Source organism: Mirounga angustirostris, unplaced genomic scaffold (assembly GCF_029215605.1).
Source record: "Mirounga angustirostris isolate CCGP_5_RB_7025 unplaced genomic scaffold, mMirAng1.0.hap1 SCAF_1, whole genome shotgun sequence".
Classification (NCBI taxonomy): domain Eukaryota; kingdom Metazoa; phylum Chordata; class Mammalia; order Carnivora; family Phocidae; genus Mirounga; species Mirounga angustirostris.
This window is the reverse complement of record NW_026991709.1, coordinates 94,791,006-94,863,094: the sequence shown is the minus strand read 5'-3', so window position 1 is coordinate 94,863,094 and position 72,089 is coordinate 94,791,006. Positions and strand designations below refer to the sequence as shown.

Here is a 72,089-nt window from a genome sequence, read left to right as displayed (position 1 = left end):
GGACACGTGATTTACATCATGTGGGAAATAGAATAATGGGGAATATGGTCTTTTCAGCAAATGATATTGGGAAAATTGGCTATGTATAGAAAAAAAACAAAAGAAACTTGGTCTTCCTTCACATCATATATAAACATCGATGAATTTCATATATACTATAGATTTAAATGTGAACAGTAAAATAATAAAGCATGTAGAAGATAATATAGGAGAATATATTTATAATCTCATTGTAGGTAAAAATTTCTTTTCTTTTTTTTTTTTCTTTTTTTAGAAAGAGAAAGAGAGTGCATGCAGAGGAGGGGCACAGAAGGAAGCGGGAGAATCTTAAGGGCTCCACACTCCTGACGCAGGGCTCAACCCCACAATCCTGAGCTGAAATTGAGAATCAGACACCCAACTGACTGAGCCACCCAGGTGCCCCTATAGGTGAAAATTTCTTAAATAAGAAGAAAAGTACTAACATAAGTAAAAGATAGATAAATGGGGTTATATATTAAAATTGAACTTTTCTGTTCATCAAAATATACCATTAAGACAGTTAAAAAAATCAAGAGGAAAAAATGCTTTCAACACATGTTACTAGTAAAGACCCTTTTTCCAGATTATATAAAGAACTCCCACATAAAAATAAGGAAGAGGCAGACAACCTAATAGAAAAAAAGGAAAGAAAACTGAAAAGGCACTACACATCCGTACACAATGATAGCAAACACCCATCACATATGGGTTATATGAAAAGACATCCAACCTCATTAGTAGTTGGGAAAATACAAATTAAAATCTCCTAAAGAATGGTTAGATTTTAAAATGCTGATAATAATAATAAATATTAGGGGGCAATGGGAATTCTCACTTATTGGTATTGGATGGTACTACAACTACTTTGGAAAAATGTATTTACTAAAGCTGACCATATTTATGGCCCTGTAATTTTACTCTTCAATATATACTCAAGATAATGCAGAACATACATACCAGAAGACATGTACAAAAATATTCATAACAGCGTTATTTACCATAGTCAAAACTGGAAAAAATGTCCTTCAACAGTATGGCTAAATAACCTGTGGCATATCCATGAATGAATGGATGTGATGTTGAGTAAAAGAGGCTAGGAATGATAAATATATTATATTAGTAATATAATATATTATATGAACATAATAATATGTTATATTAATAATACATATTGTTAATTAATAATATATTTTAAATTATGTATTCCTTTATATATAATATATACATGTACATATTGCATAATATGTATGTGAATATTATATATAAAGGAATACATAATTTATATATATATACACTATATATGACTCAATTTAAATGAAGTTTAAAAATAGGACAAACTAGAGTGCTTAACAATGCATATTTGATGGTATCAAGAAAAGGAAGGAAATTATTATCAGAACATTCAAAGTATTGGTAATTTTGAGGGGGAGGGAGTGATTGAAAAAGGTGCACAAAGGGGCTTCCCAGGCACTGACAATATTTTATTTCGTCGTCATGATGAGAGTTACCCAAGTATTTGCTTTATGATGAACAATTATACTCTCAAAGAATAAAAAAAGAATTTAGTGAACTGAAAAATCAATTATTAGTTTTTGCTGTATTTACCTCGTTAAAAGAATCTGTCGGGGCGCCTGGGTGGCTCAGTCGTTAAGCGTCTGCCTTCGGCTCAGTTCGTGATCCCGGGGTCCCAGGATCGAGTCCTGCATCCTGCTCCCTGCACCGCGGGGAAGCCTGCTTCTCCCTCTCCCCCTCCCCCTGCTTGTGTTCCCTCTCTCGCTATGTCTCTCTCTGTCAAATAAATAAATAAAAAATCTTAAAAAAAAAAAAAAAAAGAATCTGTCTACTGCAGTGTCATATGTTTCTTTTGATTTTATGCCTGAGTCAACTCTAGAAATTGGTAAAGCACTGTAACAGGAAATAGAAGAGGGACACAAAGCAGCATGATTATATCAGACCAAGAAGAACCTGTGATCAGGGATAGCAAAAGTTTTCATTTCACTTAACATTCTGATTGATAGGCACTGTGATCGATCTTGGAACCATTCATGAACCAAAAAAGAAAGTATACTGTAATCAATTATTAATATCCATTGTCTTACTCCATCCAGCCTGCTAAAACAAAATACCACAGACTGAGTAACTTATAACAACAGTTATCGCCCACAGTTCTTTATGGAAGCCGGGAAGACCAAGATCAAGACATCAGTATGGTCGCCTTCCAGTGAGGACCCTCTTTCTGGTTCATAGCTGGTGTCTTCATTCTGTGTCCTCATGTGCTGGAAGGAGCATTGGAGCTCTGGGAGACTTCTTTCGTATGACACTAATTCCATTCAGGAGGCCTCCATCCTCATGACCTAATTACCTCCCAAAGGCCCCACCTTCTAATACCATCACTGTGGACATTAGAATTTTCCCGTATAAATTTGGGCAGGGACAGAAATGTTCTGACCACAGCATCAGTAATTAGTAGATATTTGCCGTATTTTTCCTACATGATACAATTCCAGGAAACAGATTAGGTCCAAATCCTGCTGAAAGATGAGTTTGAGGACAGATTGGTTCAGTTAAGGCTGGGTTTAATTAGAAGCCTCAAGGGGCCCTTGGGTGGCTCAGGTGGTTAAGGGTCCAACTCTTGGTTTCAGCTCAGGTCATGATCTCAGGGTCATGAGATCAAGCCCATGTCACACTCAACGTGGAGCCTGATTGGGATTCTGTCTCTCCCTCTCCCCCTACCCCTCCCTCCTCTCATACTCTCTCTAAAAATAAAATAAATAAATAAATAAATAAATAAATAAATAAATAAATAAATAAATAAATAAAATAATAACAATAGAAGCCTCAGATGTACATATAAACTTCGCCTGAATTATACCTTCTGAATAAAAACAGTGTACGCATTTTGAGTGTGAGTTTAAGTGCGTGAGTGTGTGTGTCTGTGTGTGTACGTGTGAGGAATGGAGTTGGGTGGAATGTGAGGTGGAGCATGATTTCTCAATAACAGGAAATCATTAAGTGCCTACTCAGCGGAGAAGAGAGCTGTTGTAAAGTTGACTTGGAGACCAAAGATTTCTCTGAGCATAATCTTTTTATATTTGTATATATAAAGTGCTATTGACTTAGGATAAATTTTGAAAAATACTTGGAAAAAACAGTGGAAATGGCACCAAGTTGTAATCAGAGCCCCAGTTTCTAATTCCAGCAATATCCCTGCCTAGGTGTGTGAATTTGTGCGAATCGCTTTTCTTCTCTGGACCTCTGCTTCTTTCCCTGTCAGGTAAGCAACTAGGGCAGCATGGTTTCTGCATTTCCTTCCAGCACGAACAGCCTGTAATTCTATGACGGCAACCATCAGAGTAAGCAGAAAAACGGTCAGCATTAGTGTCAGGCCTTTGTGACACGAAATATGTTACTTGGCCTTCCAGAACCCCATTTCCTCATTGTAAAATGAGGGTGATTATATCTACACCATTTCACTGTAAAAGTAAAAAAGAGATGAAATGGTCAATTGATTAGTCCACTGCCTGGACATTAATGAGCTTCCAAAAATGGTAGATTATAATTAGGGCTCAAGTCATCTGCATGAAACTATCGCACCCACTTTAGACTCCAGGAATTCCCCTTTCTTTTGATCTCAGCACAGTTTCTGTCTGAGTCAACCATTTGGTCACCACTCCATCATGTGACATCTCCTCCACTTATCTATTAAATATTACCTAAATATTATATTACATTACTAGTAATGGTATCAGTGACCATTTACCTATTACCAACTGTGTGCCGGGCACTGTGCTGGGTAATTGCATATAAGCCTCAGAGCCGCAATGTGAGGTAGGTGTTTCCTTGCTTGAGGTTTAGGGCCAGGTCATATTTCATTAAATACCCTCACAACACCAAGCACAGTACCTTGAACACAGCAGACACTCATTACATATATTTTTGATTGACTGAAATGTGGCAGTGGGTCCCCTGCATCTCCCTCTAATGTATGTAGTTATTTGATTTATAAGAAATTTCTGTCCCTGGCTCTGGTCAGCTATTGAATTTATGTTTGACAAGAAAACCATAGAGTTTGGCAACTCTGCAGTGATAGGTGATGTGTGATTCATTTGGGGGAAGAATAGACATTTTCTATTCAGACTTTGACTTCCTGGGTCTTATGGTTAGTTAATCATGTCTATAGGAATGCATGACTGAGCAGACAGATTCAAGGGTAGGAGACTTTAATCTAAATTACTCCATTGTGTGTTTCCAGATATCATCTTGTTACCCATTGGTAATATTTTCTATAGCCACTGCTCAAATGTATGAGATGAATACAGTCTGGTGTTTATTCATCTTAAGAGAAAGTCTATAGTACAGGAAGCAGGGTCCAAGCTGGAAGCGATGGGTACCTAAAATCCAGAATATTATGAGCCTTCAAGGCAGCCAGGATATCCCCCTCCAATAAGTCACATCTGTCTGTGTCCCCAGGAAGCTGCTTGGGTTGGCACACAATGGGAGACTCATGGGAACACGCCCTTCTCAAAAGAAGCTCCAAGGCAGGAATTAAAAATGATTCTGGAAGCTTCTCAGCCACAGAGGTAACAGGGTGAGAGCTGACAGACATCACAGAGAGCCCCTGGTCCAGCTGCCTCTCTCAACCCTTGCCCCCAGGAGACTGGCACAGCAGTTTCTCCTCAAGTAATTACTCTTGGCCTCCTTAAATTACCGCCAGGTTCCCAGTGGATGTTTTTCTTCACTTCCTCTCTGAAATCACTTGAGTCTAGTGGTTGGGCCAGTGGAGTATTATGGTAGGTGCTAAACAATTCCAGTTTCACCCGAGGGAGACATGGCCCTGTAAATCCTGTCAAAGAGGGCCCACCAAGTCCTTCAGAAGGAAAAGGCGGTCAGTGACATGAATACAATTATTGTAGTGGAGCAAAATGTGTGACCCGTTGGGATTCTGTTAAATCCAGCAAAAGGGAATGCCACAGTTAACCCATATCCCTGGGGAGCACTAACCCTGAAGCAGACTTATTAATTAGGGCTTCTGAGGGGCACAGAAAATGTGGGGGTAGGAGGCTCTTTCAGTTACAGAGACAGAGCTCCTTTCTCATCTGTTCCTTTCCATGGGGGCAACTCAAACCAAACAGTTTGAGCTACACGCTTACAAAATCATGCTTACAAAATCCCTGTTGTGCCAAGAGCATTTCAATTCAACATGAGAGCAGAAAAAAGTTTTAAAAATGAATCAGTAGGTGGAGCTCTTTCTTTTTATTTATGTTTCGATCCCAGCTCCCATTTTTAGTGAGGGACACAGAGCTTTTGAATGAAAAAATAGGCATTTTAAAACTGAAAACACATATACGATGTGCTTTCCTAATTGAAAGGGTATATTGTGAAATCATTACTGTCACAGAACATTTGCGTTGCATGCAAATGCTAAAGCAAAGAAAATATATAAACCCAAACTGACTTTAGCAATTTGAAAGTGATAGTGGACATCTGTGTTCAATAACTTTTTGCTGGTAACTGGTGTTTAATATTTCATGTCAAATCAAGAAGAGTGAGAGAAGGGTCTTGAACACAGAGACGGCTGGCAGTGTGGCAGCCCAGCCTGCCCTTTGTCATACTCACCATAAAGAAACTCGCTGTAGTGAGGGTTGAAACTGCACCAGAGTGACTCCTTTCTCGGAACTTACATAAACTTACAGAATACACTGGTCTCTATTTTCCTTTAGAATGATGTCTATAAGAAAAAAAAAAAAAAAAGGTTAAAGGACTTCCAAAGCTCATTATTTATTTAAGGGAAAAAGGGTGTGTGTGTGTGCGTGTGTGTGTGTGTGTGTGTGTGTGTGTGTTGAGGGTCCGGGGCTCTTGGAAGAAATTACAGAAGAATAAATCATCTAGAACAAATCTTACCTTTGTGTTTTCATCAACCCTGATTTTTTTCCTAATAAGTGTGCAGTGATGTTTAGGAAGCTGGTTGCCAATAGCAACATACCTTCTTAAGGCTCACGATGAAGTATGTCTAGATAGTATTTTAATGTTTAGGTAGTTGGGCAGGATGAGGATGGGGAGTAGAGAGTAGGGAGCAAGAGCTTTTAACTTTATAACTTTATAATTTCTTTTTCTACATCATCCTAGATAAGCAATCTTGATTCTAAATGCATGTTTGCCTTAGCAACAAGTGTGATAAAAGGAAGGACAGAAGGGACAGCATCATTCTTCGAGCTGACCATGGGATTAGCACCAACTCCTTAAAATGACCTGTTAGTCATGTTAAATCTTGCTGACCTCAACATCTTCCATTCAGTTCTCAGAAGACTGGACCCTGGAAGCTACCTTGAATAGTATATTATGAAAGTAAAATAAGAAGGCCCATAGAATATGAGATACTCTAGATATCTGGGCATATTTTATATTCATGTTGATATAAGAGGACCGTATATCTGAGCAAAGAAATATTTCCTTCCCTTCTCTAGTAATAATGTGATCCTAGAAAGACCAGATCTTTATGTAGGTATATGCTCTTCTTTATTCTAATGAGACAGATTCCAGTAACAGAAAAGCAAGATGCAGAAAGAATCTAGAAAATTGGAATAATTTGCCTATGGGCTTAAATTCATCTAACTTAGTTTCAAGAATGGAAGGAAATAGGATTAAGCAAGTTATTTAATTTTCTAAAGAAAAATCTCCTCTACCCTCCTCCAAAAAACTGTTAGAACTAATAAATAAACTAATTAAGGATACAGAATACCTAATCAATACACAAAAATTAGTTTTGATGCTATACATTAACAGTGAATTATCAGAAACAAAATTAAGAAAACAAATCTATTTACAATTACATCAAAAAGAATAAAATACCCAAGAATAAATTTCACTAAGGAGGTGAAAAGATCTATATACTGAAGACTATAAAACATTGATGAAAGAAATTGAAAAAGACACACCAAAAAAATTGAAAGATATTCCATGCTCATGGATTGCAACAATTAATATTGTTAAAATGTCCATACTACCCAAAGCAATCTACAGATTCAGTGCAATCCCTATCAAAATTCCAGTAACATTTTTCACAGAAATAGAACAAACAATCCTAAAATTGTGTGAAACTATAAAAGGCCTTCGAATACCCAAAGCAATCTTGAGGAAAAAAGGAACAAGCTGGAGGTGCCACACTTCCTGATTTCAAACATCTTTCAAAGCTATAGTAATCAAAACAGGATGGTATTGGCTTAAAAAACAAACACATAAATCAATAGAATAGAATAGAGAGCCCAGAAACAAGCCTACACATATATGAACAATTAATTTATGACAAAGAAGCTAAGAATATACAATAAAGAATGGACAGTCTCTTCAATAAATGGTGCTAAGGAAACTGGAAAGCCATATGCAAAAGAATGAAACTGGACTCCTATCTTAGCCCACGGACAAAAGTCAACTCAAAACGGATTATAGACTTGAATGTAAGACCAGAAACCATGGAATTCCTAGAAGAAAACATAAGGGAGAGCTTTTTTTGACATAGGTCTTGGCAATGATTTTTTAGGTTTGACCCCAAAAGCAAAAGCAAAAAATAAAGAAGTCAAACTACATCAAACTAGACAACTCTTGCACAGTAAAGAAAACCATCAACAAAATGAAAAGGCAACCTACAGAATGGGAGAAAACATCTGCAAATCATATATCAGTAAGGGGTTAATACCCAAAATAGAAAAGGAACTCTTACAACCTTGTAGAAAACCAAAAAGAAAGCCCAATTAAAAAAATGGGCAGAGGAACTAAATAACATTTTTCCAAAGAAGACACACAAATAGCCAAAAGGTAAGTGAAAAGGCGCTCAATATCACTAATCATCAGGAAAACTCAGATCAAAACCACAATGCGATATCACCTCACACCTGTTAGAATGGCTGTTGTCAAAATGAGAAGAGATAAAAAGGGTTGACAAGGCTGTGGAGAAAAGGGAACCCTTGTGATCAGACTGTAAATTGGTGCAGCCACTCTGGAAAACAGCATAGGGGTACCTCAAATTATTTTTTTTAAAGATTTTATTTATTTATTAATGAGAGAGAGAGAGAGAGAGGCAGAGGGAGAAGCAGGCTCCCAAGGAGCAGGGAGCCCGATGCGGGACTCGATCCCAGGACCCTGAGATCATGACCTGAGCCGAAGGCAGACGCTTAACCATCTGAGCCACCCAGGCACCCGAGGTACCTCAGATTATTAAAAATAACACTACCACATGATTTAGCAATTCCATTTCTGGGTATACATCTGATGGAAATGAAATAACTATCTTGAAGAGATATCTGCACTTTGATGTCATCGCAGCATTATTTGTAATAGCAGAGACATGAAAACAACCTACGTGTCCATTGATGGATGAATTAATTAAAAATATATTTTACATATATATGTATATATAGGGACTTGGTATATAGATATATACACACACATATATATGTATACATAAATACACACACATATATCACGTGATATATCTGATGGGATGTTATTGAACCATAAAAAGGAAATCCTGGGGCACCTTGTGGCTCAGTCAGTTAAGCATCTGACTCTTCTTGATTTCAGCTCAGGTCATGATCTCAGGGTCGTGAGATTGAGCCCCATGTGGGCATGAAGACTGCTTAACATTCTCTCTCTCCCTCTCCCTCTCCCCCTAACCCCCGGCTAGCACATGTGCTCTTTCTCTCTAAAAACAAAAAATGGAAATCACATTTTTTTTTTACAACATGGATAGACTTTGAGGGCATTATAGTAAGTGAAATAAGGCACACAGAGAAAGATAAATATTGTATGACCTCACTTATATGTGTATTCTTAAAAAAAAAAAAAAAAAAAAAAAACAGAAACAGAGAATAGATTGGTGGTTGCCAGAGGCAGGGGGTGGTGGGTGGGGAAAATGGGAAGCGTAGTCAAATGTGCAAACTTCCAGCTATAAGATTAGAACTCCTGGGGATGACTGTACAGCATGGTGGCTTTAGTTAACAATATTGTACTGTATATTTGAAAGTTGCTAAGAGAGTAGATCTTAAAAGTACTCATCACAAGAAAATATAAATTTGTAGCTATGTGAGGTGATGGATATTAACTACGCTTGTTTGGGTAATCGCTCTGCAACGCATATCATATATCACGTTGTTACATTGTGCACCTAAAACTAATACACTATTACATGTAAATTGTATCTCAATAAAAAGGAATGAGACAATTCTACATGTACTACTTCAGAAAAATCTTGGAAAGTCTCAGCAACATAGGAGAAAACAGAGTAGACAAAAGAGTAGGCACATGCTCAGTGATATGATAGAGTCAAGGGGCAAACCAAGCTAATGTTGCAACCAGAAATACATAGCTGCAGGCAAAAATGAGGTAGCTGGACATAATCAGTCACATGGAGAGGGTACAAAGAGCTCCTTACTTTGTTTCAAAGTGCTGTTAACCAATAATATGACATTTTGCATTTTGCTTTATGTTTTGCAAGATCATAATCATCTTGTCATTTGATCATCATGAATCTCTTATGAGGATCAAGGAAATGCCAGGATCTTCCTTGTTGGGGACACAGGAAGAAAGGTGGCCTAACTATGAATTGTTGCCAGGATTGTTGGGAACCTTCATGAGTACATTTGTCCAAAAACCCAGACGGTCTGGATAGGTGGCGGGGGCCTCAGGGCCACAGCCCAAGAGTCCATCTCTTTTTTCCCTTACGGCAGGAAGCTGCAGTTGTCTGCGAGACTTGGGCATTCGGTGTGCATCATGCACAGGACCAAGCTGACCTCCCTGTGGATGTTAAAATGATAGAAAAATGCAGATAACATGCATGGGAAAGTATAGCCTTCTCTTTCTACAGCTGCCAGGGTGATCTGCCTTGGGGCTTAGTCTGTTTCCCATATATTTCTTAAGTAAAATCCCAGCCATTGTGGCTAGTTAAAAGGGTGAAAGAAAAAAGATGTCATCACTCAAATGTTTCCCATGTAGGGTGTGTTTATTAGTCATCAGTCTTATATATCACCATTCAATGGAAAGGTCCACATTTACAGTAACCATGCACCCCTCTTTTTCTACAAGCTGCAACGAAGCCTGGACAATTTAAATGCCTCTATAAGCATCCATTTGTGAGCCGTTGTAGCTTCTTGCCAAGTTATTGTGGCATTGAAGTCAAGGGTATGAACAGAACTTTATAGTACAGCTAGAGAAAATGATCTTTCCAGCAACATATCAAAACGCCCCATTTGCCTCTTCACCATCAAAGAAGATCCAACGCTCAGTCACAGAACACCATCAATTCAGAAAATCGATTCTCATTTATTAGGAGCCTGCTTTAGCCACCTAATTGCAAATCAGCATCATCGGCTGCATGGACAAGTGGGCTGCTTCTCAGCTGTGGGTTCCTGTGGCCTATTTCATTAATAATCACTTGCGTTCTTTTCAATTTTAGGCATTAACTGTCTTTTAAATCAAAATGAAATGTGTACTTGGCAACTTCTGACTCAAGCATTTTGGTTCTCCGTAAATCCTGGAAATGACAGAGTGTGCACTTCACCTCTGGCGTACCTCTTCAAAAACCAGAGTTATGCAAGGAGGAACACTTGAGGACCAGGGAGCCCTATCCCGCAGAGCCTCCCCAAGTTCTGGGAAGCAGTGGCATGTTGAAAATGACAGAAACAAAGCTGCTTAATCACATGGAATTGAGAGAGAGAGAGAAAGAGAGAGAGAGTGTGTGTGTGTGTGTGTGTGTTTAAGTAGGCCAAAAAAGGAACCAAGCTGAGTTTCACTTCCTAGCAGTCTTAAGCAATAATTTCCTGGAGTTCAATAATGTTTACACTTTAATGATAATCCATGATTTTTAATTCTGATTTTATTAGAATCCTGTTTCTCACCTTCTTAGTCATAACCAACTTTTCCATCCAGTTATGCAATTACAAATTCTCTTCTCCAAAATCTTCTTTCATCCAATTAAAGAAAAAAAAACCACCAAGGTTATTTAAAATTTTCACTTTTTTCTGACTCCTAATCTTCTTCCTAACACAAACACAAAATAATTGGGCATATTATGGGTCACCCACTACAATCGTTGCAGTTCTTTTACATTTGACCTTTTTAATGATCCCATCAAATAGGAAAGACATTATTCCCCAATTTAGAGAGGAGAAAACTTAGGCACAAAGGTTATGAATTGTCTATCGCTGTAGCTGTTCACGGGCATTAGAGGTCAGAAGTCCTCATTCCTAATAAGATTATAAGGTTAATCAAAGCTACTATATATTGAATAGTATCCTGGGAACTACAGTAAGTACTTCACATTTTGTATTTATTTGAATCCTCAGAAAATGCTATAGGGTAGATATTAGAACTCTCACCAGAAATATGGAGTAGTCTTCAAAAGATCACATAGCTAGTAAGCTCAGAAGCCAGAGCACAAACCTAAGTCTGCCTAATTCACAAACTGTTAGCATAATCTCTGTGCTCTTGAGTAACCACCCCCCATACTTCCGGTCTGCAGGCTAATGCAAGGACTGTACTAGTCATCAAAAGTAACATTGCTGACATTCTCCTGATGAATATGTATTTTTTTTATTTCCCTGAATTCTTATAAATATGACTAGGAGAAATAAGAGCTGATAGTGCATATTACTCACCAAAACAAGGTGATGTCACCCACATCCAGAGAAGAGAAAAACAAGGCCACAAGAACCAGTTTGGAGAATGAGATCAATCGGCATATGATTGCTGGGTAAGTGGAGATTTCTGTTCTATATTCTGTTTCCCCACTGAAAAGAACCCAGTGCAAGTACCTATCACCATAATGTAAGGAGAGAAGACTGTGATATGTTCTCAGTGCTACCTCTCTTGTTGATGTCATCTGTCATCTTCCCCTCATGTGTCAAAAGACTTATGTGAGAGGGAAAACAGATCCCAAGCTGGCTAAAGACTAGTACTTTCTGTCACTATGATCTTGTCAAAACAACTGTCCCATAGTTGTATTTTTTTTTTTTTTTGAGCGAGAGAGCCTGAGCCGGGGGTTGGGGGCGGGAAGGAGGGCAGAGGGAGAGGGAGAAAGAGAATCCTAAGCAGCCTCCACGTATTCAATGTATACAACTCGATAAGTTTAGAAATATAAACACAAACCAAACCATCATCTCTATCAAGGCCATAGATAGATATATCCATCACTCCCGGTTTCCTCCAGCCTCTACATTATAAATATCACTTTGTGTAGTATAGTAAAAAAAAAAAAAAACGCTTAATGTAAGATTTATCTTCTTAGAAAATTTTAAGTATTGTTATGATCTGAATGTTTGTGTCGCCCCTCAAACCCATATGTTGAAATCCTTATGCCTAATATGATGGTATTAGGAGGTGGGCCTTTGGGAGGTGATCAAGGCCTGAGCCCTCATGAACAGGATTACTGCTCTTACGAAAGAGATCCCACATTACTCCCTAGCCCCCCCTATCATGTAAGAACACAGCAAGAAGGCCCCAATTATGAATTAGGAAGAGGGCCCTCCCCAGAATGCAGCCATGCTCACAACTTGATTTTGAACTTCCCAGCCTCCAGAGCTGAGAGAAACACATTTCTATTGTTTGCGTGTTACTCAGTTGGTGGTATTTTGATACAACTGCCTGAATAGACTAAGACAAGTATACAATAGAGTAGCTATAGGCACTGTGCTGTATAATAAACCTTCAGAATTTATTTGTCTTATATAACTAAAGCTCTGACCATCCCCTCTTCATTTTCCCCTCCCCATGGTCCCTGGAAAGCACCGTTATATTGTTTGATTCTATGAGTTTGACTATTTAAAATTATATACATAAATGAAATTATTCAGTATTTGTCTTTCTTTGTCTGGCTTATTTCACTTAACAAAATGTCTTTCAGGTTGATCCTTGTTGTCACAGATGGCAGAATTTGCTTCTTTTTTAAGGCTGAATAATACTCCACTCTCTCTATATACCACATTTTCTTTATCCATTCATCCATCAATGGACACTTTGTTTCTGTATCCTGACTCTTGTGAATAATGCTGCAATGAACATGGGAGCACAGGTATCTGTACAAGATAATGATTTCAGTTCTTCTGGATAAATACCCAGATGTGGGATTGCTGGATCATATGTTAGTTCTATCTGTAATTTCTTAAAGAACCTCAATACTATTTTCCATGATGGCTGTACCAATTTATGTTCCCACCAACAGTGTACCAGGGTTCTCATTTCACCACATTTCACCAGCACTTGTTACTTTTAGTTTTTTGTTGTTGTTGTTGTCATTGTTTTTAATAGCCATTCTAGCAGGTGGTATTTCATTGTGGTTTCGATTTGCATTTGCCTGATGATTAGCGATGTGAGCACTTTACATATACCTGTTTACCATTTGTATATCTTCTTTAGAGCAATGTTAATTTGTTGGCACAAAATGTTACATAGCATTCTCTTATGATCCTTTGTTTCTGTGGTATCAATTGCATGTCTTCTCTTTCATTGATAATTTTATTTATATATATCTCACCTTTTTTTTTTTTAGTTAGCTAAGGATTTGTCATTTGTTTACCTTATCAACTTGGTAATTTCAAGTGATCTGTCTCTGAGCTCACTTATTCTTTCTTCTGCTTGATTGAGTCTTCTGTTGAAACCCTCTGTTGATTTTTTTTCATTGCAATCATTGTATTTTTCAGCTCCAGAATTTGTTTCATTACTTTTATGATTTCTGTATCTTTATTGAACTTCTCTTTTTTTTTCATGTATGGGTTCCTGATGTCATCTAACTGTCTGTGTTCTCTTGAGCTTCCTTAAGACAATTATATTGAGTTATTTTTCAGGCAGTTCATACATCTCCTTTTCTTTAGTCAGTTATTATTTGGGATAATGTTATGGTTTTGTGATTATTTGTTATTTTTGTTACCTTGCATTGATATCTGTGTATTTGAAGAAATAGTCACCTTTTCTAGTTGTTACAGACTGGCTTCAGTAAGGAAAAGGAGGCAGGCCTTCTTCCAGAGCCCATGAACAAATAGGCCTGCTACTTTGTTCCGCAGGCAAGCCTGGTGCCTGGGTCCAGGGGGACTAGCTTGTCATCAGCTTACACTGGGGCAGGCTGGTGCTTAGGTCCACGAGTGTGGGTCTGGAACCTCTGTCCAGGGACCAGCCTGAAACCTGGGTCCACAAGTGTGGGCCTGGACCCCAGGTTCATGGGAGTCAACCTGGCACTGGAGTGGACTTGGAGCTTGGGTACACAGACAGGGATAAGCCTGAAACCTGGATTCATGGGTCTAGTGCTTTTTTTAACCTAAATTTTGAAGGGAATTTCAAAAAGAATAATTTTAAAACTAGAGAATCAAATGTCATAGCTGCTAAAATTTATAATGAGTAACCCCTTTATGATCTTAGGAGCATGCTATGATATAAACATATGATCATTTAGTGTATTATTTATGCATATACCTTTCTTATTAAACTAAGAGCTATTTCAAAAATCAGCTTCATTGAAGTATAATTTACATACAATAAAAGACACCCATTTAAGGGTATACATCTGTGTAACCATCCCTGAAAGTATATATGCCTGTGTAATCACCTCCATAATAAAGATTTGGAACATTTCTATTATCCCAAATATTGTCTTGTGCCCTCTCAGTGAATCATGACACTACTCCCAGACCTAGGCAACCACTAACACAATTTCTGCCATTATGAATTAAAATTTTATTCAAAATGAATCATTCAGTATGAACTCTTTGTTTCTGGTGTCATTTGCTTAGCAAAATGTTTTTCAGAGTTAGCCACATTGTTGCCTATATCAGGAATGTATTCCTTATTGTTGCATAGTATTAATTTGGACAGATGTACTATAATCATCATCTGTTGGACCCTTGATTTCCAGTTATAGAATAATGTTTTTATGGCAGGTCTTTTTGTGGACACATATTTTTGTTTCTCTTAGGTAAATTACTAGGTATGCTTGTGCTGAGTCATATAGTAAGTGTATGTTTAACTATTAGAAACTGTATAAATATTTTCCAATAGGTTGTACAATTTTACATTCCCATCAGCAACATATGAGCAGGTTCTCCATATCTGCACCCTCACTGATACCTGGCATTGTCTTCATTTAGCCATTTGAGTGGATGTGTAATAGTATCTCCTTGTAGTTTTAATTTTCATTTACATGAGAACTAATTAGCTTCAACGCTTTTTTTCCCATGAACTTATTGCCATTTATATATCTTTGGTAAAATGTCTGCTCAAGTCTTTTATCATTTGATTGAATGGTAATTTTTAATTTAATTGGATTTATTTTCATATTATTGCATTGTAAAATATGTCTTTCTCAGATATATGTATGGTGAAGATTTTCTGCAAGCTCAAGCCTTGCCTATCCATTTTCTTTTTTCTTTTTTTTTTTTTAAAGATTTTATTTATTGATTTGAGAGAGAGAATGAGATAGAGAGCATGAGAGGGGGGAGAGTCAGAGAGAGAGGCAGACTCCCTGCTGAGCAGGGAGCCCGACGTGGGACTCGATCCCAGGACTCCAGGATCATAACCTGAGCCGAAGGCAGTCACTTAGCCAACTGAGCCACCCAGGCGCCCGCCTATCCATTTTCTTAATAGTGACTTTTGAAGAGCAGTTTTTAATTTTGATGACATCAAATTTATCAACATTTTATTGTTTATACTTTTTGTGTTCTATTTTTTATTAAGATTTTATTCATTTTTTTGGGCGCCTGGGTGGCTCAGTTGGTTAAGCGACTGCCTTCGGCTCAGGTCATGATCCTGGAGTCCTGGGATCGAGTCCCACATCGGGCTCCCTGCTCAGCGGGGGGTCTGCTTCTGCCTCTGACCCTCCCCCCTCTCATGTGCTCTCTCTCTCAAATAAATAAATAAAATCTTTAAAAAAAAAGATTTTATTCATTTCTTTGACAGAGAGAGAGCAGGAGAGCACGAGCAGGGGGAGCAGCAGAGGGAGAGGGAGAAGCAGGCTCCACCCAACCAGCAGGAAGCCCGATGGCAGGGCTCGACAAGCAGAAGGCAGTCGCCCAACCAACTGAGCCACCCAGGTGCCCCAGTTTTTGCATTCTATTTAAGAAAGCTTTGCCTTCTCTAAGGTCCCCAAAATTTTCTTCTAGAAATGTTTATATTAGCTTTTATATTTAAATGTATTGTTATTTGGGGATAATTTTTACATGTGGCTTAGTTAAAGGTGAGGTTAATGCTTTTGTTTTTGTTTTCCATATGGATATCCAATCTTCTGGCACCATTAAATTACTTTGGCATCTTTGTTCAAATTCAATTGGCCATATATGCATAGGTCTATTTCTAGAATCTCTATTTTGTCCCATTGAACTTACTATTTTTTACATCAATATACTTTGTCTTGGTGTTATAGTTTTATAATAAGTAAGCCTTGAAGTCAGATAGTGTAAGTTCTCTAACATTTCTTTTCTTTTATAATATTCTTTTGACAATGCTATGCCCTCTGACTTTCCATATGGATTTTAGAACTAGTTTGTCAATTTCTTTTTTTAAAAAACCCACTAGAATTTTGATTTATATTGTGTTGAATCTGTATCAATTTGAACAATATTGAATCTTCTGACCTAAACTATGGTGTAATTTCTCCATTTTTAAGGTCTTTATTTTCTTAAAAATGTTTTATATTTTCTAGAGGACAAAATATTTTACCCATATTTTATTAAATTTACCCCTAAGTACTTTGTATCTTTAATGGTATTGTAAACCCTATTTAATTTCAATTTTCATTTTGTTTTTTCATTTTTATAGAAATATAATTAATTTTTTTATTATCCTAACATTCTGTATCTTTGCTAATTATTACTCTTATTAGCTCTAAGAGCAATTTTGTGGATTCCTTATGAACTTCTAGGTTTATGAATATACCAAAAAATAAGGGTTTATAATTTTCTAATTTTTGTATCTTATTATTTTTTTCCTCCTTTAACTGGCTGGAACTTTTAGTACAATGTTGAATAGTGATAGTTCTCAATATTTGGTGGAAACATTTCAATTTTTCATCAATAACTATGATGATAGGTATAGAGTTTTCTTAGATGCCCTTTATAAAATTATGGAAGTTCTTATCAATTCTCAATTTTGGTGGTTTTAATAATGAATGGGTGTGGAATTTTGTCAAATGTTTGTTTTGGGTTTTTTTTCTGCATCTGTTTTCATTTTGTTTGTTTGTTTTAGTCATTTCTACACCCAACATGGGGTTCAAACTCATGACCCTAAGATCAAGAGTTGCGTGCTCTTCTGACTAAGCCAGCCAGGTGCCCTTTTCTGCATTTGTTTTATTTTTTTTCCAAGTTTTTACTTAAATTTTAGTTAGTTAACTTGTAGTGTAATAATAGTTTCACGTGTACAATTTAGTTATTCATCACTTACATGCTGCACCAAATGCTCATCACCAGTGTCCTCCTTAATACACACCACCCATTTAGGCCATTCCCCTGCCCACCTCCCTCTGCATCTGTTTTGATGATCATATGGTTTTCTCCTTTATTCTGTTGGTACAGTGAATTACACTGATCAGTTTTTAAATGGTAAACCAAATTTGTCATTACAAGGATAAACCCTAACATGATGTATTAGCCATTTTAAAATTATTAAATTTGACTTGCTAAAATTTCATCAAACATTGTGTTGATGTTTGTGAGGGTTACTGGTCTGCAGTTTTCTTTTCTTGAAAAGTCTTGTTTTGAGCATAAATTTATTAGTGAAGTTATCTGGATCCAGAGTTTACTTTTGGAAAGATTTTTAATAACAAATTCCATTTCTTTAATAAATATAGAACTGTTTCTATATTTTTCAGTCAGTTTTGGTAATAAATCTTGAAAGAATTTGTCCATTTTTTTAAAGTTGCCAAATTTATTGCCATGAAGTTATTCAAAATATTCCTTTATTATCTCTTTGGTATGTATAATGATATCATCTGTTGAATTCTTCATGTTAGTAATTTTGGGTATCCTTTTCTTTTTTTCTTTGATCATTCTAGCTAAAGATCTATCAATTATTTAAAATATTTATCAAGATTTTATTTATTTTTTATTATGTTATATTAATCACCATACATTACATCATTAGTTTTTGATGTAGTGTTCCATGATTCATTGTTTTCGTATAACACTCAGTGCTCCATTCAGTACGTGCCCTCTTTAATACCCATCACCAGGCTAACCCATCCCCCCACCCCCCTCCCCTCTAGAACCCTCAGTTTGTTTCTCAAAGTCCATAGTCTCTCATGGTTTGTCTCCCCCTCCAATTCCCGCCCCTTCATTTCTCCCTTCCTACTATCTTCTTTTTGTTTTTTTTTAACATATAATGTATTCTTTGTTTCAGAGGTATAGGTCTGTGATTCAACAGTCTTACACAATTCACAGTGCTCACCATAGCACATACCCTCTCCAATGTCTATCACCCAGCCACCCCATCCCTCCCACCCCCCCACCACTCCAGCAACCCTCAATTTGTTTCCTGAGATTAAGAATTCCTTATATCAGTGAGATCATATGATACATGTCTTTCTCTGATTGACTCATTTCGCTCAGCATAATACCCTCCAGTTCCATCCACGTCGTTGCAAATGGCAAGATTCCATTCCTTTTGATGGCTGCATAATATTCCAGTGTGTGTGTGTGTGTGTGTGTGTGTGTGTGTGTGTGTGTGTGTGTGTGACATCTTCTTTATCCATATATCTGTCAATGGACATCTTGGCTCTTTCCATAGTTTGGCTATTGTGGACATTGCTGCTATAAACATTGGGGTGCATGTACCCCTTCAGATCACTACATTTGTATCTTTGGGGTAAATACCCAGTAGTGCAATTGCTGGGTCATAGGGCAGCTCTATTTTCAACTATCAAGATTTTAAAAATCCAGCTATTATATGTTTATCCATTTTATATTTCACTGATATCTGCTATTATCTATATTATTTCTTTCTCCTACTTAATTTGAATTTAATTTGCTCTTCTTTTACTTATATTTTCAAGGTAGATGCTCAGATAAGTGATTTTGAAAATTTTCTTCTCTTTATAGGAGCTTTTGAGACTATAGCTTTTCCTCTAATGGCAGTTTTAGCTATACCCCACAAATTTTGATATATTTTTCATGTTCATTTATTTCAAGGTAATCTGTTATGGCTTATTTTTGAATCATGAGATATATAGAAGTGGTTGTTTGTTTTACAAATATTTGGAGTTTGTCTACATATTTTTCCGTTAGTTATTTCTAATTCAACTTTCTTGTACATAGAGAATGATTAATGTCAATAAATTTATAATGGTTGTAGCTTTATTATTGTGACTCACTGGTAATAATATTTCAGTGTGTAATTTTTTTCATATATATAAGAAATATTTTGTTTTAAGGAATTAGCACACATGATTATGGAGGTTGGAAAGTCCACCACTATAGGGTAGGCCAGCATTCTGGAGATGCAGGAAAGAACCAATACTGCTGATCAAGTCCAAAGTCCTTCAGGCTGGAGACCCAGAAAGAAGCCAATGTTGTAGTTCAGTTCCAAAGGTCATTTGTTGCAGAATTCCATCTTGCTCGTAGGAGGTCAATTTTTTTGTTCTTGTTTGTCCTTTATAGGTTTTCAATTGAATGTGGCCTACCTACATTTTGGAGGGCAATCTGCTTATTCAAAGTCTGCCAATTCAAATGTAAATCTCATCCAAAAACACCCCCACAGAAACATCAAGAATAATGTTTGACCACATATCTGGGCAGCATCTCCCAGCTAAGGTGACACAAAATTAACTGCCACAGTTTCAGTCACAAAGTATATATTATAGGTGTAAGTGTCAGGCCACAAATCCAAGTTTACAAAAGTTCATTAAAATCTATTTGATCTTCCATTACACCATGTGGAATGCTAATTTACTTATATGATTTTGAGCAATTTTTCTATCCCTAGGGATATATTAAGGTTGCTAAGATGTTGGTTGGGAAGTGCAGTCATAGAGACAGTAATTCATAGGGTATAGCTAAGAAGTCCACAGCCCCCACTTGCATGGCCTCTTCAGAACTCAGTCTCAGTACCTCTCTGTTCAGATTTAGAATTTACTAAATAAATTCACCTGCACAAATGTCTATTGAGTGATGTAAAGTAGAGCCTTGGTGTCTACTTGAATGAAGAGGAGAAAAAGGAGAATAATACAGAAATAAAAGATATAAATTAGTATCTCAAAGATTGTAGCCAGCCTTGGAAACTGAAGTTGAGTAGGTTATGAACCAAATATTCAAAATGCTATGCATTCACTTATTTAGGCATATATATATACATTCATTCATTGATTCTTTCCACATCTTAAGTATCTATTGTTTTTGCATTACTAGAGTAGATGCTAAAAATTTAACACTAAAGGAAAAAGTATTCTTATCTTGAAGCTTACCTAGGAGAATAAGGAATATAAGAAATGCAGAAAAAAAAATAATCACCAGTGGCTCAAGTCTGAATCCTGGCAGTCAGCCTTCACTACTCCTTCTCCTTTAATGTTCACATTCGATCATTCCTATTGCTTTCCTTCCCTAAATATATCATCTTGACTTCAAACTTTTCTCTGTCTCCCTTGCCATCAGCCTGGTATAAACCACCATCAGTTCTTGCCTGGACTTCAGATGTAACTCCCAAATAGATCTTCCTGATTCCACTTTTTCCCCTCAAATGCATTCTCCATGGTAGACAATTGGTCTTTTAAAAGCCATGACAGTTCATGTGGTTCCCCCCCTTAAGTCTTCAGTGATCTCCCATTGCTATTACAATAAGTTCAAAATCCTTAAAGGGTCTACAATGCTTTGGGTGATCCAACTCCCTTCTGCCTTTGTGTCTTGTCCCCCCCCCCCTTCCTAATTCTACCTATCCTCTCTTCATCCTTCTCTATTTCCTGAGTATAGCATGTCCCTTCCCATCTCAGAATTTTTGCATACTTGTACATATGTTGGTTCCTTTCTTTGGGTGTTGTCTGTCTCCTTTCTCCACTCACCTAAATTCACCTCTCTTCCTCTCCTGTTCTACCTCCCCAATCCACGATTTTTTCAGACTGAAAATTTGCTTTATCACAGAGACCTTCTCTTTCTTACCCATGTGACTCAACATCCTCCAATAGAGCACTCAGATCACCCTATTATGTTCTCTTATGTTGTTATAATTACATTGCTACATTTATGTACTTAAATATTTATCTAATTTATATATGTCATGTCCCTTTCCATAAGCAGACTGCAAGCGCCATGAAGTTGGAGACTGTTTTTTCACTTTTATATCTTAAGGTACCTGCATAATACCTTACTCTAAAATGAATGCAAAATAAATCAAAATGTGAAAATATCACAAGAGAGATACAAGAGATTTTTAGTAATCAAGTGGCATAATCCACTTTGTTAGAAATGATGGCGTCACCCAAAACCATCTTCCGTTATTCAGGGAGCCACAACACTAGAAAGATCATATGTTTTCCATTACCTTTGACATCATGTCCCTAAACAGAATAAGTGAAGTTGTGTTTGTCATTCCCTGGCTTTTCTTACCTTTTTCCTGCTTCATCAGTATTCTTCTTCTCTCAAACATCATCATTTTCTCTGAAATTACTCCCATTTCTCCTGTTACGTAGAAAATGGCCTCATGAAAGCACATTTCCTCTCCCTGAATATTTGCATTTTTTAAAAAAGATACTGGAGGAATTCTCACTCTAGTGATGGAATTTTGACATTAGCAAGGGCATATACCTATTTTGATAGCCCTCCATAACATCCATAAATAATATAAATTCTAGGATGTGATGGTAGCCTTTCTGCTTCTCATTCTTGGAATCTTTTTGAATTCATAATAAACTAACAACTCCAAACTTTAGGGGCTTAATATAATAAAAGTTTATTCTCAGGCATACAATAGTCTAATACAATGTTCTGGGTTGAATGGTTCTTCTGGCTAGTTTTCTTTCAGAGAGAAATTTCTCTCTTGTGGCTTTGCTCTTGTGTGGTTCTGCCCTCCTCTGGGTGCTTAGAGTTCTCAAGATTGAACCCTCAGATGGGGAGGAAAGGTAGTGGCAGAATTATTGGTGAGACAGTTATACAGGCCAATTCCTGAAATGGCTCACATTAGTTCTATCCACAGAACATTTCAAGGAAGGCTGGGAAATGTAGTCTGTCTGCCCAGGAAGGAGAGATAAACAGTTTGGTGAATAAATAGCAAGTCTCAGCCACATCTTTGACTCTAAGATTATTCCAAATCCTTAATGTATCATCTAGAAACTCTCATATGTTCAGATCTCTATTCTTACATTTCTCACACCCCAGTCCCAGGAACCTGCAATCTTTTGCTATTAACAAATTTAATAAAAGTTATTTTATTGTTATTAGTGTTATTTTGGTATGAGGAAGGGTGCCTGGCATTACAAAAACTTATTTGGTGCTCAATTTGAAATCTATTTCACTATCCCCCATTATCTAGACTCTGACTATCCTGGAGTTTTCAAATAGCATTTGAGGAAGAAAAAAAAAAAAACAGAAGAACTGTTGATTTTTTTCCTGATGTGCCTTACTTTAATAAAAAGTAAAAGTGTTATATTTACATAGCCACCAATTCTAGCCATGATGAATACTTTATTTAGAAGAAAAATAAAACTGTTACAAAATGTTTAACTCTCTGTGACTCCATAAAACTTCCCATTTTTATTGAAAACATAGAATAAACAAGACAAAAGTGTAGGCAGTTTCAATGAAGATAGAAATTAAAGGTCTAAATATCTTATAGTCATTGTATTATCAATCTTATTTTTTCCCAGTTTAAAAACTTTCTGTAGCTAGTATGTTAATTGTCTCTGATTCCATAAAGAACCACAACCTATATATGGCTAGACCTAAAGGAGACCCAATGTAGCAAAACTTCCACTACATATATGCAGAGCAGAAAACTCAAGAAATAATTTTAAGTCTAATGTCTATCTTTTTTGATTGGCCTCTTCAGTCTTCCCAGTCATTATTTGTACTGTTAGGCTCATCGAACTATTAGTTGAACAGCCAATCATTTTCATTTTAAGGGATGAATTTGATACATGTTGAATGTCAAATATTCTAATGAATTTTAATTCCTGAAAAATAAAGCCATGGTTGAGCTGGGTTTGGCTCATAATACTTTAAAGCTCTAATAAATTGTTGATATACACAGAAATTTCTTTCCCTGTCCTGAAAAATTGTTGATTTATCTCTTTCTTAAAACTGGGTGAACTGAAACCATAGATAAATTTGAGATTACACCAGTTGAATTGGATACAAAATACTGAATGTACCAAGAAGTATCAGATTTTAAAATATTATTTGTTTCTTTCTTCAAATCATAAGCATAATGCATATTTCTCAAGTCCCTTGCAAAGACAGGCTTCTGTCACATGGTTTTAACACACCATTTTAGACTTCTTGGTATTTTACAGGAGACAAAAACAGTCAGAGTAAAGCAGTGTGCAATGTGATGAGACATACTTCTCCTGGCCTGAAATTTATTTTAGAATATAATAAATATAATAAAGTATCCTAAGTATCATACCGGGTTATATTCATCTTCTAAATCACACTGGATTATACCCATCAATAATTCCCAATTAGCTGTTAACATCAGAACAGGGAGTGTATCTTACTAATTTTTGTATTTCCAGAATCTTGAACAATATTAATACATAGCAGACACCTGATAAATGTGTGGTGAATACACGAATTAATTTATTTCTATTCTGTTTTTATAAAAGCAAAACAAAGTAGCATGACTCATAATCTGATAAATTGCATAAAATACCTCATATTCCTTTTTTCTGGGCTACCCTTACCTCCTAACTGCTTGGTGCTCAAATTCCACCAATTATCACATGATTCCCAGTACAACACATTATATGGTACATAATAAATAATAATAAATGTATAATAATATGTATTTACTGAATGATTGAATATAATAAGGGCACCTACGTGGTGCAATTGGTTGGATTCTTGGTTTTGGCTCAGGCTGTGATCTCAGAGTAGTGATCTCAGGGTGGTGAGATTGAGCCCTGTGTCAGGCTCCACACTCAGCAGGGAGTCTGCTTAAGATTCTCTCTTTCTCTCTCCCTCTGCCCCTCCCCTTGAACTCTCTCTCTCAAATAAATAAATAAATAAATCTTAAAAAAACTCACAAAAAAACGATATAATAAATTCTGCAAAGTTATGAGTAGAGTTTAGACATGGAAATACTCTTAGAAAAGGCAGAAAATACAATTCTATGTCATTGATGGAAATGATAAAAATATATTAGTGAAAGTGTATTTAACCAATTTTGTCATGCACTGACTTCTACTTTTGAAAATACCATAGACTGTTATTCAAATCTCAAATTTTTTGATATCATTAAGAAAACTATAATGCCTTGGGGCACCTGGGTGGCTCAGCTGATTAAGCCTTGGACTCTTGGTTTCTGTTCAGGTCATGATCTCAGGGTCTTGGAATTGAGCCCTGCATCAGGCTCTGCACTCAATGCAGAGTCTGCTTGTCCCTCTCCCTGCTCCCCCCCCACCCCACTCATGCACACACACTCCCTCTCTCTCAAATAAATAAATAATATCTTTTTTAAAAAAAGAAAAATGTAATGCCTATAACACATAGTTTAGTATTTTATTACATATTGTCATATTAGTTATAAATTAGTCACTTCAAAGATATGGAAAATTATAGCTCATAGAAAAACTATCATCATTTATCGAGTGCTTACTAAATTCCATACATTTTATACACAATATCTTTAAATAGCATCTTATTGCACATCAATTTCTTTTGAGAATTTGTCTCAGTTATGTCTGTATGACCTTCTAATTCTATATTTCCTAGATGGTAAATTTTATGAGGGCAGGAAATAAGTACATTCTGTTTATCATGATACACTCAATGTTTGGTACAAAATCAGTCATATATTAGTTCAAACAAATATTTATCAATCAGTAAGTGAACAAATAAATGAACACCATGTAGTGGATATTATTGCTCCCTTCATACCTAACAGAAATAACCTAGGCTTAGAGGCTGTAAGGAACTTGTTCAAAGTCCAATAACAAGTGTAGAGCCAGAATCTGAACCCATATTTTAAAATCTCCAAATTCATGCTATCATGTGCCAAGATTTCTAGTTCAAGCAAACACAATGTTTTGACTTCTTGGCTTAGTCTGTCCAGGCTGCCATAACAAACTACCATAAACTGGGTGGCTGAAACAGTAAACATTTATTTCTTGCAACTCTAGAGACTGGTAAGTCCAAGATCAGGGTGCCCAGTACCAGGTGAGCACTCGCTTCATGGTTTGTCGATGGCCATCTTCCCTCGGAGCCCCTTACAGTGCAGACGAGGGCATGAGGGCTCTCTAGGGTCCTTTTTAAAGAGCATTAATCCCATTCACGAGGGCTGCACCTGCATGACCCACTCACCTCCCAAAGGCCCCTCTTTCTAAAATCCCCACATTGGGGATTAGGATTTCAACATATGAATTTGGGGGGAGCATAAACATTCAGTCCATAATAGTCTGCATTTATTCTTCAAAATAAATGATATAGCGTGTGTTACCGATTTGTATTAGAGACCTAGATAAATGTCTCTAAAGAAATAATATGGACTACAGACTAACAGGACCTCAGTTAAGACACATTCTTTAAGACATATCTGGTTGAAGAGTGGGAATTAACATATTGTTTAGCTTTAGATTTTGTTAAGTAAAATATGTTGGGGGAAAAAAAAAATCTCAAAGTCCAAAGCAGGGCAGGAAAAAGAGAAAAGAAAAGAAAAGAAAAACAATAATAGAAATTTCTACCTCAACCAATCAATTTTTTAAAAGACAAGAAAGGAGAAAAAAGGATAGAAAATCTGAATAGAAAAATAAAAATTTATATCAACTAGTATGTCAATAATTATAATTTGTCAGTTAAAGGCCAAATCTTTCAAATTGAATTAAGGAAATAAAGCTATATGTAATTTATAAGTAACATCCCTAATGCATAGAGATTTAAAAAGGCTGATAGCAAAAGATTTTATTTTATTTATTTTTTAAGAGACTTTATGTATGTATGTATTTATTTATTTATTGGTCAAACAGACAAAATATTAATATATATAGGAAAGTTTTGAAAAACTTGATATAGTAGAGATATGTAGAAATATATCTACACCCTAAATTATAACATATACATTCCTCTTAAGCACAATTATGGTATTTACAAAAAATGATTACATTTATATTAGGCTACAGGCAAGCTTCAACTATCTCAGATGATCCTCCAAGAAAATAAAAAAGAAATTAAAGTCACCAAAAAGGAAGAAACAACACCAAAAGAATCTAACATGAGTTGTTGAATATAATGAGTATATATAGCAAGTTAACAGAATATTATATTAACATGCAGTAATCAGTAGTATTTTTATAGAGTAACAATAAAGATCAGAAAATAGTTTTTAAATGGCATTTGTAAAAGCAATTAAAACTATAATCTCTTAGAAGAAATCAAACAAAAGATGTGCAGGACCTAATGTAATAATATTTTAAAACTTTATTCAAACAATTTAACCAAGACCTAAATTAATGGAGAGATATTTTCTATGAAGATATAGTCAATGTTATAAAGATACCAAATGTACCCAAACTAATCTGTAGCCTTAATGCTATTCTGATTAAAATTCTAACAGTGTTTTATGTAAGATTTTAAAATCAGACTCTAATATTTACATAAAAGAAAAAAGAGCCAACATTAGCTACGATATTCATGGGGAAGAAGAATAAAGAGAGATGATTTATCCTATCAGATATTAAATATTAAGATAAAGCCTTAATAAATAAGAATACACAGATTGACCCACAGGACAGAATACAAGTTCAGGCATGGAAGAAACCTTGATAAATATAGGGGTGGCATAGCAGATTGCTGAGGAAATGAAAGACTATTTGATAAACGTGGATTTAAAAAGTCAATTTATATTAAAAAATTAAGTTAGGACCCTCCTCTCATCATATTAAAGCTAACGATTTAAAGATTTCTATATGTGATGGGTATTAAAGAGGGCACGTACTGAAGGGAGCATTGGGTGTTCTACGCAAACAATGAATCATGGAACACTGCATCAAAAACTAATGATGTAACGTATGGTGATTAACATAACATAAAAAAATAAAAAATAAAACTGTAAACATTTTTCAAAAAAATATAGAAGAGGTCACTCTGAAATTAGGGTAAAGTCTTTCTTAAATAATACATAAAAGCACTAACCATGAAGAAAAGATTGATAAATATGATTCCGTTAACAATTTCTGGGCCTCAAAAGAAAATGAAAATACAAGTCACAAGCTCTGAGAAGATATTTGCAATACATATAACTAACAAAAGATTGTTGTCTCAGATATTAAAAAGAAACCTCCTAAGTCATTAATACTATTGATTACTCTATAGGAAACTGGTCAAAAGATATGAACAGAAGTTTCACGAAATAGGAAAGATTTTTGGTCAGCAAAATTATGAAAAGTAGTTCAATCTCAGTAGAAATAAGGGAAATGAAAATTAAGATGAAATGCGATAGCCATCATTTTACCCACTCAATTGGCAGAAACTAAGAATTTGACAACACAAGATAGTTGACCTTTGAACAACGTGGGGGTTAGGGGTGCTGACCCAGCTGAAAATCTGCATGTAACTTTTGACTCCCCCAAAACTTAACTACTAATAACCAACCATTGACCAGAATCCTTCTTGATAGTATGAACAGTCGATTACCACACATTTTGTAGGTTATATGTATTATGTACTGTATTCTAACAATAAAGTAGTCTAGAGAAAATAAAATGTTATTAAGAAATCATAAGGGAGAGAAAGTACATTTATAGTATGTACTGTAAAAAATCCATATAAAAGTGGGATCCACACAGTTTTAACCCATGTTGTTCAAAGGTCAACTGCAGATAGAAAAGATATGGAAAGTCTTAGTCATTGCTGGTGTAGTATTAATTCTTTTCAATTAAACCCTTGTAAGTATCTCCCGTATTTCTGCCACGACTCTATTTAATATACACATTTTTAGCTCCTAGTTCTTAGGCTCATCATTGTTGGGTACATTCTTGTGCTTCATAACATATTTATTATATTTTATATCACTTTACAATGCATACATTATACACATTCTTTTATACATATTAAAAGGAAAACTATAAATTTTAAAAATAATATGGCTATTATCAATATAGCAAGTCAATTAAGAAATCTGTGAATTGTGTTTATACTCCTAGGTCCAAAAGCTTTAATTGGATAGAGTCTCTTATTAATACTAACCACATTTATAAATGAAAGTTTCTGAAGCACTTGAATTCCTGCATTTGTATGAAATGGGCTCCTGAAATTTCCTTATTTCTGAAATTGTGTTGTAGTTCTCCCAAATGGTGACTATAATCAAGAACACATTTCACAAATTTCAAAATTACTTATTGTGCTTTGCAGTTCAAAAGAGTGATTTCAAATACATTTGACTCTCACAGTAAGCTCGGGTGGTGGATGGATAGGGCAGTTATTACAGGGAATTTTTAAATAAACATAAACTAAGTCCTTAAGAGGGTAAATGACCTGCACAGCTCCACACACTGGCTGGTTGCAAAGTTTATACTTGATTTCCCACTCTGTCTACTCTCTCCCCTACGCCATCTTACCTCTAAAGATAATAATAAGCTTGTAAGTCTGTGAAATGTTTCACCACTTTCAAAATGCCTTCCATATCACGTCATCTGTTTTGATTCTCACATTCAGCCTTGAGTTTCTTTAGCATATTTCTTTCTTCTCATAACATATATAGAGCATAATTTAAACCAAACATAGTATTAGCTATGAAAATACAAGTTCTTTCTGTTAGAAAATTACTTGGTAGTCAAATCAAAGTAACAATAAAATAATCTTGTTTTCGTTTGGTAAACCCCACAGTTATATTCACTGATTTGTCTAACAAATAAATAAAAATAATTATTTTGGAATTTCTTAGTTGTTTTTTTTCCCAAGCGAATGAATGAATGAATGAATGAATGGTTATATCATCCAAACAGCTTCTGCTGTTTGTGAAGATGAAAAGAAATGTGTTCCTCTCTCTAGGAATCTACTTATTTTAGGTTTAACAAGTATAAAGGAAATCTTTCCAGAAATATTTCTTTAAAGGTGCTATGACATATAATGAGTACTATTCAAATGAATAATATAGTATTATTAAACAGTATGATTTATTTTCACTCTTATTTGTAAACATCTACTTAGATTTTCTCGCTCTCTGCCTAAGATCCATGTGGTCTTGCCAGCGAATGGTAGTCTTGTTAGAGGCAAACTACATTTCACATCCCATCAAACCCACCTGCTCACACTTGGCAAGGTTTGGCCAGAGTTGCTGCTCATTAGAGGCTCTGGCAGAGAGAAAGGGTGGGTAGAAGCAATGAAACCAGTGCCTGAAAAGTGAAACTGAGGTTGAGATTTTATACGGAGTTTTATTTGGTGAGTGGTTACATTGCTTTTCATTATACCAGATAACAGGTTGCTGGCAGCATATTTAAAAGATATGGAACTTTTAAGGGGCTGAACATGAAATTAAAGCTTGATGAAATGAATTCTAATCTGTGCCCCCATAGTCATATGTGTGCCAGGAAACGCACACATTGGTGCCTTAATTGTAATCGGGCTGGTCCCTTAAAAGTAGCAGCGATATTCCCTTTGCTGCACAAGGAGAATCTAGGAAACAATACCATTAGGAGTTTATATGCCATCTTATGCTCCACTTTCTTCGTAACATTACATCAGTTCTACAGGCATTTTCTGCCCCATTTACCAAACTGGATCCACTCAATGAAATTTTGCATTATATGCCCCCAGGGAAGAAAATAATGCAAGAGTTTTACTGTCCATGTTAATGCCATTTAATACATTACTCAAACACATACTTAAGACCAACAGTTCTGATTATGCAACTTTGGTTTAAAGTGGCTTCCAAACTGACTTCTTAACTGGCAACTTCTCAACAGCTCATGTCTTCCCAAACCTCCTTTTGGAAGATTGGAGGGTCGAAGGAGTGCAGATTGTGATGCTGCAAACATTCTGGGTTGTTTTCAATGTTGTAACTTCATGGTCTAAAAAGGAAGAGAAAAGAAGTATCCAGCTTGTTTGTTTTGCTTTATTTTTTTAAAATTTGTGTGTTTAAATTTTGCTTAAACTGGAACTAATCCTCACCTACCTCTTGGGAGTCTAATGTCTTTGAAAAATGGTTTAACATTCTAAAAATGATGTGAGTCCAAAAGTTAAAGTTTGAAGTAGGAGTGAGTAGTGAGGTAGAACAGCATTCCGTCTCTTTTTTGGAGGACTTGGATTTCACTCCACTCCTTTTGAGTAGGAAAAAACAGATCTGTCTTTTCTCTGTTTGGATAAGGAAGGGAGAGAGCTTAAAGAAGAGAAACATTTTCAATACCAGCTGTTCCCTAACTCAAGCCCTGCATAAATTTAATCTTTCTTGAGCTGGAGATATTAGGATAAAACCCTAAAAAGAGTGGAAAATAGAAAGTGAATCGATAAAGCCAATTTTATTATTCTAAGTTACAATTTTTTTAGAGAACAAAAAGGCTAAGGGACAAATTCACCATGGTTCAATCCAGAACCGGTGATAAGAACGTAGGCATCTAGGGGCGCCTGGGTGGCTTGGTTGGTTAAGCGGCTGACTCGATTTCAGCTCAGGTCATGATCTCAGGGTTGTGAGATCAAGCCCCTTGTCAGCTCCATGCTGGGTACGGAGCCTGCTTAAGATTCTCTCTCTCCCTCTCCTTCTGCACCTTCCCCACCTCTCTCTCTGAAAAAAAAAAAAAAAAACACAAAGAACATAAGCATCTAATAAAAGCTCTGGGCTATACTGTAGGGGGAGAGCTTTTAAGGTATCCCTGTGTGATAAACTGCAGTTGTCAATTCTTTTTACAAAAGTCTCTAACATATTTAAGCAATCAGTGCTAAATATGTGAATCCAATAATGCCATCTCAAGATTAAGCAACTAGCTCCCTTATTTTTGGATGTGTGGTTTTAATATTAGACTTAAAACTGTCTTAATATCAGGATCTTCACTTCAAAACAATACCCAGACTTAATATTTGAAGATTCTCCATCAAGTTTAAGGTCTCATTAGAAAGATTTAACTCATAAACGTATTACTAAATTTACGAAGTAAGTTTGGGATGTGTGTGCTTAAGCTCAGCAAAAATAACTATTTCAGTCTAAAAGTTTAAATTAAATACAAATGAATCAGCATGTCAAATGGAAATTTATAAATAATGCTTCATTATGTCTGCATATTTTATTCATTTTGGCCATTAACCATATGTCTGCTTAAAGCTAATAAATAGGACCCCCAGGCAAGCTGAAATGCTATCTTCCCTTGCCCCACCCATTCTTTTATGATAAAATATTTACTAGACAAACTTTTTTTTTCCGTCGTATCCAGACACTCTCCTCATTGAAATTTTCCACTTTTTCAATGGCATCAATTTTGGATTTGCTCAAACAAAACTTCTACTTTTTTCCCTACACCCTACTATGGATTCTGCCTTTTTCATCCCACCAAAGCATGCTAAACTGCTGTGTGGAAAGATCATGGGTTTTAGAACTCAGCAGGCTTGGGGACAAGCCCCATTTCTATCGCTTGCTAGTACATGCTCTTTTAAACTTAATATCATGAGCATCTGTTTCCTTGTCTAAACAGCACAACAGTTTTGTAGGGATAGTTTAAGAATTAGTGATACTGTATAAAGATAGTGGTCCTCTGATGGAAGCTCTTAAAATAAAGAACCAAGGAAAGGTAGAATGCAGATGGATTGTCATGTCATTCTTGTCCCTTCCAAATAGAGTTTGTGTGTGCTAGGCCTGAAGAATGTGAAAGCAGGCGATGGTTCACGAGAGAGCAGTGAGTCTTCTCTGAGAAAGGAGTCCTTGGCCATGGCTTCACTTCCCTAGTGACTAACTCATCTGGGCAAGGGAAGCGAAGCCTGAAATGTTCGGATTGCTGTGAGGGGAAGTCAGCCCGACAGGCTGAGTTGCCTTTCTTGTCCTTGGCATTGTAACAGTGCACGGTCTTCTGTTGTTCCTGGAACCACTCAAGCATATAATGAATGGAGTACCAGTGATTGGAAACGGTCGGCCCTCGATGATATTTCCGCAAGTTGTTTTCCTTCTACAACTTGGTAATGGATTTTTCTAACTTTAACAGGATGGTTGAAGTGTCTCATGATTTTATATGCTGTTGCCCTCTCTGGAGCCAGCTCTGTCCCGTTATCATGTCATTTTTTTTTAACACCAAAAATCAACATCTCTCCAAAATCTGAACTGTTTTCCTTGGAAGGTTACATGATCCTAAGCAAACAAACAAACTGAAGAATGATTCTGGTTTTTCTAAAGAAATTTGAACTTTTTTTTTTCTCTCTCTCTCTCTCTCTTTTTTAATGAGTTAAGTTTTTGGATCTGTGGATTAGGTTCACTGAATTCTGCAGAGGTCAGGGGAGAGTAAGGAATGTTTGACAGTCTTTGTGCAGGAGGGAAATGGAGCCCTGGGAGGCTGACCCATTGCTGTGTACCAACACCTGGTGGGCCAATTGCAGGGGAAGGCAGAGGTCCAGGTTGTGAATATGAAAGAGTAAAGCACTGGGAAGACAGGCTAGCCAGACATACGTGGGTTAAAATTGCAGCCTGACTACTAGCTAGGTGGATGAACTTGCACGAAATTCTTAAAAGTGATGAGCTTCAATTTTCATGTCTTTGTAGCATTGTGAGGATTAGCATGTAGTGCTTATTGAGTGCTTATTATATGTTGGCCACTATTCTAAGCATTTTGATTGTAATATTCCAATTAATTTTTACAAAAATCCTTTGAGGTATGAAGCAAATATTATTATTTAGATTATAAAGATGAGGGAACTAAGAGAAAAGACACCTGGCTATAGGTAACAAAGTTAGTGATGACAAAGTTAGAATTTTCACATAGGCCATTTGACCTGAAAGTCCATATTCTTAACTACTAGGATATAATTAGGTCACTTGACATATTGCCTGGCATATAATTAACATTTAATAAATGGGAGAATGCGATCTATATGTATATATTATTTACATATTTCAATATATGTCATTTATATTCAAGGTTTGTTTTTAGCAGTTTGAACAACAATCAGTAAACTTGGCTTAAAAACATTGACTCAGGGGCACCTGGGTGGCTCAGTCGTTAAGCGTCTGCCTTCGGCTCAGGTCATGATCCCAGGGTCCTGGGATCGAGCCCCACATTGGGCTCCCTGCAGGAAGCCTGCTTCTCCCTCTCCCACTCCCCCTGCTTGTGTTCCCTCTCTCACTATGTCTCTCTCTGTCAAATACATAAATAAGATCTTTAAGAAAAACATTGACTCAGTTTGAAAATTTCTTGTTGGAGCTTTAAAGTTGGCACACTGGTCACCGGTCACTGATTTAGGAAGATCTACTCCCCCTTCAGTATAAATTCAGAGTTGACCACCAATGCTCTAGAGTTGGTTCCAACATTGAATAGGGGTCTTTTCCCCCTCTGTTCCTAAAGACATGATTTTCTTTTATAGAAAGGGAAAATTAAACAAACTTATTTTTCATTTTTAATCTTATTCTGTTATCTTTAGCTTTGCTATAAATTGATATGATCTTATGATTCTTTTTTCTTAATGTATTTTGATTCCTATTTTTCCAATCCAACAGTTGACGTTTCAGCAGTTGAGTTTCTGTGCTCTAGATGCCACGAGGACACAATTCTAATTCAATGGCTACACAGTAGGAGACAGGGTCCTTTCTTCCATTACACTTGACACAAACCAATACATGCCTTCATCATTTCACACAAAGTCCCCGCACAGTCCATTGTGAATGTCAAACTGTACAATTAACTATAAGCTCGTCTACATGTCATCTTTCTATAAACCCCATGCTGCTTACTCCTTATGTCCAGCCAGTTGTGTAAAGAAAAATGTATTTGAAAGCTTCAATATGGAATTTAAAGGATTGAATCAACTAGCTTTATTTTCAGATTTCAATTCAAGACAATTTCATTTTTTTTCTTTTGAACACCTTAAAATGTTCTTTGATTTTCAACAATATCTTCTAACATGCACATCTTCCTCTAGCTTCCCGCTGTTCCTCTTTCTAGATCCCCAGTCTTGCAATTGTTCTTCTACACTCACACACCCGGGACATGTCCTCACCACTGACCTCTCATCAATCTACCTTCCAATTGACCATCTCCAAAAATATTTCTGCTGACAAACTTCGCCCTGTGGTGATTCTTTGTATCATAAATATAGACTAAGTCTTCAAGGAGTTATTGATTATATACAGAGAGATGGTTTGTGAATTCTTGGACAAGTGTGTATGTAGATATTGATGACATGACATCACAGAAGTGTGTGAGCACGGGGTACTCTCAAGTCCTGACATTGCTACTCAGCTTGGGTTCTGTTTTTACATGAGTTGAAACGTTGCTTTACAAACATCTGTATATGTTTCATATGTGTTTGTTTAGTTTCTCATGTTACCTTGTTTTGAGGAAGGAAATTTGAGTTTTAATTTTTTTCCATTTAATCCTGTCATCTGGTCTCCTCTAAAGTTCCTACTTAAATGTTTTCTGAGTTAATAAAACCATGTCAACAGTTCTTTATTCTTAAGTCAAATTCCTTATCATCCCTCGTAGTTATTTAAATTTTTTTAAATCTGATTTTTATTTTGCTTTTTCTACCCTATTTAATCCTTAATTAATGCCTGTGTATATAACCTATTTCAGGATCATATTTTTTTTAATAATTGTGTTTTTTTGTAAGTGCTTAATAAACCAACTTAATCAACCAACAAACAAATAAGTAAATAAAGAGTAATAAATTGACTGACTAAAAAGGGCCTTTGGGTAAGCAAAACCCAATTCTATTTTGGTATTCTTGAATGAGTTCACACGAAAAATTTAGATCCATGCAGTACATAAACTGAGTTTAGCAACCAAAGCCTGACATTCTGGCAATTTCACCAGACTTGTAAAAGCTGTTATTTTTGACTAACGAAATGAAATTTGCATTGATTACCTAAACAGACTGACATTCATTTGCGTGAATAAAAATCACATTGCTGTGATTTTTTAGATAAATCTACAGCAAGCACGTGAGCCAAATAACATGTTCATTGGAAAATAATTTCTGTGTGAAATTAATAAGTTCTTTTCCTCTTTTCAACATGGGCAATAGGAACTTTTTGGTTTTGCTTAAGTATTATCTATTCCAGCTTATACATTGTTTACTTTTCTTAATGGAATAATAACACCATGGCACGAATGCATTCTTTCCATGTGAGATAATTGCATAAATTAAGTTAGTCCAATACTTACACCTCGCCTGAGTTCAAAACAGTTTTTTTAATGTTTTGATTATAAGCAAGTAAATGAGCATATGTCCAATTACATTTTGGGTGCAATAGCTTTAGCCACCACATTTTGGCATTTTATTTTATTAGCTAAAAATTCACATATGGTTTCCATGTCTCCAAGCTGTCTTTAAGGATACAAGAATTGTATAACTTAACATTGTTTTCTTCCCTTCTCCCTCCGCAGCCCCCTCCCTATTTCTCACATATGCTCCCTCACTGAGGTACCTCTTTTCGTTTTAAGGATTATATGTGCAAATTGTGAAAACTGAAAAGTTTGCTGGTGCTTTGAAGGAATGATGAAAGAAATGTTTCCCACCCTAAAATTTTTACCTACGAAAAGAATCTGAAATGAATGCCACAATGTTTACTATAGAAACAGCAATATTAGTACACAAATACATAAGGCTTACAATGATTGTTATTTAGCTGCTTCCTTCTTATGGGCTTACTACAATCCCTTCCCTCTTCAGAACCCTCCCCAGCAGCATTGGAATGGGGAAGGGGGAAGCTGAACATCTTAAAGACGGAAATGTATAAGACATAGCCAACCTAGTGAAGGACAGGGATAAGGGAACACAAAGAAACATACTCAACCCCTTGTGGTTTCAACATTCCTCCCCATGTATCTGTGTTGCTGATACAGTTAATGGTTTGGAAAACTGCAAGACTTGCATATTTGGGCCAAGAGTTAAAGACAACCTTTCTAAACAACTGACTAAAATTTGGTTACTTTTTAAGGCTGTTACTCTAGCATTTCAAGAGCCTTGGGGTAAATCAAATTTCTTTCTTTCAGTTGCCTTGCTTATATATTAGAAATGCTATTTCCAATTTCTGAAGAAAGTGGGAATTTTGAATATATTGTTGATTTACAAAGATTTCTGAAACCTCATATACTTGCAGAACTAAATCAATATTAGACACTCTACAAGCTCAATATATATTTAATTAAAAAAGAAAAACAGTAAGATCCTGAAATAGTCAACTATGTTAAATATTGAACTAGGCACACTATAACAGTAGAACAGACCCCTGGTTTTCAAAAGTTTAACGTTAAAAGTTTCCACTATTTGCAGGCAACCTTTAAGAACCAGAACATGGAATGTTTCATCTTCCTTCCCACTCCCTAAAAGGAACAGATTTGATGCATGTAGTGTGCAGTTGAGATGACAAAAGGGTTTGAGCTTCACTGGTCACCCGGTACCTACTTGTCCAGCTGATTTTCTTCTCTTACATTTATAGGTAAAAATGTTTTTTCAGGTTATAGAAAATCTTTGTTTCTTTTGTGGAAAATAGATCACAAAAGAAAACCAACTGCTTAATAAATGGCTTTAGTCTTTATTTATAAAATTATTTTTTTAAAGATTTTATTTATATATTTGACAAAGAGAGTGAGAAAGCACAAGCAGGGGGAGCTGCAGAGGGAGAGGGAGAAGCAGGCTACCCACCGAGCAGGGAGCCCGATGTGGGACTCGATCCCAGGACCCTGAAATCAGGACCTGAGCCAAAGGCAGATGCTTAACTGAGCCACTCAGGCACCCCTCTTTATAAAATTATTAACAATCTGAAGGGGTTTTTTTTTTTCAATCACAATCTTTTGCATTTGAGTTGTGGGACATATTCCAATAATGGTATTTAGAATTTGGGCCTACCAAATTCTATATTTTGAGGCATCCTGACTTTTTGGAAGTCAGTTTTGCAACAAATTGCCAATCAAAGTTAGAGTGTTACGTATTTGTAGTTGAATCAGAAATTTCAAGTTCCTTTTAATCTGGCAGAAATGTGTTTAAGACTGATTGTTCAATTGCAGTGTCCAGAACCTAACATTAATAGTACTCAACATAGAGGATATATCTGTTTTACAGAAGCCTAGTGACTTAACTGCTTTTATATCACATGATATAAAACTCACAGAAACTATGATGCTCTCAGATTGTGGTTAAGACATAAACTATTTCTAATCTGGCTAATCTTTATATCATCATTCCTTTTAATGCTATTTAGAGAGAAAATACACAACCTCATATGAATGTTGTCAGGAACGGTGATTATCATAATAATAATAGAAATAGCAGACACCATTTATGAAACACCTACCCTACCTGGTACTATGCTAAATGCATTTACATACATTATCTAGTTTAATGTGCCAAAAATAACCTTATCCCATGGTGTACATGAGAAAACAGAAGCTTAGAGAAATTGCCACTAATTTCCTCTGAGCCATACTACCCACAAAACCAAAGTTTTAGCCCAAATCCTTCTGTCCATGAAGGGGTTAATAGATTTCTTTAACAGCACAAATTGTGTGGTAGTACTACACTTTTAATATTGAAAGCACTTGATTAAGAAATTATGTGAATTTGAAATTTTGAAGAATTTTATTGAAAAGCACTTTAAAAAGAAGCACCATTTTTCATTAAAATATTTGTAATAAATAATATATCTGAAGTACAAAATTCAAAAGTTATAAAAGATCATACAGTAAAAAGGAAATCTTTACTCTTACCTAGAATTTTATATTTTCCTCCTAAGAGGAAGCTAAAACCCCTGTTTCTTATTCCTCCTCATACATATATGTGTGCACAAATGTGTGTGCATGCTTGTCTGGACACGCGCACACACACACACACACACACACTTTTCCTACCCAATCTCCAACAGTCTCTCTTTCCTTATAATGGAAGCTCATTCTGTTCTGGGTAAATATGTGCCCAGCTAAAACACAATATTTCCAAGATGTCTTGTGATTTGAGTGGCTATTTAATAGAGTTCTGGCCAATGAAAGGAGGGCAGATGCTGATAGGTCTTCGGGGAATGTTCTTTGGAAGGGTGTTGAATGTATAGTTCCACTTCTCTCTGCCTGAAATATCACTAAGATGTAAGAAAGGGGACAACCATCCACAATAAGTAAGTGGTAAGCCACACAGTGAATTTTTTTTTTAAAGATTTTATTTATTTATTTGAGAGAGAGAGCACACAAGCAGGGGGAGAGGCATAGGGAGAGGGAGAAGAAGGCTCCCCACTGAGCCAGCCAGGAGCCTGATGTGGGGCTCGATCCCAGGACCTGGAGACATGACCTGAGCCGAAGGCAGATGCCTGACCATCTGAGCCACCCATGCGGTCCCACACACAGTGAAAATTAATGAAAGAAAGCCTGGATGTTTGCAAGCATAAATGATATCAGTGTGGTAGCACCAGATGGCTTTTGTGTGAGAAAAATAAAATACCTAATTTGTACTGCATCCTTTTAACAGCAGTATAATATTCTACTTTGTGGATATGGTATAATTTATGTCTTGCCTCCCACTAAAGTCCAGTTAGGTTGTTTTAATGTTCCCATGAAAGGCACTTCTGCAGTAACTAGCAAGGTAATGTCATTCTGTGCATGAACATGTAGATTTGTGCAATAAATTCTTGGAAGCAGAATTGCTTGTTCAAAGGGCTGCACACATTTAATAAGTTCGGGTATTGTCAAATTGCTTGCCATAAGAATTGTTCCAGTTTATTGACATCAGTTCATGAAAAAGCAGGTTTCAGGGGCGCCTGGGTGGCTCAGTCGTTAAGGTCTGCCTTCGGCTCAGGTCATGGTCCCAGGGTCCTGGGATCGAGCCCCGCATCGGGCTCCCTGTTCCGTGGGAAGCCTGCTTCTCCCTCTCCCACCCTCTGCTTGTGATCCCTCTCTCACTGTGTCTCTCTCTGTCAAATAAATAAAATCTTTAAAAAAAAAAAAAGAACGAGAAAAGAAAAAGCAGGTTTCTCTACATTCTTACTAATGTGATAGAGCAAGCTTTGAGATTTTGTTTCCAAACTGAAAGGTAAAAGGCAGATCCTATATAGTTTTAATTTAAATTTCTGTCATTGTAAATAAGGTTGGAAATCTTTTTATTTGTTAAATAGTAATTTATTTCCCCTTATCCACAGCCTCTGACTTAATTTGCCCCACTTTCATTGCATTCATTTTTACCTAATTATTCAAAAGAATACTCACATGTGAGAAAAACAATTTCTTTATTTATTTTTAAAGATTTAATTATTTATTTATTTGAGAAAGAGAGTATGCGAGCTCATGGAGGGGCAGAGGGAGAAGGAGAGAAGCAGACTCCCTTCTGAGTGTGGACCCCCCGTCCCCCAACAAGGAGTTCTCCAGGCTTGATCTCACCACCTTGAGACCATGATCTGAGCCAAAATCAAGAGTCCCATGCTTAACTGCTGAGCCACCCAGGTGCCCCACAATTCCTTTATTTTTATATAATTTATAAATTCTTAGCTTTTAATCTGTATTTTACCTCTTAATTTTTTATTTAATCTATGCAGAATTCTTTTCCATTTATGCAGCTGAATTTGTCTTTTTCTTTTTTTAATGGCTTCTAGATTCACATCTGACTTGAAAAGGCCTTCTCCACTCGGATTATAAAAACATTTTCCTATGGACTTAAGTGTTTGACCCATTTTGGAATTCATTTTGATGTAGCATGTGAGGTAGGGATTCAACTTTACTTTCTCCTAGGTGTTTACCCAATTGTTCCAACATAGTTATTGGATAAACCCTTTCTCCTTACTAATTTGTAATGCCACCTTTGTATACCAAATGCATATCCATATCTGAGTCTATTTTTGGCCTTTTAGGTCTGTTCCATTAATCAATCTGTCTAGTCATGCGCCAGCATCACACTGTTTTAATTATTACAGCATTATAATGTGGTTTAACATTGGGCGTGGTCTCTCGTTATTTTCATTTTTCTGAATGGTTCCTCCTCCTCTTGCTTGTTTATCTTTCCACATGAACTTTAGAAACAGCTTGGCTGCTTCCAAAAATTATTCTTTTCTTATGAATTTAACATGAAAGTTACAAATTAATTAAGGAACAATATTCAAGATACTGTATCTCCCTCTTCGAAAGCATTACACACATTTCCACTTATTTAAATCTTATTTTGTTTCCTCAGTAGCATCTTATGATTTTTTTCTTACAGATCTTATGCATCTCCTGTTAATTTATTCTTCCATATGTCACTTTGGGTTGCTATTTTTGGTATTGTAAATGGAGTGTCCATTTTCTCTTTCACCATGCCACTGCAGCTGTCTAGCATGATTTCAGAATAGTAACATTTCCTCAACAAGCTTAACAAATGCATTTATTGCTTGTGAAGCTGTTTCATTCATTTTCCTAAATTTTTTAAAAGATTTTTATTTATTTATTTGGCAGAGAGAGAGAAAGACAGAGAGCACAAGCAGGGGGAGAGGTAGAGGGAGAGCAAGAAGCAGGGAGCCTGATGGGGGGCTCTATCCCAAGACCCCAGGATCTTGACCTGAGTCAAAGGCAGATGCTTAACTGAATGGGCCACCTAGGTGCCCCCATGTTCTTAAATTTTTTAAATAAACATATGATTAACAAATAATGATAATATTTTTCCTTTCCAATTGTTAAGTTTATTATTGTTTCCTTTTTTTCCAATTGCAGTGGCTTGAGTAGAAGTTCAAATTCAAATTAAGATTCTAATTTAATTACAAAAATATTAATATTCTCTCCCAATTTTGCTCTCTTCCCCCCCCCATCCCGAATGCTAGTAAATTTACCCTGACACAGCCTTCTTTTGGAAGAGCTTAACAATCCATAGCAAATGTATGTTAACTACAACTATTTTTTTGGTGGAAAACAAGGCAGTAAAGAAAGGTAAAAGTGGTGATGAGTTTATCTTGAAAACCAATGAAATTCGTAAATAATGAAAATATTTATAAGCCTTAGCTAACAATTCCACCTTTTTAAATATATTCATAGCAATAAAATTCAATGCAAAGAATAGCATTGCCTTGGAGTTTAGTGGAAAAAAAAATCCATTTGGAAAATTCCACACCCTAATCAAAATAAATGTTCACATTTCATAGTGCTTTATAAATATGTTCAGTATTTTTTTTTACTGGGATCAAACTTCAATTATTTAATAGGGGATGTCTTACATCTAAGGAACTGAAAAGTTTAAGATGACTAGATAACTTTCTGAAATTAGTGGACTTTCAATAGAATGGTCAAATGTTTAAGCCTCTCCATTATTTGTTGTATTCCGTGTTTGATTTTCATGAGAAACAGACAAACAAACAGATAAAAGAAATCATCACATCAGAAAAATAGAACATGTGAAATAATGAACTATATGAGATCAAAGATGATAAAGTCAGTTTACTGAGATGAATAGTTTACCTATTTCAAATGTTGATCTCAAAACTAATTTCATAGCAAATTCTTTCCTTAAAAAAAAAAAGAAAGAAAGAAAGAAACATGTCATGGCCAATAACTGCTGAAAAACTGTGGAGACTGGCACTTCCAAATGCTTGGCAGATTATTAAGCCAATTTTTATTGAGTCCACTCTAGTTGTTGGAGGGTCTGTGATTCCCAACTGTTTCACATCAGAGAATGAAAACAAGTAGGGCCCAGCCAAGACCACATTGGTGACTGCCAGCCCCTTTATATGCCAAACATGAAAGCAACAAGTCCAGATGCTTTGATCCTTGCATTTTTGGACTTAGCCCAAAGTTATAGAAAAAAGCACAACTCATGTTAGGACAACATACATTATAAGTAGAAATCAATCAATAGCACTGTGACCTTCAAACTCAGTAAATGTTTGGAGTTAGTTTCAGAGCATGTAATCTAAATTGGGGATTGGAAGTTGGAACCGGTCCTAAACTAACAAAAAAAAAATGTATATTTTTTAAAAAATAGAGATTAAAGGAAGCAACAGATGAAGTTTTAATTTATATGTGTATGTGTGTGTGTGTGTGTGTATTTGGATATATTTATACATATATACTCATTGAGGAATGTATTCTATTTTAAAAGGCCCTAAATGGTATGGAAAAGAAAGCCACCACCACAATGAAAACCTCTTTTCCTGCATATAATTAAAAGAGAAACTACACTGTGGCAGGAAAATATATTGGAAGGAAATTATGAGCTTTCTCCCAATTTAGGGTAAGAGAATAATGAGATAATTTAAGAGGTGAGTCACTTGGTTGCTAGGACACTGTCCTGACTTGCGGCAGAGCTCCAGCCTGCCAACTTATGAAACAATTGGCCCTGGCCTTGGCAGGGTTGCAGGTCTAAATTCCCCAACACAGGTATATTGAACAACTGGCAATGGTAAAGCTGAGCTGAAGAGCTGATGGTCAATCTGAATTTGGGCACAAGTAAAAACTGTAGCTTCAACCCTAGTATTTTAAATCACTGCCTGTGGCCAGGGTAGTTACTTGAAAAAATCTTCTGGGACAGAAGAAATAACAGTGAAAAATCGCTTCATTTAGAGGGGTGGGATCTGGCACCAAGAAATAATTAAAAGTAATTTTGCATCTTTTATTTTTTTTAACTTTACAGTAATGATTTGATTGTATTGTCGCACGAGTTCTGTCTAGACGACATTGTCTTAAAACCTCACCATTTTGTATTGTAAAGCTTTAGAATTGTTCCTGGCACCAAACAGGCTGTTCTAGCACAAAAGCTAATTTGCAGTAATGCTGATAACGTTCAAGAACCTATCATTAGGATTTCTTTCTCTTTTTTCCACGTTTTTAAGCACACCCTTTCTTTGTCAGAAAAGTAAATTAGTGGTGGTGATAATACTTTGCAATCTCTACCAACATGTCAGAAAGGCAATGTACAGATGGTCTAACATTTTCAAAACCTTCCAGGAACTGGCTTCTCCAGTTCCTGGAAGATCTGGTCTCAGGCTGCAAAAACAACTTTTTTTCTTTTCATGCAGTATGAACTTACTCAAAATGCCTCAGAGCATCTCTAAGAGAGCTGGGTCAGGGAGGATGATCAAGCCATCGGTTTGACTGTGTTATCTGGATGTGTTCTGGATGTCGACATGCACAAGGCAGGGCCTATTAGAGTATCCAAATAAAATAAAAGTTAAGGCACGAGATCAGAAGGTGGTCTGTTTGTAAATGAACCCATTTACCAAGTCTGTGAACAGTCTGACTGAAAACTTAGAAATATTGACAACACCATGGACTCTATCTTTTGCACTGAGATTTTAGTCGTTGCTGGTTATTTCTTACAATGATTAATGCTCATATGTTTATATATATGAATTCAACAATTAATGCTCATGTCTTTATATATGTAATACATCCTCTCAGAAGAAATCTTCTTTTACTCTGAAGCAAATATCAACTAGGTATATTTCTAAATAGATGTATGAATGGTGAGTTGAAAAAAGTATACATCTATTCATTTATCCACTCATTCTTTGTTGAGCCCTTATAACTCATGAAAGACTTTGTTGGATGCTGAAGGGGGTTTTAAAAAGTGGAAAAGAGTATGCTACGGTAGAAGGGTCACTGGCTTTGAAGTAAAAATATTTAGTTGTATCCTGGCTTCATTTATCAAGGATATGACCTTGACGAAATCACTTATTCTCCTTGTACTTCAATTTCATCATTTTGAAAATCGAAATAAGGCCACTATTCTGCCCTACTCTGGTTTTGAGGATATGAAAGACAATATTAAATAGATGATAATCCTTTGTAAATTATAGGCATGAGGCCAACATAGGTTTTATAAGGGGAGGATGTTTTTCCTACTCCAAAGGAGCTTCTCATCTATTTCTGGAGACAAGGTATCTTTACATAAAATGATTTGGCCCTAATTAAAGGAAGTTTTTTAATTAGCCACGATGATTAACAAAAAAGTAACTGCTTTACTAGTTGATTTTCAGCAGACTGGGATAGGAAGAAGAGCCTTTGAAATTTGAGACTTGAGATGACCCCAAAGGATGGGTACAATTGCACTGAGCCAAGAAAAAGAGAAAATGCACATAGTGAACCATGATATGAAAGTACAAATATACAGCAAATATTCATTTGGCTGATCATTTATTCACTCAAAAACATTTGTTTAGTGTGAAGGGAACAGTTTGGCTGAAATTCTTTTGGAGAAGGTCAGAGAGAAAATGTAGAGCTTCTGCTTCTTTCTGATATGCTATAAATGATTGTAAAAGCTGAGGCAACTGTGTCCTATTAGAGATGGGACAAGTAAAAGATGTATATCTGAGAGGAGAGAATATAAGACAGGCTAACAGGAAATCTCTGTTCCAATTTCTCTAGCCCTAGCTTGCCAAGTGGGGAAGTGACACTCAGGCCAAAATATAGTGATATATTTTTGGAACCATTCCTGGCTTAGTCCTGGTTTGGAATAACCATGGAGGGGTATTTTGGATAGTGTATCTGGTCTACTTTGTGTTGGCACCTCTGATGTTGTTCTGAAGCTAGGTGAGCCACTCTGTCTTGTCAGAATGCAGGCAACTCTGGATGCCAGGCAGATGGCCAGGAACACCAAGAAAGGCCTGAAGGAGGGTCAGAGGTGGAGGAGGGAAAAAGGAGAGCATTCACTCCCATTTCCAGCTGGAGTATGTACAAGAAGTGCTGGTAATATATGCCCTAGATTTACAGTCCAACAAGAGTCTAAATGAAAGACAGTGGGTTGCATCCAGTGACTGGGTTGGCCATGAACTTCCTGGATGGGTTCATTGAAGTGACAAGAAGTGACAGGGACAAAAAAGATATGTAATGTAAATAAAACAAAACAAAACAAGAAAAACAAACAAATGCAGCCTCAGAATGAAACCTATCTGGAGACATGTAATGATCTGTCGTCTCAACTCTGCCATGGTATCTCCTCTTTTTCTTCTTCCTTTCTCTGCCTCCACTTTCTCCCGCAAAATTCTTCGTCTTCTTCTTTTCTCTCTTACCTTTTTTGATTTTTTAGCAACCACTTCTCTGACAGAATTTCAAGGTCGGCATTGGATGTCAGAACCTCTTGCAAATTATTCTTACAAAAAATTTTTTAATTGAACAAGCTGAATATTTGGGAGTTTATATCAGGCATTTTAATAGTCTGGCAATGGTGAGCTACAGTAGATGAACCATTCCACGAAAAAAAAAGAAAAGAAAAACTGGACAACACACAACATGCATATACACACAAATATATCTTTCTATCTCTCTCTAGGTAGATAGATGATAGATGATAGATAGATGATAGATACATAGATAGATAAATTTTTGCATTTAGGAATTGGATAGCTATTAAGGCAATAAGGATAAAAAATTCAAAATTATTTCCAAGATGAAAGAAGTGCAAAAAAAAGGAAGTGCAGAGGGGTAAAAAGATGAGTCCAATGTCCTGGATGATTTTTCTCACTGTATACTGATCACAAGAAGCTAAGAGATGGAGAGGCTGAATAGACTGGAAAGAGTGGGTAGCAAAAATTGGAGTTTTAGGCTTACCAACAAGGAGTGCTAGAAAAGATCTCTGGCTGTTAGTTGGGGCACCCCAGAGGACCACCTTTAGGTGTCGTGGTAAATTGGAATTAGATTGGCCTTGGCATGACTACTCATCTAATAGGATTAAAATGACCTGTTCCTACCTTAACTGCCTGCAAGATCATATGACCCAAAAATAAGGGGGAAAAAAAAAAGACAAGAGGAATAAACTCCAAAAAAATCCAGATATAATAGTTATCAAGCACAAACTTTAAAATAACCATAATTAATACATTCAAAAAATTATACAATACAATAAGAGAATTTCATCATAGAATTAAAAACCAAAAATAATAAATTATAAATTCTAGAAGTGAAAAATACAAAAATTGCAATTAAAACACAATAGAGGAGGTTAGTATCTAATTTGACACAGCTGAGATGGGGACTACTGAACTGGAAGACAGATCAGAAAAAGAAAATTATATCCAGACTAAAGCATGAAGAGAAAAAAGTTTTAAAAAACAAAAAAAGAGGGGTGCCTGGGTGGCTCAATCAGTTAAGCCTCTGACTCTTGATTTCGGCTTAGGTCATGATCTCAGGTCGTGGGATCAAGCCCCATGTTGGGCTCTGCTCTCAGCACAGAGTTTCCTTGTTCCTCTTCCCCCATCCTCTCTCTCTCAAATAAATAAATAAAATCTTTTAAAAAAAGAACAGCAACAACAAAATCCAGAGACAGAAAATAACATAAAAGACATTTAAGACATGGTAGAGTGAGGAAATTATCATAGCTGTAATTGGAGTCCTAGAAAGGAAGAAAAGAGAATTTTCTAAATCCTAACAAAAATGTCTCTAAGCAGAGTCAAAAGTACTATGAACTCCAAACACAATAATTACAGAAAATACAACACGTAGGACCATCACAGTGAAACTTCAAAACAAAACAAAGAGAACATTTTAAGGTAATCCAAATTAGCAAAAATAGCACTGATGGCCAATGAAGGTTGGAAGCCAAAGGAATGGTATTTTCAAAGTGTAGTAACACTGTAACTATCAAAACTTGTGAAATGCAACAGCTAAAGCCCCACTTCGAAGAAAATACATACCCTCAATTACATATATTAAGAAAGAAGAAAGGTTGAAAAATTAATGTCTAAATGTCAACTCAAAAAGATTAATTAAAAAAAGAAAGTAGAAGAAATCATAATATAATAGCAGAAATTAATGAAATAGACACAAACATGCAACGGAGAAATTCAACAGAAGCAGAAATTATTTTTAAAAATAGTAATAAGAGTTAGTAATAATAAAACAACACTGATCAGTCAGGGGGGCATTAATTACCAATGTTGGGAATGAAAATGGTAAGTCATACAATAATTAAGAGTAAGAAGAATAAAAGCATATGTCAATAAATGGACAAATGTCTAGAAAAGACTTCACACAATAGGGTTCTAAATTATTAGCTTGGCATTAAATTACCCTAAAGAATTGATTTAGATCATACTTTTTGTGGATCTAAAAGAAATTTCTTTTAGGACTATTCAGAATATAATTCTAGTCATTTCTTGCCCTTCATATTGACAAGGACAGGCCATTCGGACATCCTTGAACAGCTGTTGTACAGAATTATCCCTTATGGTTTGTTCTGAAATTATGTATGGGGAGTTTGTAGAGGGTGAGACCATAGATTGATAGAAAAAATGAACCTTGGGTTGGATGATGACATGGTGAAGGAGAGGATAAAAAAGAGGGGAGCAAAGGTCCTACATCATCCCAACATTTCAAAGAATTACTTAGCATATATGTCAGGTCTTTGCTGAAGTCCAGCAGGTCAAAGTGCTCCAGTTTCCCTCTCCATGTGTCTGAATATATTTTCAAAGAATGAAAATTTGGTGTGCAATATATTCCTTCCTGCAGTCTTCTTAATCTTCTCCCTTTTCTCTACTTCTTCCCTCTCTTTGTATGAAAGGCTTTCCCAACCTCTATCTTCAGCCATGTCTCCTCACATTAAACACAATCATTTTGCTATATCATTCATCATGGATGACCCTCAAATCTCTGGAAGTTTGGCTTTATTGAACTCAAGACACAGATCAAATCATAACACTCTCTCCTCATCCCAGTGACAAAGGTCCTCAATCCATGACTCAGACAATTCTGACACTCAACTTCAAACTACCATTCAGGTTTTCACTAACATTGCCCCCTCTATCCCCAACTTACAACCAAAAAGCCCCACTGTCTTGTCTCAATGGCATCTGTACCAGTCTAGGAACATTCTCTGTATGCTTCAGTTCACTCTCCCACTCTCATCTCCCAGAAACGCCTTGGAATTTCCCCTGGCTTGACCTCTTACCTTCTTACTCATCTTTCAAGGTCTAGCTCAGATTCCATCTTATCTGAGAACACTTCTTGTATTACTACCCTATTCTCCCCTTCTCTACAGTCCCACAATATTTTCAGCCTTGTTAGATAACTACTCACTCATACCATTTTTAGTTTTTGTAATTGAGTTATTTAAATCACTTTTTCTACTGGATTATAATGGTGGGGACCATTTTTTAGTCACCACTGTTTTTCCTCAACTCTTAGGCCATAGTTTATACAATGTAATTAATGGAATCTTTTTGACTTTTAAGTTTTTACTCTGAACATTTGCTCATTTTGCTCATGCACATCCCTATGCCTAAACTGCCCCTCTTTCCTGGAAAAAATCCCGCTTATTCTTTAATATCTAACTCTTGTATCATTTCCATAATGAGTTGTCCCCATCACCACATAGAGTTAAGTTCATAATTCTATATGTAAAACATACTCTTCTGTTAGAACATCTAAGAAGTATTTCCCACAAAGATGTGCTCTATTTGGCACTAAGTTTGTGATGAAAATTGAATTGTATGTACATATGTTTAGTATCATCTTGAAGCATATTTTAAGGCACCTTTGACTACCTGGGATTTTTTATGTATTTAATTAATTTCGGCTAAATGTGGGGGGCACCTGGGTGGCTCAGTCGTTAAGCCTCTGCCTTCAGCTCAGGTCACGATCCCAGGGTCCTGGGATCCCCGCATCAGGTTCCCTGCTCAGCGGGAAGCCTGCTTCTCCCTCCCCCACTCCCCCTGCTTGTGTTCCCTCTCTCGCTGTGTCTCTCTCTGTCAAATAAATAAATAAAATCTTTAAAAAAAATTTTTTCAGCTAAATGTGGCAACCAGACTGCTAGAAAAATACATATTCCTATTAATATGAGTGTCCTAGAATAGAGTTTGAGGGCAGAGGCAGTTTCCATAAAACTGCAAGGTCAAAGGGAAGGTATAAAAGCATGGTGCCAAGAACCTCAATCAATGGTTCAGCAAGATTGCTTTAGCTCAAGGTTAACTGTGTTTTGGGGGTAACTCTGAGAGTGTATCAGACTTCTAATCTGATCCATGTGGTCACACCATGGGAACAGCACTCTACCAAAAAATTAAGAGTATATATGTAGAGTTCTCAAGAGATAAAACCCGACTTATTTAACCAAAGGCAGTATTCTTCAACCACAATGGATAATTCCCAACTCATTGAGCATTTTTGATCCAGGCATATATCCAATAGCTGGATGTGTATTTTCAGCAACTGAACAGTGTGTGTTCTGTAGCAGGCAGTTTTAGTATGATCTAGAATTTGTACCGCTGTACTATAGTTTGATCTTGTCCTGGGCCACATTTCTAGATAGACAATGGTTTGAGATATTTGACTTAGTTGGTAGTTAAAAAAGAAAAAGAAAAAGAAAAAAAAAAACAGCTGTCACTTTTATTAGAAATACATTTTAAAAGATAAGTTAAGTTGTTATATTTCATCCTCTACTGTTTTCTACAAAAACTAATAAACCTTATTCAAAACACTGTGACAGAGCAAATAGGCATACAAAGAAAAATGCTAGTTTTTGCCATAAGAGAAGACACAGTTGAATTGGGAGGACAGAAAATATGCATGAAACTATAAATAACAGTAGGAAAAACAGAAAACTAAATATGTAGTTTGTAAAACTTTCTCTCACATGAGAAAGGATTTAGCAGCTTGCTAGGCTTGGGAGCAGAGGTAATTATTCTCTGGGCAAGTTGCACGCATTCTTAGTCAAGAGGCCGAAACAATCAATATCAGACCAAGTATAAATCAAAGAAAGAATGCAGTGTTCTTCATTTAATTTTCTCAGATAACAGGACTCATGAAACTTTTCAGTTGCTGGGTCAGCTCAGGCACTATATGTTCATGTTGCATGTATATAATTTGGGTTCTCACCTTTCCTGACAGTTCTCACATAAGTTATTCTTTTAACTGGTTAAGTTTAATTCTGCCAAGGTGATCCCATAGGCAGATTTCAATAAAAATGTGTGTAAATTACCAGCAGTTTTAGGTTCTAAACTTTATTCCGGTGATAATTATGCATTAATCAATGAAGTTGAATTTCAATGGGGAAAGATGAAATAGACTTCTTTATATTTATGGAAATAATTCTGGTTAGAAAGCTTATTACTCAGTCTAAGTAGGTAATGAGGTATGAATCGTTTCAACATAAAATCGAAAATGTTGCTTTAAAACTGAAATAAGTGAGTTCTTTTTCCTGTTTTCTTAAGATAGATCTTCAAAGCCAGATACATACCACAATACGTGTCCAACATGAGTGTTTTTGATTGGAGAAATATCTCTAACAGAAATAGGGTGTACCAAGAATTTTTAAAGAAAGGTCATCTCCTTTCTTAAATTGATGTTTAGTTTTTTCCATAGCTAGCAATTTGGGATAAATCTGAAACATTCATTTAACATTTTTTAACCACATTGTCTGTGGACAGTTTCATTTATTCATAACTAAAGACACAATAAATCATCCAGTGTTTACTGACTGCCTGCTGTGTGCACAGCCCTAGGCTCTGTTTTATGTGAGATTAGAAAGAATGCATTTCTACCTTGAAGAGACTATGCTCCAATTGGGAAAACAACTGGCACACAGAAATAATAGCAACATTGATGAGACCAAATAGAATCAAACTCTTCAGAGTATGGAAAAGACCTTAGGTATGGTTTAAAAAAGAGAGAGAGAGAGGGAATTTTTGAGGGAAACCCAGAAACTGAACAAGCAGAGTTTGGTAGATGAAGAGTGTTACAAAGCCAAAGAGCAGACTGGCCTCCACGCAGAGTGACTCAGTGGTCCAAGCAGAAGGTGCTCTATGACGCAGCAACTCCAAGCACATGGCTTGCATGGCATCCCCAACACCCCACACAACTCCAACGGCTGCGTCTTTACAATGTGTTCTCAGCCTCTTCTATCTTTTCACAAGCCAGAAATGTATTCCCTTCAGGTCTACTTCAGACCTCTTCCTTTGTGATTTCTGATCAATCCAGTTGCTTTCTTTCATGAACTCTTAATCTCCACCTTTCTTAATGCAGGACTATGGTTTATTCTACATTGTAGCTCTTGGTGTCTGGGACTAAGGTCCTCTCTTTTCTCCAATAACATCTTTACCAAAAATGATTCTACTTTATATCTTTGACAGAGCTTAATAAGGCCTACATACTCAAGAATTACTTACCAAATGAATGGATATGATATAAACAAATCAATAATACATGTGATAAATTACATAGTTGCCATTATACCCACCTAAGTGCTTCCTGACAAACCAGGTGAAATAGCACTCCAGGTTTTTGAGCAGAAAAAAAATCTGCATGCACATCACATATAAGAAAGAATACAACACAGTTTAGGGTATTCATGGAGAGACTTTTATCCCAGCCATGAGGTGATAAAGGCAGGACCAGGTTCTTGGTGCTGGTAATAAGGAACAAGATGGATATATATGATTGGGTAGATACAGGACATGAAACAAGTAGATAAATAACTAGATAATTTTCTAATGTTTAAGTTCCATAAAAGTTTGGATAATGTCTTGTGTGCTATTGTAGATATTAAGCAGCAATTTGTACGTGAAAGAGGATCACCAGAAAGAGGATTGCTAAACTCCAATCCCAATCTGGGTATTCACTCACTGTGTGATATTGAATAAATTACTTGACATCTCTGATTCTTAATTTCCTCAACCATACAATAGGGATAGTAATGTTGAATTCTTTGGACTGCTGTGAAGAACCAAAAGAAAGTATAAAAACATGCCTACTGCAGTGTCTGGTACTTTAACTGGTTAAAAGTAATTATCACTGAAGAGTTTGCTGGATTTATGAACAGAAACATTAGAGTGAAGGTGGAAGAAAAAGAACAAAGACAGAACACAGAAAAGGAATGAACAGGCCACTGGAAAAGAATGAGAATAGTTCAGGGTTAGTAGACTCAATGGAGCTCCTCAACATCTTTTGATTGCTTTAAATTGTGGAAGAAGATCATACCAAAGAGATGAGCCTCTATGAAAAAGGGACTGGAAACAACAGAGATCATTGTTGTGATCATATAAAGCATACCACAAAAAGAAGTGGACACATCTTTAGTTTGAACAATTCTTATTATGCTGTGTGATCATTAGGTATAAATAGTTTGCAGTTAGGATAAATGACTTAACTGAGCATTAGGTCGAGTTAGCTATGGAAAAGATTATGAATTAGGCTGAGGCCTTAGGTAACTGTAGTCACCTGAATGACAAGAGCATGGGGTGAAAAATAGCCATTGACATGGCATACCATTCACAAGAAGGGCATGTCTCTTACTCTCTGTACTCTCCCTTTGTTTTGAATTCTCAAACCTTAAGGAGTGAAGGGCAAGGAGCTTATGGAATGAAACTTTTTTGATTTCCTCCAGATATAGAAGCCAATTAAAAATGGCATTTATGCCCTAATATGCCAACAACAATTTTAGTAAAAGAAAATGCAGGTTAAATATTTCTGTACTATGTAATTATGCCCCAGAATACTTACTATCTATACTGCATGCTCCCTTCTTTGTACCTGCATGGTTTATACTGTGAAGGACAAATGCATGGCAGTAAAGCCAGCCTCCATCCCAATATGTGTCTGGACTCTTATTCCTGGACCTGAGCAATTTAGACTCTACATTATCAATCAGACTCAGTACTCCTTCTGTTGGAGCTAAACTCAGCCTTAGAATTCACCTCAACGCATTGCTCTAGCCAGTCAACCACAAATGGACTGGAATTAGTTTCTAAGTTAAAACCTATTTGTCATCCTTGGTTCAGATATTTATCTGCCTCAAGGCAGGCATCTGGATTACATGGTCTCTAAAATTCATGTCTAGTTCTATGAGTCTATAAAACTCTCAGTTCCAATAATCTAATTAGTAGAACAAGGTCATGATTATATAAGATGGAAACTCTTGAGAATTGAAGCCTTAAGGTAAATCAGGTTTAAGGAAATTTATGTCTATGGTTTTATGGATAAGTATATCTTTATTTTGGTATCCTTTAGATCCTTCTAGTTGTGCATGCACGTGTGTGTGTGTTTATAGAATTACTTCATATTTGAGTTTACCCATGTTGATAATTTTATCCTGTATTTACTCCCCTAATCATTTTTATAACTTTTATTCTAATTGTTGCATGTTTCTGAACCAATTCATAATTTAGTCTGAAGTGTTCTAATCACTCCTTTTGGCATTACCTACCAGTTCTGAAATATGATGATGCTAAGACACTTTTTAAACCCTTAGCACTTCGAATAAGGTTGGGCAGATTGCCTTGAAGGAGAGATACCTGGCTGTTCTCACCACACTGGATTTACTGCCAACAATTTGAGAAGAATAAATGTTTAAGCATCAAGTATTCCAGAATTAAAAACTAGTATAGAATTTTTCTACACCCTTGTATATTTTGGATTTTTTTTTCTTTTTTCTGATTTCCTTCCTCCCCTCCAGTGTCATCTCTCAAAGATTTCTGACCTTTTATTTCACACAAAGGTTTCAAAGCTGTGGGTGTGATTCTATACTTCCATTCTTCTTGGATACTCCTTTCTCTTTCCACCCCGACCCCGACCCAAAGCATCATGGATTAGTATCTTTATTTTTCTTTCCCATTGAGTACAACAGTTCCCCCCAAATTGAAGTTTAAACAAATAAACTATATTATGTGGCTATTTCCCATTTCTCCCATGACACCAAAATAAACAGAGTAGAAACTCTAATGAAATAACTAGAGTAGAAGGTAATCTTTGGATTCTATAGAAGACATATGCATGACTTCAAGATTTTAGCACTCTGTATTGAAGGACCTTTAGTAATTAATTAAACCCACCTAAATCATAGTATACAATCAAATGGTATTTCAGATCATTTTACCTTTTGCCATTTTTTTATCGCACACATTTATTGAATGGCATTAGAGAGTAGTATGAACAAATATTCTAGAGTGAGAGTGAACACGACATTTCAGGGGTTAATGGGCAGGTTAGCCCGGCGGGAGCAAGGTGCTTTAAAGAATTTTAAGGAGGAGTAATGGTAGGCATAAAGTCTAAAATCAACCAATCACCATAGAGTATCACAACTTCAAAAAGGTGGGGACCCCTAACGACAATCTGGGTGTCTTTACAACATTTTAATTTTCCCTAGGAAGGGGGGGGGGTCTTGCTAAGTTTTCTCCAATTCATCTTAAAATTAAACACTCTGGAGACCATTCTTTAACAACTCTTTTGGGTCATTCCAAAACACCTCTGTTATGGAGATTAATACTCTTTGATTCAGAGCCAAAAGCATGGTTTTCAGATGTTACAATTACCTGTTCAACTTCTCAGGGGCAATTATTTGAAAGGAGTAAATGCTCTGACTACAATTGCCTCTGTGGGAGCCCAGTAATTGCCATTCATCAGGGCAGCAACCTGCTGAGGGCATCAATTCATAAACTCTGAGCCATCAATAAACTGCAACCTGGGCCCACGGTGCCAACATTCTTTACACAATGAAATATTATTACTGGCAATTAGGTAAACAATGAGCCAACCCGGAAATGGAAGGGAGGTTGCCAATGACTACCTTAGTGCGTCATACACAGATGTCTTGATTCTTTTCCTGCAAGAGAAACACTTTGGGATGACTCTTTTTACACCACTGGGAGCCAAACTATCACAGTCACCTCCATGGATGAAAGGAGGAAGAAAGAGGGAAATGTTAAGAGATGGGTTTTTGTTTTAATTGGGAAATGTGTTGTGGGGTGGTAAGTAACAGCCTTCTTATCATAGATATGCACAGACATCACATGCTGCCTTTGCAGGTGGCTGGCGGTAAGGTCGAGTGGGAGGAGGAAGGGCCCCGTGTAACTGAACTCAGCGAAGCTACCTCCACAGCCGAGGTCCCGGGGCAAACCATTCACCAGTGTCTGGGGCTTCTATGTTAATGAGAGCTGATGATTTGTGACGTGCTTAAGAGTTTAAAAAGATTTTGCCATACACGATGAAATTGGATCACCCTACTATGTCAGCGAGGTAAACAGGGTGGGAATTATGGCTTGTGTGCTATCGCTGTTGCCTTTAATAAGGGGAAAGGATTGAGAGTCAGAGACGCTAAGTAATTGCTCAGGACACTGAGGTCACTCCCAACCCAGTGCCTTTCCCATCCTGTCCAGTTGCCTATCTTGTTCGGATTTCCCCTCGGAAGGTGCTCAGACCAGGCTGGAAGTACATCACCAGTGTATCCAAAACCCACCACGAGGCACGCGGGCCCCCACCCTTTTCCCTCTGAGCAGTTCTTTCCCGGGGCTCTGACCTGAGGAACAGGGACATGGGCAGCCAGAGACGGGTGGGAGCTTGTGGGGAAGCCTGCTTCGCCATCGCCATTGCCATCGTGAGCCAGAAGACCAGGAGCGAAAGCGAAGGCGCCAGCAGCAGCTTCAGCCAGAGACCGGGCCCTGCGAGTTCTTTGAACTGACAAACAGAGTGGTCACGTCGAAATGCACTCAGAAAGTGGATATATGATGAATGTTTGGGATGTTTTATGAAGTGAAAAAGAAAGTAACTCCCCGGCCAGATAATTTCAGTCATTTTTTCTGTCTAAGTGGGAATTGATGAGTCCCTCATCTCCACTCCTGTTATTTTTACCCAAATAAATAACGCCCTGAGAGCTGTTTGATGGGAGGAGAACACTGCTGAAACAGGAAAAATCTGTGAGAGCACAAGTGCTGGGAGGCCAGGAATTTTTAAGAGGCACCATTAGAGAAATGCTGTGGTTTGGGGTATGTTCCTAAGGTAATGCGGTGCGCCCTGGGTCAGGAAATTCTTCTGACTGATAAATCATATTTTATTTTTTATGGGGTCTTAAGTTTATTAAATTTGTTTTATATATCAAACAAGTGTAGGATCGATAAAATGTACTTCTGAAAACTAAGCAGGAAATGGTGGTGCAGTGGTTAGAGCCCAGGAGGGAGCCCGCGGAGTCCTTACTGTGGCCGCGGCCACCGTGAGCTCTGGCCCTTCGTGGGATCTGGGCAGGAGAGCCAATGACTTTTCTTCTCCTAACCTCATCTTAAAAACAAAATAGAACAAAAACAGACCCTTTCACCTTTCGAAGCACTTGCCTGATTTAAGCTTGCTTACTTCCCTTATTTCTCCTTTTCTCCTCTCCTGTGGTTTATAAGCCAACTCAAAGTTGCTGGGGGACTGTAGCAGGTCTAGGATAGATATTCTTTATAGGCCTTTCAAGACCTCTTCACGGCAACATTTAAAATGTCAAAGAGAAAGGCCCCTGGGTGGTATAGCTGGTTAAGTGCCTGACTCTTGGTTTCAGCTCAGGTCCTGTTCTCAGGGTTGTGAGTTCGAGCCCCAGGTGGGGCTCTGTGCTCAGCATGGAGCCTGCTTGGGACTCTCTCTGCCCCTCCCCCTTGCTCACACACTCTTTCTCTCTCTCTCTCAAAAAAATAAATCTTTTAAAACAATAAATAAAATGTCAAAGACAGGACAAACCCTAATGAAAAGTTTACAATAGTTATATTTGACCTTTGCTCATGGTAGGAGCAAGGATTGAGCAAAGAGGATCCTGAGAGAAGTGCATATAAAATATGGAATTTCCTCTGAAGTTTCGATAGAAAGCCTTCTAAAGTTTCCCTAAGTCCTAGGTGTGGGATTAATTTTTAGACTCAGGAGAGGAAATAAATATTAGAAAATAACTATTAAATCAAATACTCCCCAGGCTAATGATACATGAGAAGAGATGTGCTGAAGATTTCTAGGTATGGAAAAATAAGATTTTGCATTGTGTTCTTAAACAAATGTTAGAATCACTTATTTTAATTATTAGTTGTGCATTCCATTACATGAAGAGAAATGCTGTCAAAACGTGTTCCCGACTCAGTAAGAAAATGTTCAACCCTGACCTACTGATTTGTCGTTCGGAGCCGTGTGGTCATCATTTATGCGTCACAAGGCTGGTGAGCAAAATTAACCTCAAATAACAAAGTGTTTACGACGTTAAGGGAACAAACACAATTGACTGCAACAAATTGAACAACATTCTAATTAATGTCTCAATGACTCAAATCACTATTTAGAAGATTACTTTAAAATGAACATTGAATATCACAGGAAAACTCTACTCATTCACTCAAAATAGACCGAAACTTTTTTTATAACTATACACAGATTAACTATAAATATATTTAAATTTTATGGCAACAGGTATGTAAATTTTTCCTAATATTCTCTCTCCTCACCCCTGACTCCCCAAGAAAAGACTAATGCCTGATCCACTGCTTTGTATTTTCTAAAATCTTGTGTCAGAAACTTCTTCACTAAAGTTTTTAGTTGGGTAGCTTTGCAACTTATGGTTCATGAATTTAACTATAATTTTGTTCATTACTGAATCAAGGACTTTGTGGTCTGTATTCATTTATTTCCACATAGTATGTTCTTTTTATTTCTCAAGATGTTGTCACAGGTAGCCAGACTTTTTCACCCATTCTGCATGAATACAGACGGCGATTGCTACTGGCAGCCATTCTGTGACCTAGAGAGAATCCGCCTGAGAGGCTGACTAATATAGTGGCTATCTGAGCAAAGAGATAAAAACAAATAGATCTCTGATAACATTGTGAGCTAACTGGCAGCTCAAAAGATTGCCCTACCTCTAAACTTCCTCTAACATGAATAAAATTATTTTGTTATTGTTTAAACTAGTTTAAGTCTGGGTTTCAGTGACTTAGAGACAAGAGTATACTAAGACAATCCTCAAAGAAAAAGAGATTAAAGAAGTAGCACAGAGAAACTATTCAAATTACAATTTTTCCTAGTCATCCATGATCACTGACTAAATTTGACCCAAGTTATTGAGACATACAAGTTAAGATCAAAGCAATAACCACAGATCAAAGAGATAAACAATAAGAGAGGACTCCAAATATGGGTTGCAAGCAAGAGTTGGACACTGCACTTACGGTGGTCCCTTGCTTACCTGATGCTGCTGGTGGTGGTCTTGTTGCTATTGTTAAAGCTTTGAGTTTCCTCTAGGAGCTTTATTGTATGAGTCAAGTAATTTGCTGTCTACTGAACTCAGAATGTGGTTTCTCTGCATCACCAAGAGTTGAAACAAGCTATCATTTAATTTTGTTTATTTCTACATGCCTACCTAAGAACAAAAGGGAATCATTTCTCAGCCCTTGTGTAACACTAACAACCACTCAGATGACTGCTTTAGCTCAGCGTTGCAAGTTTTTCCTTGCATCATCATTTGACTCATCCAGTTAATGCATAACACCCTTGTGCTTTGACAGTTTCTTAACAAAGTGTAATCTTTCCGTGTCCTTCACAGGTTGACCAATTGCTGTTGCTGTTCAAATGTACAAGTTCATTTTTTTTCCTTTTTGTCTCCTATTCTCTAATAAAGTATTTCAATAAGTTTATTTTTTAAAAATAAGAGCAGCTAGAAGAGTCTGAAATCAGGTTGCCTGGGTTTGAAATCCAGTTCTTACCTACAAGTTCTTAAGTAAGTAACAACGTCTCTGGGTATTAATTTCCTCATTTGGAAAATGAGGAATAAGTAAAATCTATCTTATAGGATTGCTGGGAGGATGCCATGAGTAAATACATGTAAAGCACTTAGAATGATACTTCACATGCTTTATATAATAAGCTATCCACTCATTCATTTATTTAACAAATAATTCATTGAGCTCCTAATATGGGTGCAGCACTATGTCAAGAACTTATAAGAATGCAAAGATAAAAAGGCGCAGTCTTTTTCTGCTTTCAAGTAGTTAACTGTCTAGTGTGGGAGAAACAACACAAACAAAAATAACATCAGAGAGTATTCAAAAAGCATCAGTTAAGTATGTTATATATGAAGAGAGAAGACGGAGATGGGCTGATGCTGCTTTTGCTTTTCCCTTATAGTCATGTAATTTATGGAGTGTAGTGATTTTGTGTTTTTTCTGTTGCTATAAAGATTCTTTTGTCAAAGCTTGCTTGCTTACCTGTTGCCTGTTTTCTTATTAATCCATATGGCAAAGTAGCACAGCATAAGCAAAGATACTAAAGAAAGTACCAAGACAGAAAACACTGTGGTCTTCTCTCTGATTACTGAGTAGAACTAACCATAATTTCCTGTGTGACTCATCGTGCCCTGTGAATACCTTATTAACTGAAAGATCAAACATCATATCCTCTTGAGTTTTGAATCCCCAGTATCTAATAAAATGTCCCCGATTTCAGAGATCTGGCCAATCCAAATATCACTTTTTCCTGATCACAATGATTGGTTTAGAAACAGGAAAATCACCCAAATCAGACTCAGAAATTTTCTGCCAGGGCAATTGTTGAAAGACTCATTCTGTCTGCTCATTTTGCCAAGCTGTTGGACTATGATGTGGAATTGTCAACAACCATCTTGCTGCCACCTGGAGAAAGTCTGAGAAGGAAGCAGAACAGCAGAGGCAAGAGAGCCAGAGACATAAAGAGAGAAGGAGAATGCTGACAGAATTGGAACTCTGGATTTAGCTGGGCTCGGCCCCCCACCTGGCCTTCACAGTTAGTGAGTAAATATATTCTCTCCTTGCTTAAAACCATCTTGGATAAGGATGTTTGCTTACATACAAGACTGAGAGTACATGTTATTATTATTCACAGGATTTTTTTGAAGTTAAATCTTTCTAAAACACAGTTTTATTATATGAATAGTTATGGAATTGAAGCAATCAACAAAGTTCCCATCCCCCCATCCCTACCACAACCCTCAACATTGTCATTTGCATAGAGCTCTACAGTTTACAAAGAACTTCTTCTGTCACACTGGATCCTAATTACAATCCACTCATCAAGTAGGGGAACATTGTTATTAATTCTTTTTTTTTTTTTTTAAAGATTTTATTTATTTGTTTGAGAGAGAGAGAACACATGAGAGGGGATAGGGTCAGAGGACGAAGCAGACTCCCTGCCGAGCAGGGAGCCCGATGAGGGACTCGATCCCAGGACTCCAGGATCATGACCTGAGCCGAAGGCAGTCGCTTAACCAACTGAGCCACCCAGGCGCCCATGTTATTAATTCTTGATGTGCAAGGAAACTAAGGTTTCCATCAGTTAAGCAGCTTGCCTAGGTTAATTCATTTTGTAGATGAGTATCTGTTTTTGAAAATTTAATTTTCCATCATAAAAAAAATGTATATTGAGTTATACTTGTAGCCAAAAACCGAACAACAAACTCAGTTTACCCTCCCATTTTGAACAATGTTGAAGAACCAGGGAGAAAAAAAATTTTTTTTTTTCAGACATTGAAAAACCACAGGCCTATAATCTCTGAGAAAAGGGAAACAAACTGAACCCTGCAGTCACACCAGCCGAATGCCTAGAGGCAGTTTCCAGGCTGCAAATCAGGGAGGAAAAATCTGAAAAGTACCTTGTAGTCTCTCTGAGTTGAGGAAACAGAGAAAAGAGTTCCAGAAGCCAAGGCATCCAGAACTTAGGGGTGGAATGCCAGAAAGGAGGGAACTTCAGGGAGCTCCACAGAGAGAGAGCTCCAAGGATCTGCAGAAGCAACCTTCAGTTTTTGGCTGAGTACTAATCAGTGCAAGTTGGGAAAAAATGATCTAAGTTCAGAGAAAGAGCCAGTCTGAGATGCTTACACCAGTCTGAGAGTAGTTTGCATTTCCACCAGCCAGAATGGAAAGGCATTATATTACAATAATAGGGATGAATCCCCAGAAAGGCCATGTGTTGGTAGTGGGGCTGACTTAGCCCTAGATCAAAGGCTCCTCTGCTTCCATCCTAGCAAAATCTAAAAGCAAGTCTCAGAATGATCCAACTGACTCCAAGTAACTTAACTGTACACCAAAACAAAATGCAACACTATTTATAGGAATACAGTATAATCCAGCTAGCAATAATAGAAAATTCACAATGTCTGGCATCCATTAAAAAAATTACTAGACATGCAAATAAGCCTGAAAATATCAACTCTAACCAGGAGAAAATTCAATCAATAGAAATAGTCCTAGAAATGACAGAGATAAGGGAATTACGAGAAAAACATTTGAAGTAGTTATAAATATGCTCCATATGTTCATGGAGGTAGAAAAACACATAAGTATGATGAAAAGAAAAATTAAAGATATGAAAAAGACCACTTCTGAAGATGAAAAATGAACATTAAATGAAAAGTGATTTGGGTTAAATTGGCAGCATATTAGTCACTACAGAAAAATAGGCAATAGACTGTTGAAAAAAATTATTGAAGTAGTAGAAAATATTAAGACATATCAGTTGAAACTATCCAAAATGCAATACAGAAAAAAAAATATTGAAAAATATGAAGAAAGCCTCAGTGACCTATGAGACAATACCAAGCAGTCTAATAAATATGTAATTGGATCCTGAGACAGGTGAAAGAGAGCAATAGTCTTTTTGACTCACCCCACACCCCCACCCCCACCCACTGCTCATGCTCTGTCTCTCTCAAACAAATAAATAAAATCTTAAAAAAAAAAACAAAACCTAACAATATGCTGTCTACAGAAATTCAGTTTATTATGTTAATCAGAATTCAACAGGGAAACAGACCAATGGGACATATACAGACATATACAAATACAGATTATATATATACATATGTATATAAAATAGATCTCTTTACACATATATACATATATGTACATATACAATATATATACATATTGAAGTGGCTCACATGATTATGAAGGCAAGGTAGTCTCAGTCTGCCATCTGCAAGCTGGAAACCCAGGAGAGATGGTAGTCGAGTTTTCAATCCAAGTCTGAAGGCCTGACAATCAGAACTGATGGTAAAACATCCAGTTCAAGTGCAGGAGAAAACCAATGTTCCAGCTCAAAAACAGGCAGAGAAGAGTGAATTCTTCTTTATTTCTCCTTTTTACTCTATTTACATTTACAATTGATTGGATGAGGCCCAACCCTATCTACTCAGTGTACCAATTCAAATGTTAGTCTCATCCAGAAACACCCTTACAGATATACTCAGACTAATGTTCAACCAAATATCTGGGCACCCTGTGGTTCCACCAAGTTGACACATAAAATTAACCATCAAAAATATAAATACAGCAATGTTAAACGTTAAAAGATGAGAAAAGATAGATCATGAAAACACAAATAAAAAAAAAAATCTGAAGTGACCATACTAAATATCAAACAAAATAGACCTCAGAATAAGGAAGATTACTGCTAACGGATCAGTTCATCAAGAGGACAAAAACAAAACAACTTTCTAAATGTGTATGCACCTAATAACAAAGCTTCAAAATACATGAAGCAATAACTGAGGGGAAAAGCATGACAGGATAAATAGGAAATCTATTGCTATGGTTGGGGAGTTCAACACTCTCTGAGTAATTCATAGAAGAAGTGGACAAAAAAATTAGTAACATTATAGATTTGAATACCACTACCAAGTGGCTCATTTTACATGAAGCATTGCTTAGAGGAAAATTTACCATTCTAAATGCTTCCAATTTAAATAAAGATCTATAAAAAATGATCTGTGCTTGCACCTTACGAAACTAAATACAGAAGAGTAAATTCAGCACAAAGTAAACATGAAGAAAGGGATGAGAAAAATAAGAGCAGAAATCAGTGAAAGAGCAGAAAAAAGAATAGAGAAATAAATAAAACCAAAATTTATGTCTTTCAAAAGAAAAAATTGGCAAACCTCTTGCCATACTAATCAGAAAAAAAGAGAATACACAAATTATCAGTATCAGGAATGACAGGGAGGGCATCATGATAGATTCTACTGACATTCTAAATATAATGAAAAAATATGAACCACTTTGTGCCAATAAATTTTAGAACTATGATGAAATAAAGAAAATCCTTTAGGGGCACCTGGGTGGCTCAGTCGGTTGAGTGTCAGACTTGATTTCAGCTCAGGTCATGATCTTGCGTCAGGCTCTGCACGCAGTGTGGAGTGGGCTTCAGATTCTCTCTCCCTCTCCCTCCCACTCTCTCTCTCTCAAATAAATAAATAAAATCTTAAAAAAAAAAAAGAAATTCCTTTAAAATGCAAATTACAAAAGGTCATTGAAGAAGGAGCAGAAAACCTGAATAGCTCTACATTTGTTTCATTGAAAACATAGTTAAAAACCCTCCCTCAAAAAAGGAAACAAAACTCCAACATCAGATAACGTTACTGGTAAATGCTACCAAAAATATAAAGAAGAAAGACTATCAATTTTATAAAATCTCTTTCAGAAAATTGAAGAGGAGGAAATACTTCTCACCTCATTTTATGTGACCAATATCAATCTGGTATCAAAACAGACAAAGACAATATAAGAAAATTAGGGGCCAAAAAGCCTCATGAATATCCTAACAAAATTTTAGCAAATAAAATCCAGGAATATATACAAAAGATAATAGATTGTGACCATGTGGGTTTTAACTAAACAATGCAAGGTTGTTTTACTATTTTAAAATCAAAGTGATTTATTGTATTTATAGAATACAAAAGACAACCCATGTGATCGACTTAATTAATAGAGAAAAATGTTTGATAAGATATTTTTATGTTTGATAAAACCCAAGAGTTATTTATGGTAAAAACTCTCAGGAAACTGAAAATAGAAGACAACTGCCTCAACCTGATAAAAGGAATCAATGTATTGCTCTCATCATGCAAATACTGAAAAGAGGACAAATATTTCCTCTGTTCCTTTTATTCAATGTTGTATTGCAGACTCTAGCCAACATATTAAGTCAATAGAAGAAAAAAAGGTATACAGTTTAAAATAGTCTACATAGACAACCTTAAAGAATCTGCAAAAATGCCATTAAAACTAGTAAGTCAGGGGTGCCTGGGTGGCTCAGTCGGTTAAGCATCTGCCTTTGGCTCAGGTCATGATCCCAGAGTCATGGGGTCAAGCTCCGGGTCAGGACCCCTGCTGAGCGGGGAGCCTGCTTCTCCCTCTCTCCTTTTGAGCAGGGAGCTTGCGTCTCCCTCTCCCTCTGCCACTTCACCTGCTTGTGTGCTTGCTCTCTCGCTCTCTCTCTGTCAAATAAATAAATAAAATCTTAAAAAAACAAAACAAAACCTAATAAGTGAATTTAGCAAGCTTCCGGGAATCAAGGTCAATATATGAAAGGATACCACATTTTATAAACAATAAACATTTAGAAAATTTAAAAGATCATCTCATTTACAATATTATCAAATAATCAGAAAGTTTAGGGATATATTAATCAAAATAATGAAAATATGTACACTGAAATCTATAAAATATTCCTGAGACAAATTAAGGAGGAGTTAAAAAAAAATGGAGATATGTACCATGCTTATGGATCAGAAGACTGAACACTGTTAAGATAGCAATTATCACAAATTGAACTATAGGTACCATAGAATCCCAAGTAAAATCCCAGCAGCACATTTTTCCTTGTTAAAAATTTATAAGCTGATTTCAAAATATGTATGGAACATCAAAAGATGTAGAACAACCAAAAGAACAGTCAAGTTTGAGGACCTGTATTACCTGATATCAAGGTTTATTAAGAAACTACAGTAATGGGGCGCCTGGATGGCTCAGTTGGTTAAGTGTCTGCCTTCGACTCAGGTCATGATCCCAGGGTGCTGGGATCCAGCCCCATGTCAGGCTCCCTGCTCAGCGGGGACCCTGCTTCTCCCTCTCTCTCTGTGGCTTCCCCTACCTGTGCCCCCTCTCTCTGTGTCAAATAAATAAATAAATAAAATCTTGAAAGAAAAAAAAAAGCTACAGTAATAAAGTATTGGTGCAATGATAGACAAAGTTCAGAAATCGATACATGTATACATTGTCCAGTGCTTTTTGGCAAAGGCACTAAGGTAACTCAATTGGAAAAAGGATAGTATTTTAAACAGCAACAGCCTCCTGGCTGCCCCTCTGCCATCACAGTGATCTCTCGAATTCCAAATCTGATCTGTCATTGGCCCTTCCTGCGGCACCACATTGCCCACAGGATTAAGTTCTAATTGCTTTACATGGGTGTGTAAGGCCACCAATCATCTGCCCTGCTTACCTCTACAATCATAACCCTGACCTCTGCTGCCACAGAGAATTGTCTTCAGTTCTCACAATGTGGCAGGTTTCTGCCCACCTCTGGGAATAGTGGACATTTCCTCTCTCTGGAGCATCCTCTCCTCAACCAACAAGCTTCTCTGTCCCAACCTCACCAGTCTACCAGCTCTTACTCATCCCGCAGTTCTTTACCTTAGATATCACTTCCTCTGGGCACCATTTGATTTTTCTTGTGTTTCTATGGCATCCAGAACCCCTGTCAAAGCATTTACCACAGCAAAATTTTTTGGAAATCTTTAAACCTATATCCCCTTCTAAGCTACAAACTCCACGAAGGCAAAGAACTTTCCATCTTCCTCACCAGATCTCCAGAACCTAACATGACGCATTTTCCATAGAAAACACTCAACTAATAAAGGTTAAACAAGTAAGTGATTCTGCTTTCTCCTCTCACTATCAAAAACATTCGAGTTAATCACATTATTTTTTTTTAATTAAATGCTGAGTCATGTGCTTCGCCTTTGAGCGCATAGTTCAAATACTCCCTGTGGCGAGGTAGCCATTTTTAAGGGTCAATTTAAAAGCATCGTTGGTTGCCCTTTCATTATAGTAATCCCCTCATTTCTCACTTATTCTTTAATTTACAAAAAAACCTTGTGAACATGTGGTGTTAGTAAGTGCCTGTGGTGCAGTTGGGTCAGACAGCTCTCAAGATAATCCATCATTGATCTGCAACTGTCTGTCCATTGCTTGTGCTTCTTACAAGGTGAGAGTGAGGTCTCAGTTTGCATGCAATACGTTTCTTCTGTTTAAAAATGAGTAATAATTTATGTAAAGTTTCTTGTGTTCAAGGCAAAAGCCCTCAGATTGAGAATACATCTTCTCCCTGATAAAGTGTATGGTCATTGTTGGAAATGTTATGTTCTCTACCTCTGCTAGAACATTTCAGTAGATTCTGAGAATGTTTAATGACATTCAAGAAGGTCTATTTTAAGGAGTGGCAAGATGGGGATAGTCAAAGCTAGGGATTTATCTGAGTATAATACAAAATATCTTTCCCTATATTATTATATAGTTTGTCATAGTTCTTGTCTTTAATATTTAGACCTATGAGTAAAGGAGAAAGATTATTTTCTCCTGTCTGGATCAACACTCACTAAAACAGCCTTTACCTCTGATTGCAATAATAACACATATTTCTTATAAAAAGTCTATAGAGATACACACACACACACACACACACAAATACATAGTTACTTCTAGAGAAACAAATGGGATTAAGTGAGGATGTAGGGTAATTTCACTTCATTGGTTTTTTGGGGTGATTTTCTGCATCAGAACGTATTTATTTATGTATTATTTGTTACGGTTAAAAATAAATAATAGAAAAAATGTAAAAATTTGAAAAATATGCTAAAGTAGAAAAATTCTACATATTACTGTTAATATTTTGTATATTTTCTGCTAGTAACACAATTAACCTTTGAACAACGCAGGTGTGAACTGTGTGGATCTACTTATATGCAGATCTTTTCAATAAACATAGTACGGTACTGTAATGTATTTTCTCTTCTTTTTGATTTTCTTAATAACACTTGCTTTTCTCTAGCTTACTTTATTATAAGAATACAGTGTATAATGCATATACATACAAAACACATGTTAATCAACTGTTTATGTTATTGGTAAGGTTTCCAGTCAACAGTAGGCTATTAGAGCTTAAGTTTTTGGGGAGTGAAAAGTTACACGTGGATTTTGGACCGTACAGGGGTCAGCCACCCCTAGCCCCTGTGGTGTTCAAGGGTCAACTGGAGGGGCTCCTGGGTGGCTCAGTTGGTTAAGAGACTGCCTTCAGCTCAGGTCATGATCCTGGAGTCCTGGGATCAAGTCCTGCATCAGGCTCCCTGCTAAGCAGGGAGCCAGCTTCTCCCTCTGACCCTCTCCCTCTCATGCCCTCTCTCTCTCTCTCTCTCTCTCATTCTCTCTCAAATAAATAAATAAAATCTTTAAAAAAAAAGGGTCAACTAGATGTATTTATTTATAAAACTTTAGTTATACTCTACTTGTTCAACTCACTTTCTCATGGTTATATTGAATTGCTCACTGACCATAATTTATTTAACCATACTTCTATTGCTGAATATTTTTATGGCAGCATAAACAATGTTGCAGAGAACAAAATGAGCATAAATCTTTTTTAATATCTCAAATTGTTTTCTTAGAATACATTCCTCCAAGTGAATTTGCTGGCTCAAATGTGTGAATATTTGTAAGGCTTTTGTTACATCATATCCATATTACCCTCTAAAAAGCTATGTTATCTTACATTTCTAAAAACAATATATGACTGTCCTCATTTCCCACCACCCTTGCCAATACTGAATAGTATCATTTTTTCATCTTTGCCAGTGTTGCATGTGAAAAGTCTTTTTAAAATTAATATTTTAATATGCATTTCTTCGATATTTCGTGATGTGGACATTTTCTTATACTTTTTGTAACTTATATAGTGAATTGCTTGTTATTTTCTTTTTACAATTTTCCTTTTATAATGTACCACACTAATTTATACAATTCTTCATAAATAAGAACAGTTGCTCTTCATTTTTACTTTATTTTTCAATTATTTTTACTAGTTTACCATTGCTATTTTATTTTATGAGAATAGCTTTTCATATTTATGCTTTTGAATTTATTAACATTTCTATTTTTGATTGTTTACCTTTTGTTTCTACCAAGAAATCAGAGTTTGTCATCTATACTTTTTTTTACTGATTTTATGAGTTTAAAACTATATTTTTTTAACACTTGAATCCATCTGCAGTTTTTAAATGAATATTGTGAGGTGGACATAAAGGTTTATATTTTCTAGTTAATCAACAAATTATGCCATTCCTCCTTCCCATTGATTAAGCCATTCCTCCCCATTGACTAAAATGGATTCTTTATCATGTTAGTAAGCACATGTTCTCTCTGGCCATCTTGGGCTACTTATTCATCCATCTTATTTGACTTATATACAAAATAGTATGTTTATGTTCATTCAAATATGGCATGAATTTCAACTTTTCATCATATGATATTCACTGACCGGAAACAGTTGGGTTGAGTAAAGTGTTGAACATGTGTTAGGTCACTTTCTCAGTTTTTTACTCCCTTCCATTAATTTATCTGTCCTTAGACTAGTACCATGCCAGAGTCATTATTATAGCTTTAATAATGTGACATCTAATTTTGACAGCTCCGTTACTTATTCTTTTATAACTTTTATGTTGCTTCTTTTCACTTATTTATTCTTCCATAGGAGTTTTGGGACCCATTTTATTGGAATTGTTTTAAATTTGTTCATTTAGCTGGGGACACTCACATCCTTATAATATTTGCATTCAGGAACATGACATATATCTATATAAAATCAACCTAACCCAGTTTCTCAATAAAATTTTACATTTATATAGATACTCTCAATATATTATTGAGTTTATTCTTAAGCACAATTTTATGTCTTTTTAAAAATTCATTTCCTTTTCCCATTTTGTTATTCTAAATGGACTATGATTGGTTATTACTCCAGTGAGGCTATCTCTGAAGCCTGAAAATAGGTCAGAATCTCTTCTCATAGGAGGAGTCACTAACCCATTCTTATCAGGAAGAAATGACCACCACAAAGTGAATAGATAACAGAAAATACCATGTAATGATCTTGGAGGTGTTGTCCAGTCTGAAAGGGATGGCTACTCATCAGCTTCAGCTATTGTTGCTAGTCAGGACTCTGGGATTCTGACTCCACAGGAGAAGATGGAAATCCAGTTTCATGTGAAATGAGCTCAGAGTTTCTAAGTAATTATAAAGGCACATAAGGAAAGCTCAACATAAAAAAAAAAAGTAGTAATATCCTAGTAAAAACAGGAAGTTTTCTGTGTATATTATTTATTCCAATAATATTTATTGAGTACCTATTATGTATCATATTCTATAGAGAAAAATGATAAATATATTAGTCAGCTTGGACTACTATAACAGAATGCCATATACTGGATAGCCTAAACAACAAACATTTATTCCTCACAGTTCTGGAGTCTGGAAAGTCCAAGATCAAGACCCTGGCAGATCTTCTGTCTAGTGAGCTTCCCTGGCTGGAAATATACCATGTGTCATTAATGCATGTATATTGTCAAGCATTAATGCCAGAAAAGTAATGCATCTAAGAAGAAGACAATGCAAGCTCCACGTTTGGCACCTTTCCTGGACTCTGCCCTATGCCCTCCTTCCCTTGGTTGATTTTAAATCTATATCCTCTCCCTGTAATAAATCATTACCATGAGTATAATCACTTTCAGTGAGTTCTAGCAAATGATCAGACCTGAAGGTGGACTCTTGTGGGGACTGTTCCCTCTAAACTTTTACAGTTGGCCTAAAACCTCACACTGGTCATTTGGGTTAAAGCCCTAAATGACCTGACCCTTAAAGCAAACATACACACAGACAGAAAAGGTATCAAATCTAGTTTTTTAGTTTTCACTGATAATGAAATAAAGGCAGTCAAGAAAATACTGGATCTTTACTTGGAGTAATTTTTGTAAATGACATAGAGAAAGCAGACTGAAATATATAGAATAAGAATTGAATAGATCAGCATAGATCAAAATGATAATAATGATTATAGGAACACATCACATCCTACATGTCTGAAGTAAGTCCAGCTCAATGTACTCTAACACCACTTATAACTGAGATGACAAAACCATGTGGTAATCGTGGAAAATCACATAAAAAAACAAATATCTAGTTTCAAAACTGGATAAGATAAGGGATTTTATAATTGGTGTGTACATATATATTTGTGGAAAAATTAAAGGAGATCAAGTTTTTATTGATAGTGAACAAAATCTCCTAAACGATCCATGGGAAGCACACTAAGCTCTAGCTTAGGTTCACTAATAATGATCTCATCCAGAATACAACCTTCTCTCTGTTTGAGAGCTACCTGATTAATTTAGTTATCAAAAGTGAGACCTGAGGCTGCCCAGAGAGAAATATGATTCTATTCCAAATGATTCAGGAAACACATTCTGAACATTAGTTCAAAAGTGATAAACTGGATAATACTGAGAAGATGATTAAAGAAGACAAAAGAAAATGAGTAGACATTTCTAATCTACATTAAAGAAGGTTTGAGGATAAGACAGTATCCTTCAAATGTTTGAATAATCATTATATAGAAATACACACAACTCCACCTGTATGGCAGTGATAGGTGGAACCAATTCTAGTGTGCAGTGATCTCCATGTAAGTAGAACTTTCTTTTTTTTTTTTTAAAGATTTTATTTATTTATTTGACAGAGAGAAACACAACGAGAGAGGGAACACAAGCAGGGGGAGTGGGAGAGGGAGAAGCAGGCCTCCCGCGGAGCAGGGAGCCCGATGTGGGGCTCGATCCCAGGACCCCGAGACCACGAACCGAGCCGAAGGCAGACGCTTAACGACTGAGCCACCCAGGCGCCCCGTAAGTAGAACTTTCTAATAATCATAGCTGTCCAAGGGTAGAATGAACAAATAGGTATCCTTTGGGGTCAGGTGGGGAAGCATTTGTCTAAGCATAGAGAACTCAATATAATTAAGTGGTTTTAACCAATAAATTTTATTTAATCTTGAAACTGATTTTAAAGAGTCATCTTTAATCACAACCAAACCTTCAGGTTCCATATCTTCTGATTTGTATTCCTAGCCCAGGACAGGTTAGAAGTAGTAAATTAGAAGTGGGGAGAAGTGGTTGCCAGAAATGACCTAACATTATAAAATTCTTAATATGTGTTTTACATATATTATCTGATTTATTCTTTAGAAAAAGGTTACTATTAAGCCAATCTCTCCTTTTGTAAGAAGAGAGATAAGTTCAGGCATTGAAAGAAACCACCCAAGGTCAAACAGCTGCTAAATAAGAGTACACATTCTCTCCAACCTAGATCCCTCTTCCAATGGCTGTGTTGTTTCTCAAACCACCTCTTTCTAACAGCAGGAAATGAGAGCCAACAATAAGTCAGTGAAGGAATGACAGAGACTTTCTGTAAATCAGATTTAATACCTTACAAAGCACAGCTGTCTGGGGCCATTTAGTGTGCATATAAACAATCTCTCCTATTTCAAAAAGCTCTTGAATGTGTCACTGAATTATAAGAGTACACTAACTAAAGTTCATTTTAGTATACAAGCTCCACATCATCAAGAAAATATGGAGGTGTAGGGGCACCTGGGTGGCTCAGTCGGTTAAGTATATGACTCTTTTTTCCTTATTTTATTTTTTTTAAACTTTCTCTGTTTATTTTTATTTTTTTCATTAACATATAATGTATTATTTGTTTCAGGGGTACAGGTCTGTGATTTATCAGTCTTACACAATTCACAGCACTCACCGTAGTACATAGCCTCCCCAATGTCTATCACCCAGCCACCCCATCCCTCCCACCCCCCACCACTCCAGCAACCCTCAGTTTGTTCCCTGAGATTAAGAGTCTCTTATGGTTTGTCTCCCTCTCTGGTTTCGTCTTGTTTCATTTTTCCCCTCCCTTCTCCTATGATCCTTGTCTTGTTTCTCAAATTCTTCATATCAGTGAGATCATATGATACTTGTCTTTCTCTGATTGACTTATTTCGCTTAGTATAATACCCTCTAGTTCCATCCACGTTGTTGCAAATGGCAAGATTTCATATTTTTTTTATGGCTGCATAATATTCCATTGTATATATACCACATCTTCTTTATCCATTCCTCTGTCAATGGACATCTGGGCTCTTTCCATAGTTTGGCTATTGTGGACATTGCTGCTATAAACATTGGGGTGCATGTGCCCCTTCAGATCACCACATTTATCTTTGGGGTAAA

At 36.4% G+C, this 72,089-nt stretch overlaps 1 long non-coding RNA gene across 1 annotated transcript; it reads left to right on the top strand.

The window, feature by feature from the left end:
• The first annotated feature begins 39,881 nt into the window (after positions 1-39,881).
• LOC123834602 (uncharacterized) lies at positions 39,882-70,706 on the top strand. The gene is made up of 3 exons (XR_006788469.2): positions 39,882-39,993; positions 59,541-59,720; positions 70,550-70,706. It is a non-coding gene; the product is annotated as an uncharacterized LOC123834602 (long non-coding RNA).
• The last annotated feature ends 1,383 nt before the right edge of the window (positions 70,707-72,089 follow it).